General features: G+C 43.1%; 2 non-coding genes across 2 annotated transcripts; both read right to left on the bottom strand.

Annotated features, from left to right (window-relative positions):
• Positions 1-54531: 54531 nt before the first annotated feature.
• On the bottom strand, positions 54532-54604 carry trnar-ucg (transfer RNA arginine (anticodon UCG)). The gene has a single exon. It is a non-coding gene; the product is annotated as a tRNA-Arg (tRNA).
• Positions 54605-56730: 2126 nt separating this feature from the next.
• On the bottom strand, positions 56731-56812 carry trnas-aga (transfer RNA serine (anticodon AGA)). The gene has a single exon. It is a non-coding gene; the product is annotated as a tRNA-Ser (tRNA).
• Between the last annotated feature and the right edge of the window lie 15277 nt (positions 56813-72089).

Here is a 72089-nt window from a genome sequence, read left to right as displayed (position 1 = left end):
ACCATGGCTGACGCGGGAAGTTAGGGATAGCATCAAAGCAAAGGAGAGAAGTATATAATGTGGTGAAGGGCAGTGTGAAACCAAAGTATTGGGAAGCTTATAAAGACCAACAGAGGGCAACAAAAATGTTTCAGGAGGGAGAAAATTAAATAATGAGGTAAGCTAGCCACTTAGATATATAAAGTGCAAAAGAGAGGAAAAAGTAGATATTGGAAATGATGCCAGAGAGGTGGTGGTGGGGAACAAAGGATTGGCTGAGGAACTTTGCGTCAGTCTTCACAGTGGAAGACAGGATTACTTTCCCAAAAAAATCAACAGAGTGAGGGGAAGAACAGAGTATGGTGGTCATCACCAAAGAGAACGGGTTAGAAAACTGAACAGCCAGAATGCAGATAAATAATCTGGACCAGATGGACTACACCCAAGCCTTGTAAGGGAGATAGCTGAAGGTGTAGTGCAAGCGTTAGTTGTGATCTTTCAGGAATGACTAGAATCAGGAAAGGGCAAAGTGGACTGGAAAAACTCTAACGTGACACCCCGTTCAACAAGGGATTAAGGCAGAAGATATAAAATTACAGACTGATTAACCTAACCTCAGTTGTGAGTAAGATTCTGAAATCCATCATGAAGGATGGGATTTCTGAATACTTGGATGTCGATGGTAAAATAGGGCAGAGTTAGCCTGGTTTCATCAAGGGGCAGTCATGCCTGACAAACATACTAGAATGTTTTGAGGAAGTACTGAGCAGATTCGGAGAGCCAATGGATATTATTACCTACACCTCAAGACGTCCTTTGACAAATTGCTACACTGGAGGTTATAGAGAAAGGGGACCCATTGTGTCAGAGGCAACGTGCTGGCATCGATTGAAGCCAACAGAGAGTAAGCATAAAATCTGCCATCTCACGATGGCAGTCAGTGACAAGCATTGCCGCAAGGCTCAGTGTTGGGAGCACCAAATTTCACCTTATACAGCTAACGATCTAGATGAAGGAACAGAGGGCACTTTGGCTAATTTTTAGTATTAGAATCACCATAGTGTGGAAACAGGCCTTCTGGCAAAATAAGTCCTACACCACCCCTCCGAAGAGTAATCCAAGCAGACCCATTTTCTGCTGACTAAGAACGTAATATCTGGGCAATTTAACATACCAATTTCACCTGATCTGCACATGTTTGGACTGCAGCAGGAAACCAGAACACCCGCAGGGAACCCACGCAGATATGGGGAGAATACACAAACTCCAAACTAGCATTGACCCGAAGTGGGAATCGAGCCCGTGTCCCTGAGACTGTACTAACCACTAAGCCACCATGCCACCGACAGCTTGATGTTCAGACAGTACAAAGAAATGAAGAGGGTCAGATAGCATTGAAGAGGTAGTGAGCTTGTGGAAAGTTGCTCCACCGATTCTCCTCAGCTTCTCAAACCTCTGTACTTGAACCCCACCCTTCCTACCACAACAAGAATAGACTGCCATGATCCTTAAGTTCCACCCCACCAACCTCCAGATAGAATCATTATCCTCAACTATTTCTGCCACCTCCAGGCAGACCCTACCACCAGAGATATATTTCTCTCCCCACCCCTATCAGCATTCTGCGGAGAGCATTCCCTCCACAACTCCCTCATTAGGTCCACGCCCCAACCCCCCAACCAAGCCATCATCCACTCCCAGCACCTTTCCTTGCCATCCCAAGTTGTGTAAAATGCGCGACCACACCTTCCCTGTCAACTCCATCAAAGGCCCTAAAGGATCCTTCCACACCCCGTAGACATTGTACTTTGTCCATTGTTCCCTGTCTCCTATACATTGAGGAGACAGGATGTCAAATTTTGGAACGTTTCAGGGAGCATCACTGGGACACACACACACACAAACACATACACACACACACACACACACACACACACAATGACCCTGCCACCCTATGGCCGAAAACTTAAACTCTCCCTCCCAATCCGCCAAAGACATGCCAGTCTTGGGTCTGCACCACTGCCAAACCCAAGTCACCGAACACCTGGAGGAACAACATCTCATCTTCCACCCTGGGACCGTGCAACCACATGGTATCAATGTCAATTTCACCAATTTCCTCATCTCACCTTCCGCACCTTATCTCAAATCGAACACTCCAACTTCGCACTGTCCCTTTGAATTGTCCAATCTCTCCATCTTCCCTGTCCTTCACGATCACGATCCACCTTCGTCGAACTATCGCATTCCACGCTACCATCCCCCCAGCCTCAGCCTCTCCTATTTATCTTTCAGCACCGTTTCGCCCACCCTCCTCAATCCTGACAAAGAGCTTATGCTTGAAACGTCGCACCTCCTGCTCCTCGGATGTTGCCTGACCGGCTGTGCTTTTCTAGCACCACACTTTTGGGCTGTGATCTCTTGCATCTGCAGTCCTCACCTTCGCCTGCAGATGTGGGCAGTTTGGAAGATTGGGTAAAGAGCTGGTCAATAGAGTACAGTGCGCGAAAGTGTGTGGTCGTGCTCTTTGCCAGAAAGATAAGCGGCATGGACTATTTTCAATATTAAGAGTAAAATCAGAAGTCTGAAGTGCAGAGACTTGGTAGTTCTAGTCCAGGAGTCTCTCAAGGTCGACTTGCAGGTTGTCACTAGTAAGGGAAGCAAACACAATGAAGCTATTCATTTCAAAAGGGTTTGAATATAAAAGCAGGGATATACTTCTGAGGCTGTATAAGGCTCTGGTCAGACTATATTTGGAGCATTGTGTGCAGTTTTCGGCCCCGTATCTCAGGAAGGATTTTCTGACACTGGAGGATGTTCAGAGAAGATTCATAGGAATGGTTTTCGAATGAAAAGCTTAACATATGTGTAACATTTAAGGACTCGGGGTCAGTATATGATGGAGTTTAGAATTATCTGGGGAATCTAATTGAAACTTACCAAATACTGAATGACGTGGACAGACAGGATGTTGGAAAGATGTTTCTATTGATAGGAGAGACGAGGACTCTAGACCCCAGCATAAAGGGAAGACCTTTTAGAACAGAGATAAGGAGAAACTTCTTCAGCCAGAGAGTCGGGGATCTATGGAATTCACGGCCACAGAAGCTGGAGAGACCAGGTCATTATGTATATTTAAGACTGAGCTCGATAGGTTCTTGATTGTCAAGGAGATCAAGGGTTATGGGGAGAAAGCGGGAGAGTGATGTTGAGAAGCTTAACAGAAATAATCAAATGGCGGAGCAGACTCATTGGGCAGAAAGGCCACATTTCTGCTCCTATGTCTTCTGATCTTCTGGTTAATGTTGGCTCTCCTCATCCCTTATTATAGCTGCATCATGATTCTGACCTAATGATTTATAAAGAGGCACGTTCCAATACTGATGACTGGCAATATCATTATCTCTCCCTCCAGTCGCAGCAGCCATTTCCTCCAATTCTCTCTGATTTCTGTCTCCTCCTCAATGTCATAATCACACAGTAATTGAAGTCTAATAAATTATACTTTATCAGAGTTCATTGACATCAATAACATCAACAGCATGACCCTTACTTGCCCCTTCTCATCCTCAAATAACAATCTGAATTGTATTTGTCATGTACAATTCTCTGTTAACATATCCACGCAGTTTGCCTGTTATAATCCATGTTATATTAAGCACATTTTCCCATCAGATTTTGGGCTATAAAAGTTAATTCATCAATATAATCACTGATCAATAATTTCAGGCTATCATTTCTATTGATAAATGGAGAAACTCGTTTATGTTCCAACAATTCTCTGTCATTGCTCTCATATCCAAGGCAGATTGAATGATTACACACAAACAATCTGCCATCTCCAACATCCATTCCCACAGTCACTCCAACATATCCCATGCGGACTGTGAAAATTTTAAACGTTATTTTGAATTTTAATAAAATTAATATTGAATTGAAAGTGTTTAACTGGAGCTAATTGTTCACCGACTGTGATTCTTGTCAATCTCTGTGGATTCTAATTATCCCAGTGGAGGGTTCCATCGTCAAACGATAAATGGGCTCTGTCAATGTATTATCCAATAGTGTGAGAGGGAGTATCACCGACAGCACTAACAGGGATCAGCAGCTCCAAAGGGAAGAGAGGAGAGATCAGAATCTGAGAACATTACACTCGAATGTTCCAACAATGGATCAGAATCTGTGAACATGAGACTGGAATGTTCCCACAATGAACAGGAGTTTATCCTGGGTCTTTACTTTCTTTCTCAGCCTTGGATATCATTAGCATGGCTGATCCAGGAAATCCTTTGGATTATTCAAGGTGGTTACTAACCCATCCTCACTATAGTTGGTGTTCTTAGTAAGTCATTCTCTTTGACTGTTAAACTGGGTCGAACTGAATTTCTGCTCATGATATGTAAATATTAGGAAATGGCAATCAATGTCTTCAGTTCCAATCAAAAGTTCCTTTCCTTATAAAATATATAAAGCAAATTACTATTTACAAATTACTCACTGATCTGCGAGAAGGAACTCAAACTCCATAATCCTTTCTGTCCTGCACAAATTTACATTTCCATATCCTCCCTACCCACCAATCCTGTCCAATCCCACCATTATGATATCCCAGTCGTCTCCTCAGCCTCAGTGCAATTCCTGAATGAACCATCGTTTGTGTTTTTGTTAAATCCGATACAGCTGTTTCTTCAAATCTCTTCAAACCACATGTCCACTACAAAATAATTGCATTTGAGATGTTTAACTAGTTCTCTGAACAGAATCTGTCAGATGTAAGACAGTGCATATTGCTCAAGTCAATAATGCTTAACCTACTGCCATCGAATAATAATCCATTGATACCTCATGAAAGAAATTGATGTAATTAAAATGAAACCATTATCATTTGTGAGAAAAAGCCCGTCTGCTTGCCTCATGTCCTTATGAGAAAACAATGGGTCATTTTTGCCTGTTCAGGTCTCCGTGTGACTGCAATCCCACAGCAATGTAGTTTACTCTTTACTGTCCTGTGGAACAGCTGAACCAGCCACCCAGTTTCAGATCGGTATAACATGCTGGTCTGACCAGGGCTGTACACATCCCGTGAGGGAAGAACAAAGGAAAGATAGCTCCTCCCTCTGCCTGTTTACCATATTCCCACAGCTCATTTCCATTGGGGGAGGTGACCATTCCTTGTTTTAGGTGGATTCTATATCTTTGAAGTTCTTCACAAGAGTGATGTTCATCTCCATCTCTGGTGTTGGCTTTATTGATGTTGATGTATAGACGTCAGGAACTTGTAAATTTCACGTCAGTCTCAGGGCAGAGAGAAGGAATGGCTTTTTCACACCACAGGAAAGAAACAGAGACGGCAAAGTGAGGGAAGGGAATTATCATGATCATCCCTGGGAGTGTGGTTGAGGCAGTATTTAGGGTATTGTGGGCAGATTTTCTCTCCTTTATAAGGAATGATCTCCTCGTCACAGAGAGAGTGTGAAAGAGTATCAACAGACTAATCACTGGGATCATGGTACCATGAGGAGTGAGTGAAGATTAATCTGTAGCGGAGTGAGATAAGAAGAGGTAATTGCATTTAAACTTAAGGGGAATGAACAAAAACTCATTATGTTCTAAACAGACACTAAGAACGTGATAAATTCCATTGTTTGGTTTTTTTACGCGAGTTATAATTCTCGATAGTTTAAATGCCTCTGAGATCGTTTCTCCTACTTCAGCCCCACTGTCCATGTCGATTGATGGACAGGTTCAGGGTTTGCATACAGTCTCCGACATTAATATAGCGCATTCGGTTTGTGTGATTCTGCACAGAACGTCATGTTATCCACAATCCCGACAGCAGCCAAAATACCTTCACTCTCAAACAGTTAACTATTCCCAACAGCTTCTGTCCTGGATGGAGAACATGGGCCTGTCTTCTCGGAGGGGGAAGATGTCTCCTTGAGACTTCTCACAAAATATTTGGCTTCTCTCCTCACTGCCAGGAAACTATGTTAAAATGGGACACGTTCCACATGCAATGGGGCTACGAGGAACATCATGGAGCCGTCTCTGAGTGCAGTCTCTGCTCCGATTGTTTGTCACATTGGAGCATCGATGACATCCTCCTTTTTCTACATAAGCCCTTGAGGGGATGAATGTTCTCATCCAGGTCACATGGAACACGCTAAACGGTCTGATTGGATTTTTCACATCCCTGTTTCGCAGTTAGATGCACTGACGAGACTGCTTCTTTTCATGTGGAACAGGTAGAAGGGTTGAATGGTTTGTCCCTCTTCTTGTTCGTTCGTTTCAATGGCCTGAATTACTTCCTCATATCCGGGTGCAACCACATTGAGATGCTGAATGAGCTCCTATTTTAACTGTGGAAATGTGCAGTATCTGGCCGTGCTGTATTATGAATGTTACCAACACTTTAACAGCACAAGCCTGAACGTTGTCCGGATCTTGCTGCATATGGACGCAGGCTGGTTCAGGAGCTGACAGTGTAAAAAATGTTCTGAATATTGTCTGATCTTCAGTGACCATCACAACTTCTGACCTTTGGTGGTGGAAAGGATTGATGTAGCAGCTGGAGCTGTTTGTGTTAAGGAAGCTCCCCTGAGGATGTCTTGAAGTGATGCCCTGGAACTGAAAGGATTGATGTCCACAAACCACGCATATCTTCTGTTGTGCTATGGATGACCCCAACCAGAAGAGATATTGTGGCTGATGCCCACTAAATTTAATTTAGTCAGCGTTCCTTGATACCATACTGAGTCAACTCGGGCCTTCATATCAGGGTCTGCCACTCTTAGCTGGGCTCCTGTGTGCACCTCTTTTGAACTCATCAATAGGTCATTGTGTCTGTGTGGGGAGTGTTTTCTTCTCACAGAGGATAATGCATGTCAGGAACTATCTGGCTGAGAGAGTTCGGGGACCTAGATCACTGAAAGTATTTACAGTAGAGGTAGATTGGTTTTTGCCCACTATCATTTTGTTGAAGGGTGTGAAGAATTGCGAATTGAATGGAATTGCTACTAACAGTGGTTCAGCCATCATGGTATACAATGGCACAGCAGGATTGACTGGCTGAATTACCTCATCCTGTTCCTTATGTTGTCATATCCCGTAACTGTAAAGTTTCTGGTTGTAATTTTCCTGAATGTTGCAGTCAGAGAGAGCAAAGTATTTTGTGTATCAGCTCTGAGTTATGTCTATGGTCTGTATTAACAGTGAAGCTGGGTCCACTACATGACCAACAAACGAACCACAAGTTGCAGAGCAGAAACACTATGTAAAGAGACCAGAGGCATCTTTCGAACCCAGCTTGTATTACCCAATAATATTTTCCAACCACACCATACTGTGTGTGTCAGTCTGGAGGAACTGAATGATATCCTATGTTACTGTGAACCAGGTATTTGGTGCAAGTGGCCTCCATCTGCTCCTGTGCGGGGCTGAATAGAACATTGGAACATTTGAGTGCGGAGCAGGAGTGAGTCATTAACCACTTTGCCACTGCTGTACCAGGTACTAAGTTCGTAGCTGATCTGGTTGTGACCTTAGCCGCACTTTGCTGTATGAACCATTTCCATTCATTCATTTCTCTGTTCAATACAAACACCTAGACATCACATACTTCTGGGAAAGGGAATTCCCACTTTTACAGCTCTTTCAGAATTTCTCATTCGTGTTCCAACCAATGTTACAGGGTCACTGATTCCTTTTGCATTCACACTCCTCCACTGGTTACAGGAAATTTCAAAGCTGAGTGATAAGGCCAATGATATAAGTGTCAACCTGGTTCACCTTCTAGAGAAATGTGACAAACACACAAACGTGCCGCTGCATGCACACATGAACACACACATTTTAAGACAAAACAAAAAAATAAAGCTTTCCAGAGTTCTTTAATAGCTGAACTCTTAACAAATGGAAAGATGACAGAATGTCCCAAATGTTATTCAGTTCTCTGAAGTTCTTCCGCTCACACAAGCTGCTTGTAATGGGCTATCTCCCCGGAACAGTTGGATTTGGTTCAATTCACTTTATGTCAGATAGTGGAAAGATGCCAAAGAATCTTTCATCAGGAAACCTACACGATTGGTAAAGATGACGCAGGATATTTTTTTCTCTTGTCAGGTGGAAGAAAATGAGAGAGGGGGGCACGAGGCTGTTGCTTCTGTGGCAGGTAACATTTTTTTATCTCTCCCTGTGTTAAACTATGCAATAATGCCAACTGAACACCAAAAAGGACCACGTGTGATTTCCTTGAAAATTCTCTGCAATGGATGATAAGATCCTATATACAAATGCATCATTACTGCTGTTGTACACAGTGCCTTTTTTGAGCAAAAAAAAAATCCCAGCTGCATAATTTCATGGCATGTTTACATGTGCCTGCATAATTTAAAGGAATCGGTTGATGTCTTCATTATATCTGCGTTAAAATCAATGTTATGACAGAGTGTCAAGCCCTTCTGCTAATTTAAACCAGACACACAGAAAAAAAATCACCTCGCCTCATAGTTTGTAAAAGTGTGAGTGACAAAGAACGACCAAATCCCTCTATCTATCGAAAGCAATAAAAGTTTATTCTTTAACTCCAAGAAAAAAAAGAGAACATTAAACAACAACTTTCCACACTGTACTCATCCTGGTCTGATCAGTTTATCTACTTCCCACTCTACAGCAATGTACTGATCCAATAAAACCACCCGATAAAGATTTACAAACAAAAAATTGAACTTCAAAACCCCCAGTGAGTTATGTCGATTTTCCTGTGAATCTTCATCTGTAGGTTTGCCCGGGTATTTTCTTCGGTCTTCAACTGCACAGATTTCATAGAAATAGGTACCTTTCAAAGAGCGATTCTGCAGGCAGTCTGCATTTATTAGTACTTTTTGCCGCCGTGGCCAACTGTTCAAATTGCCCGATTTTATACAACAAAACACCAGAATGTCTCATTGGTTTTATCGCATTAAAATTCAAATTCGTTTGGATTTTGGTTTCTTGGGGCGTAAGTTAAACCGATCGGCCTAAATCGAATTTGTTGTATATCATAGCACTCAGCTCAACTGTTTCTTTCAGTCAAATGTTACATTTTAAAAAAAATCAGCACGCTCTGTGTTTGTTAAGTCCTTGCCAACTTTTACTCCCTTTAAAAGGTGCAGTACACGCCTAAGCATTTTCATCAATCAACACATTTTATTCTTAACACTTATTCTGTAGTTTCAAACACCCTAACAAGATAAAATATGAATCCAGCTAATTTTTTTCACAAAATTGTGTATGGTTCAAAAAGATTTCGCATCCAATACCTAAACTGGTCATGCTTCTTATCAAAAGGCTTCCCAGGAACCTGTGTACAGGGAGAAGGAGAGGCATGTTTCAGTCACATTCCTGATTAAGGGCTGATGCCCGAAACATTGACTTTCCTGCTCCTCGGATGCTGCCTGACTTGCTGTGCTTTTCCATGGCAACATTTATTGACTCTGACCTCCAGCATCTGCAGTCTCGCTGTCCAGATGCAGTAAAACATTGCTACGATTAAACCCGGTAACCTTTCCCAGAAACAACATCATTTCATCCCACTTGCTACATCTGCGGACTACCTTAATGGATCGGAGCAGAAGTTGGCCATTCGGCTGCACCATTCAGAATGCTCAGGGCTGATCCGAATGTTCTGACCATCTTCTGGTCTGTTCCCAATACACATTGACCCTCCTGTGCAGGAACGATCAGTCGTGGTCAGCCTTGAATAGATTAAAAAACCGCGTCTTTACTGCTCTCTGAGGAGAAGGGCACCACAGATAGCATAACCCGAAAGGGAAAGGAACGTCCTTATTTCATTGCAGGACCCATTATTTTAAAACTGTTTTAAACTAACATCAAATTGCCACCTTTTTTGAAACATGAAGACAGAATAATTAGGAATAGACATAGACTATACAGCCCTCTAAACCTGTCCAACATTACCACTGACTATTTCCAATCAAATATGTATTAAACTCATTCTCCGCTCCTGTCCCAGGAAGAGAATACCAGATAGCATAACACCACACGAGCATTAAAAAAAGGAGCAGAATTAGGCAATTCGGCCCATCGAAGCTAAATGTCATTTAATATTTGTTTAGAGGTTTCTGAACATCATTCTAGTGACTTCTCTCGGTAACCCTTGGTACCCTTATTCATCAAAAACCTATCTATCTCTGGCTTATAGACACAAGTGCCTGCGTTTCTGTGTATCTGCATATGTGCGTGTGTGTTTGTTCATGTGTTTGTATGTCTGTGTATTTGTGTGTATACATTTGTTCTTCCGTATATTAGCCTCTCCGTTTTATATGTTATCCTTGATCATAGCCGCCAAAGATTTTTCATGCCCTCTCTTAGCTCTCCTAATCCCTTTGTTCAGCTCCCTCCTGGCTATCCTGTATCCCTCCAACGCTCTGTCTGAACCTTGTTTCCTCAGCCTTATGTAAGCCTCCTTCTTCCTCTTTACTAGATATTCAACCTCCCTCGTCAACCAAGGTTCCGTCACACGACCATCTCTTTCCTGCCTGACAGGTACATACATATCAAGGACACGTCGTATGTGTTCCTTGAAAAAGTTCCACATTTCAATGACATCCTTCCCTGACATCCTATGCACCCAACTTATGCTCCTTAGATCCTATCTTGCAGCATCGTATTTACCCTTCCCCCAATTGAAAAACCTACCCTGTTGCATGCACCGATCTCTCTCCATAACCAATGTGAAAGTCACAGAATTGTGGTCACCATCACCAAAATGCTCACCCGCTAACAAGCCCATCAATTGTCCCGGTTCGTTACCGAGTACCAAATCCAATATGGCCTCCCCTCTGGTCGGACAATGTACATACTGAGTTAGAAAAGCTTCCTAGATGCACTGCACAAACACCCCCCCCCCCCCAATCTACTTGATCTAAAGAGCTTCCAATCAATATTTGGGAAGTTGAAATCGCCCATGACTACTACCCTGTGGCTTCTGTACTTTTCCAAAATCTGTTTCCCAATCTGCTTCTCCACATCTCTGCTGCTATTGGGGGGCGTATAGTAAACACCCAACAAGGTGACTGTTCCTTTCCTATTTCTGACTTCAGCCCATACTACCTCCAAAGGCAGATCCCCCTCGAACTGATCATGTCCCTCATAATCTAATGTATCTCAGTAAAGTCTTGTTACATTATTCTCCACTCCAATGAGTACAGGGGCAATATTCTCAGTTTCATCTCCCGAGAATATCCTCCCATATCCAGGATGATTTGTGTTAAATTTCCCTGAACTGCTATTCCTAAAATAGGGGGACTAAATTTGTTCACACTTATCCAGCTCTGATCTGACTAATGCCGTGTGTATTTTGAAAAAAAATACATATGCCCCCATTCCGTTTAAATAAAGTGAAACAAAATTATTTAACTTCCCGATGACCTGCTGAAACTGGATGCTAACTTTTCATATTTCATGTACAAGGAAGCGAAGTGCTCTGTATGCTGATGCTTTGTGCTGTGTATTTCCCCACTTAATATTTATATCTGCCAAAACGCATAAACCTCTTTTTATTGCATGTTATATGCTGCTACGTTTTTGTCCACTTGTTTATCCTATTTCTGTCCATCCACAATGTTGCTGTGCCGCCCGCATTACTTGCATCCATATCTATTTTGTGTCATCTCCAAACTGAGTAACAGTACATTAACTTATGTTGTACAGGTGATTAGTACATGTTGACAACATCTGTGGCACCAATATTGTTGGCTCCGGGAATCTGCAAGTTACAATTAATTATCATGAAAATGCCCACATTACCTCGCCTCTCCATTCATTCCCCAATCCTCGACTAATACATACCCCCAACTGTGTTGGTTCATGCTTCTATGCTTGTGAAGTGCTATCGTATAAAACACCGTTCTGAATAATTTTCGAAATTCAGATATATTCCATTTACTGCATTCCCCTTTATGTATTGTGCTTGTGACGATCTGAAAATACTTCTCAACGTGTTAGGTCTGATTTCGTCTGCACAAAGCCATGCGGAATCCATTTTATTCTGTAATGCATTTCTAATGCTCTGTTATTCCAACTTTAATCACAGACTAACATTTTCCCAGTGGCAGATATGCTGTCAACCTGAGCTGAATTTGTCAGGCTGGACACTCACAAAACGTGACCATTGTTGAAAAAAGGTGTTGAGGAACAAATCAAAGTGAAAGAGTATTCTTATCAGACAGACAACAGGGTTCAAGTGAATTACTTGTAGCGACGTCAATAAAGTGCAGACCAGGAAGGAAAGAGGGGGTATGAAATAATTTAATCTGCCAGGGCTGAAGATAATCCAAAGAGAGTCAACAAGTACATATCTGGCAAGAGAACAACGCGAGAAATATTACCTGAAAGATCAAGGAAGTTGACATTGCTTTTGAGCTCAGCAGATGGAAGAGGCATTAAACGAATTTTTCACGTCATTTTTTTATTGTGGAGACAGCGAGACCAAATGTTCACTCTCCATATGTGAAGAGGACGATACCTTTTCCGAAACTATTTGACCAAGCATCAAGAAATTGAGATTCGGTGATGTTTCTAGCGGCTGGATTACATTCGACTCTGTCTGGCCTCATGCAACAAAGAGTCTACATGTTCTCAGGACTGGATGTTTAATATGACGAGCAGAGACTGTGTAGGCTTTGCCTTGTCGGACTGCAGCATCGGAGGACGAAGATGACTTCATAGAGATTCACAAAATCAAGAGTGCTCTCGATAAGGCGAACAGCAAAGTTCATTTTCCCTTGGATCCGCAAGTCCAGACCTCGTAAGATTTACACCGAATGACAAGACACCCTTTTCACACAGACGATGGCTTGCACATGGAATCAACTGCTAGAGCAACTGGTACGTAGAGGTGCTGTCACATTATTTTATAATACATTTGAACGGTTAGACGAAGAGAAAGTATTTGGAGGGATTCAAGCAAGGTGGAACAGCTCAGTTTGGGAAGTCTGTTCGCCGAGGATATTTTAGACTTAAGGAGGCGACAGAAATCGTGGAAATACATACTGATAAACATTTCATATTACAGGAAAATAATTGCTGGACATCTCAGAAAATGTAAAAGGCGTATAAATCTCCAGACCCTGGACTAGTGTATTGTTATGAACGTGTTGTGAAAAAAAGAATTGAAAAACTTGCAAGGACACAGAACAACCTGTTCTGACCAAGGGAAAAATGTGATATTTGTTTGAAACAACCAGCAGAGCTGGATTGCCATTAGCTTAAATTATGAATCAAGATCCAAAATCAAAATCAGGTGTGAACTTCAGGTTTTGACAATATTAAAGCCAATGAAATAATCCGATGTTTTGGGGTATAAATCAGGACATTTTCAACAGCTAGGACTGCGTCAGAGACGTCCAGCTCAAGAGATCCTACAAATGTACCTTCCTGGAAATGTGTTTGCATGGCAGAACATCGAGGAAAACCTGCAGAGAATCTTCCCAGAAACATCCACAAAATGAGACTTGAAAAAGCTGAGTGGTTTTCAACAATGATTACTTTTTAAATCATTAATGGGAATCTTTTAGAATCGGAATATTATTGGGGAGTGGAAGGTAAAAGATGGGTTTAAGGGAAACTAGCTGTAAATATTTGTTAGTTTTCATACTCTGTTAGATATAAAGAAAAAAAGTTGATATTTTCCCGTTAAATCGTGACCTTTGCGAAACGTTTTGACTGTCGAATTTTCACAGATTACAGCACGGGGTAAATATTTTTCTGTGTTGCTGGTTTCAATTATCATCGAGGTTTACCCTGTTTCTTAACTGAATCCCAAAGCATTATGGGAGGTAAGCTCGGAAATTGCAAGACTCCTTGCTGAAATAATTGTGTCATCTCTAAATATGGGTGTGATTTAAAATGACTGGACATTGACGAACCTTGTTGAAGAATGGATACAGGGAAAAGACTGGAATCTCCAGGCTTGTGACTTTGAAATTGGTGGTTCGCAAGTTTTTTGAGGTGGTTTTGGAAGATAGCATTTTCAGAGTCCAGGAAAGATAGGGGATCATCAACATGGTTTAGTGAGGTGGAAACTGGGTCTCACAAATTTCTGAGGTTTTGATCAAGTAGGCAAGAGGATTGATGAGGCAAGAACAAATATCTTTGCTTACTTAGGCTTTAGGAAAGCGTTTAACTAGATTCAACATGGAAGACTAACGAGTAAAGTTAGATCAGATGTGGTTCACAGTGAGTTTGCAAATTGGATACAAAAATCAATTAACAACAAGAGAAAGGGTGAGGTTTTGGTGTGTTGTTTATCAGACTGGAGGCTTGTGACCGGCAGTGTTCCACAGGGATCAGTGATGGCTCCTTTGTTTGTGACTGATGTAAATGTTTTAGATGACAATATGGAAGGCAGGGATCATCAGTTTGTGGTTGACACCAACATGAGCGACATGCATTTCATGAGATGACAGCATAAGTCTTTGTGTGTACATGAAGAACATTTAAAAAGGCTTTTGGACAAATACATGGATAGCAAAGGATTAGAATGATATGGTCCAAGTGCAGAGAAATGCGATTAATGTGGACCGGCATTATGATCAGTATGCACCAGTGTGCACCAAACGACCTGTTTCTGTGCTGAGGGACACTACAACTCTCCATGGTGGTACAATCGAGAGAGAAGAAGGTTATCTGAGGTTATAGAAGATTAAAATAGACATTGATCATTCGGGTATATGATTAAATGAATTGTAAAGAGAAATTATCTTGAACAAACGTAACGTACTGCAGTTTGAGTTATAAAGGCATGTAGTACTTGTACAATTACAATTACTGCTTTGAATAGTCCTGCGCAATAGACACGTGAATAGGTCACGGAATGGACTTTGGAAGTCGTGTCACATATCGTCAGCTTCGTTAAAATGCTGTTAGAACGTTTTCATGCGTTGCTCAGTGTTGAAGTTGGGACGTTATCCTGAGATTGTACAGGATGTTGGCGAGGCATCTTCTGTAGTATTGTGTCTATGTTCTGGTTTCCAAGTCAGACAAAGAAGAATATTAAGCTGGACAGAGCTAAGAAGAGATTTACCAGTATGTTGCTAGGAATGAAGGGATTGAGCTGGAAGGGGAGGCTGGATAGGCTGGGTCTTCTTTCAAATGTGCATCGGAGGTTGACGTTTACCGTATAAATGTTTTTTAAAATCCTGAGGGGTACAGATTAGCTCAACTGCAACGGTGCTTTCCTTCTTTGGGGTATTTCAGGACTAGTGGGCGTATTTTTAAGGTGTAAGGACAAAAGTGAAAAAAAGACATGACTTTGTTTTATTTTACACGGTATGTTTCCTGTGCAAAGTTCTAGAGGAAGGAGGAATGTGGATAAAGTTCCAACATTTAAAAGACACTTAGATAAGTGCAAGAATAGGACATGTTAAGAGAGATATGGGCCCAGTACACGTCGTTGGTACTACGTTAGTTTCGGTAAATGGTCGCATGGACTGTTTGGAACAGCGATCTGTTTCAATGATGTCTGAGTCAATGACTCAATTTATTTGAAATTTACAGAGTGCTGAGAGGCCTGTGCAGAGCCAATGTGGCAAAGATGTTTCACCCACTATGACACACTAGAACCCGAGGGCAAAGAGACAAAGTGAAGAGATAACAATTTGGAAATGAGTCGTGGAGGAATATCTTCAGTCAGAGAGTGGTGATTCTTTGGAGATAGTTGCTGTAGAGGGCTGCGGGCCCCAATTCAATGAGCAAATGTGTGGCAGGTTGGCTCATTGGTTCAAACGCTGCCTCATATCACCCGGGTCCCAGGTCCGATTCCAGCCTCGGCCGACTGTCTGTGTGGAGTTTACACGTTCTCCCTGTGTCTGTATGTGTTTCCTCCGTGTACTCCGGTAGTTCCACACAATCTAAAAGATATGCACATAACGTGAATTGGCCATGCTAAATTGTCCATAATGTTAGGTGCATTAGGGAGGGGTAAACATAGGATTGGGATGGGTTGATCTTCGGAGGGTTGTAGTGAACATGTTTGTCCGAAGGGCCTGTTTTCATCCTGCAGGGAATCTAATCTAACAAAATCAATTCAGATTAAAATGGCTCAGGATCTTTTCCCACGACCCAATGCCCTCTGCGCCATGTCAACATAAGTTTCACTGAGCGAGTTTGGGGCTCCCAGCCTCGGCGTTTCACGCGCCTCTCTACCTTCACAGTAGGACTGCATGCTCATGGAGTTTGTCACTGGCAGGCAAAGTAGATATCCACTCGTTCATTCCACTCTCAATTTCCAACTGGATCTTCGGCACTGCGTACACAGTTTCACTGAGTCCAGACCTGGGACCCGGTGTGATGTGAGTGTGCAATGATAGTTTCTTCCTTGTTACGATGTGAAACTTCATGTTTATTGAAACCGATATTTCAACAATATTTGTGAACTCTCGCCTGTACATGTAATCTTTTATTTAAATCTATCGAATTCAGTCTTCAACATTCTCAATGATGGAATCTCCACAGTCACTTGGGATATCCAAGGTGACCATTCAATCCAGTCTCAGTGGGCTTTCCTGTTGTGCATGTGATGCCGTTCCTCGACAATCTCTGCCATTGTATTAAAGGCTTTTTGTTTTGTGCTTTTTCATGTAATCGAATAGTGGTCCGTCCTCTGCGTTGTGGTCAAGCAACCTCCATTCAAATCCGAGTATCTGTAATGAGCATTTGTTCCATGTTACTCCCCATAACCTGAGCAAAACAAACACAGAAAGAACACAATCAATTTTAAGATGAAAATACTCACTCTGGTGTTGGTTTTAATGCTTCAAGCCGCCACTCTCAACACACAATCTCGGAGATTTTTCTCCCTTTAACAATCACTATTCCCCCTTTCCATCCCTCCTCCCATGTGACTGGGGCATTATAAAAATTAACATTCATTTTCACATTGACACCGTTAAGTCTGTGCTGCAGTTGTCACTCTTGTTAGGTGAACGTGACCCAATATCACCATCAGGACCATTAAGCCACTTAATGCTATCAGACAATGTGGTTGGGTTTTGAATCCTCACGTATAGTGTTTTATTTGCATGGATCAGAGATCATTGGAGCATTGGGATCATGGAAATGGCACAGAACAGTATCGAGGGAATGACTTTATTGGTAGAGACCAATGTCTCTGGTCTCCCCACATTTATTTCAAGTCATCATTTGTCTCTCGCTAGATAATTGTGTATAATTTTACAATTCACATCATGGCAGTGTTATGACAACTGTGGAAACGATGCAGAAGTGATTTACCAATATATTATCTGGATTGAATAACTTCAACTATTAAAGAGTTGAGACAGACTGGCGTTGTTTTTCTGAAAGCAGGGGAAATTGAGATGAGACAATATTGAGATGTACGAAATGATGAGCAGTATGGATTATGTACAGTTAACGAAACATTTGATGGAGGGATCAATCACCAAGAGCCATAGATTTAAGATAAGGGTAAAAGGGTTTGGGTAGCTGCACATAAAAAAACGTTGTCAGACAACGAGTGGTTGGAATCTGGAACTCTCTGTCTCTAAGTGTTGGAACGGCAGAAATGCTCAGAAAATTCAGTGATATTCAGATGTAAATTTGTAATGTTAAAACCACACAACCTCAAACGAAGAGAAATTGGATGATGATAATCAAGCAGTTATTTTGTCAAGAGCACGCACAAGTAGCTTGCAAGAGCAGTTCGCTCTGATGTTCACTGGAGTATGGCGTTTCGTATCTTCAGCTGTCATGTGGGATGCAAGGGTTCATTTTCCCGCTGGGGCGGCCCTGACTGTTTCAGGGTTTCAAGATTTGTGTAAAGATTTGAAGTTCCAGTGAAGTTTGATGATGGTGTGGGAATGTTCGTTAGTCTTGGGAAGTTGGTTTGCAGCAGTTTCCCGCCCTTTCTCAGTAACATCCTCAAGGCTGATAAGGATCTTATGAAGCTGTGCAGTCCTGTAGCGTTTCGAATTGGTGTGATTTCCTTCCCACTACTTTTAGTTGCTGCTTCTTGTCGTTCATTGCAGGTCCCGGTATGTTACGTCCAGGTCAACATGTTCTTTGATGGAGTTATTGGATTTGTCTCGTCATTCTAAAAAATCTCTGGCTGCCCACTATTGTCCAATTATTGTTGTGTTGTTCTGGTCGAATTTGTTGACCTCGTCATGTCTGTGCATTGCCACTCTGAACAACTAATTGTGGTGTTTCCTGGATCCTCCATAAATACTTTGCAACAATAGATATTCCCGCAAATTCCTTGCAGATAAACAACGTTAGGAGGGCACCCAACATATCAAGCAAAAATGTCTCGGAACGGACAGCCTTTGACTACTCGGATCTATGAGAGAATATATACCGAAAGCCACATTTAGACAACAACTCACCAGAAAAATGGACCCAATATGCATCATGTACAACACAAATATGTTCAAACAATGTTGCACGTAGTGAGAGCAGGGAACATTATACAGGCCAGACAATTCACGACACGCATTCATGAAGATCTACTTGACACTAAACACCACTGCGAGGTGTCCACATTAGGTTGACTCATTACACTGAGTGTTGCTGATTCTGCGGCTGGAAGCCTGGATTGTATGACAGTCTGCAGCAATGGAGATGGTGTTGCTGGAAAAGTACAGCAGGTCAGGCAGCATCCAAGAAGCAGGAGAATAGACGTTTCTGGCATGAGCAAGTCATCAGACACACGCCCAAAACATCGATTCTCCTGCTCCTCAGATATTACCTGACCTGCTGTGTTTTGCAGCACCGCACTCTGGACTCTGATGTTCAGTATCTAAAGTCCTCATTTTCTCCTCCGTTTGCAGCAGTTGCTGGTTCCTTGAGTGAGGGATCAATTGATATAACCAATGTAAACTTCGATTGATGATTGAGAAATATAACCAAGTCCGTCGCTCAAAAGCGTGTTTCTGTTGTTTCTCAGGTGCCGTTCCTGGCACGGCCTCTGGCACTGTAATTATTTTGAGTTTCCTGGCTGTTCAATGTGTGCTTCTGTGATCACACAGTTGCCAGTACTCTGGGGAGCGGCTGCAGTTAGCTGCCTTCACAGCCTAGATGCAATTGATGCGCTTTGGTTCGTTCTTGATTTGTGCAACAGTAGCACAGTGATGAATCAATTGATATTGCAAGAAGGCAGACAGGCGTGGAAAATGTCGAGGTTCTGGTGATATTTGCACAGTGTTTAGAGATTACCTAGATTCAGGAGAAAAGAATGTTGAATTCTTACGAGTCGTGTTGAAGAACTGTCTGGGAAACAAGTCACCAGCGGTGTGGTTTACAAGTGCACTCACAGTAACCACAATGCGAAATAAAACATACAAAAAAATGAGGAAGACAGACGAAGGATGACAGTAAACATGGGCGACCTGACTTTCACTCTCCAGCTCCCCCAATTCCCACTTCCAGCTCCATTAGAAACAAATTTTAGAGAGCCATAAGCATCAAAGTTGTCCATTGGAACGACTCAATTCATTCCTTTGTTTTCGATTAGGCTATTTGTTTCAGGGTTTTTTACTTTCCTTGGAAACCATCTCTTTCATTGTGAGCATTCGGAAAGGAAGCCATCCTTTTTGTCAGGGAAAGAAGATGATACTAAACATGTTTGTGTCAGGCATGAAATTCTTCTGTCCCACACGTTTCTTCTACTTTCTCTCGATTTTAATCGTGTTCTTTCTTTTGACTTCTCTGACCAAAGTGCATGACCTCATAATGCCGACATGAAACTGTATCTGACAAGTTATTCCCCATTCATTCAACCTATCTATATGCCTGTGCGAAATGCCACGTTCTCAACATAATATGCGCTCCCACGAGTGTGAATTGTCAGCACATTTGTGCACATTTCACTCTACCACTTGCTCCATTCTATTAATAGAGAGATAATTGAAGGCTTAAATATACTGAGTCTTGCCAGACATCTGCTGTAAATACTTCTACATGCTTGCTACCCTCTGAACGTGAGAACATCCTCCTCATCTGTGTCTTTGTGGGTAACACCTTCCCCTGAGATGAGAACCTCCGTTCCTGCACTATTCTGGATATAAACCAGAGAGGAACAAATGCTTAAAGTAAATCATAATCTCACCTGCGTCTCCACGGCCAGTTCCGAGTGGTCTTTTTTGACCTCTGGTTGAACATACTGCCCTGATTAGCACTTTAGTTTTGACAATGACACATCTACTTCAAAGTTACTTCAGTGTCTGTGACTGAAGTGGTGCTGAAAGGCGCTGTAAAAATACAAGAACATCTTTGTTACTCGACCATTGCCGTGTTGTTAATCTCTCTGCTTATGGAGATGGATCTTTCCCATCCACTCTATCTCTCATCAATACAGAACATGTTTCCCTCACTGTTGATTTTAAATGATTTCCTTTTGGATGAGTTATCCCTGCAACTCCAGAAAACCTGTCTCAACAACTCGACATTTTCTCAGGTCTGCTCAATTGTTGACATGCAGGAAACTTGTGTTCTGAACGAGAAACGGATCTGACTCAAAACGTTTGCTCTGTTCCTCTATCCACATATAATAACAAACACATGGTGTATATGTAGGTTTCACTGAGTTTATTTGATACAAGTTTTGTTTTCCCTTAAACGTCTTCACTCCTCGTCCTTTGGTCAGTTGCCCTGGTCAGGGGAAGCAGTTCCCTCTGACCATCAACGGCCTATCCACACCACTTCCGCCCACATCATTGTAAACATTCCCAAGAAATCTCCCATTAAACTTCTTTGCTCCAAACAAAACATTCCCAGAGTCGGGAGTCTCTCCACAAAGTGAGATTCATTTATCTCTGGACATAGTGCAAAGAAGAGGGTTGTGAAGGGATTCTTGATAAATTTTGCCAATTGGCAGGTGGCGAAACTGTCAAGAAGCAAAGCAGAAATCCTAGTCTCGAGATTTGTTAATCTTTATATATTCCTTGGGAAGCGGATCCAGAGGCGAATGAACAATGAACTGTTCGACTGTGCAGAGACAGTTTAGACATCTTTCCGTGCTTACGGAGGCCAGTGCTTTCACGCTGATGCTCTCCGGACTTGAACTGATCTGTGACATTGAAAAGATTCTCGTTCCTGCACGTCAGGATGTCAAATCTCATTTCAGCTCCGGGACAATGAGAAAACACGGTCACAGACAAGACACTGAAAGGCTGGAAGAGTCACGGTCCCGGTTGGAGGAGAACTGGTTCCTGGAGTCATGTTTATGTCTTCAGAGGGTGGGAGCAGAATATTCCCATGTCTTCAGAATGAATTTCCAAAGATTTATTTTCAAAAGGTAAAGCTAATTAAGGAGTATTTTCAATGGGGGACGAGCAGACTAAAGCTTGGATTCGGAGATCATTGACGCCGTTGGCTCATCAGTCTATGTGGCGATGTTAGTCAGTGCTTTCGGCTCTTCACGAACAGGTGCTGTTCTCCTATGACCCAGGAAGGGAGCGACAATCACACCATCCTTTTTTCTTCAGCTGCACAGTTCCCGGGTTTTACCGTGGTCAGGAATATGTTCGTCATGAGGCACGAAGGGAGTAGGTCCGGTTTTAGGAGAGCTGGTTCCTGGTGACATGACTGTGTCGGCAAGGCGTGGGATCAGACTGTTCCCATTTTCCACAACGAATGCCCCAGGATTCATTTTGGAAACGTCAATCCAATCGAGGGCAATTGTCATTCTCTGAAGGTCAGGCGAATTCTTGAATTCGCTAACAGTCTTCTCTATGAGATCCTGCAAGGGGCTTGCGACAAGGAACTCCCCAGTCTCTGTGGAGCAATTAATTCTCTCGTTCGGCTGTTAACCGATAGGGTGTTGCCACACATGGAGCGGTCGCTGTTTTTATCCATCCGAATCCTTTAGTAGGTTCTGGAATATGCTCCCAATTGGAAAACCTATCCAGTGAGGAACGACAAATCTGCTTCTTTATTGTTTAATGGCTAGGAAAGTGCTGTGGATGCTGGGAATCTCTGACAAAAACAAAAACTGGTCAAGGAACTCGGCAGGAATGGAAGACCCTGTGAGAAAAACAGAGTTCTGAGAAACTCCTGAAGAAGCTCTGAATCGTTTTCTCAGTTTCTCTATCTCCAGATGCTGCCAGACATGCTTAGTTTATCTTGTAATCTCTGTCTTTGCTTCTAAATGAATGATAATTTGAAAAATCGGGATTGATTACACAGACCAAACATATCTTGATATTTTACCCTGTCGAAGCTGTGGTGATTCAATTCAAACAAACCTAACAATGATTGCCTATTCCTCAGCTCCACTGGGAGGGAGAACTTGACACCAGTTTAGTCGCGTACTTCTGCAGGTGTAGACAAGTGATTGAGGCGATGGGCGTTAAATCCACTGTGAGTTCCTCATGCAGTTAAACATTTTGCTGACTGTAATTGAGAGGCGAGAGTGAACTAGAAGTGTGTTTGTTCTCTGCTTTTTTGTTTGAAATTCAAATCGCAGGATGAAGTAAAATGCATATAACCCAGATAAGGAAGCTTGGGAAACTGCAACCAACCGCCTGTCATGATTGAAAAGGCAGAAACCTCCAAAGCATGAAAGACCCATATAGTCGAACACTTACAGTGCTGAATCCGTTTGAGCTTTTGAGCAATGTGCTGCCAAAAGAGGTAAGAACAGTTCAGGGGATTGTATTGGAATGTGCAGACTTAGTGGGCCAAAGGGCATTTTCTGTGCTCGACGCATCCATGGCCAGCTGAGAAAAACTCAGTTTGTGAAGGAACAGGACATTGTTTGCAAAATGTCCCTCGGCGAGGAAGGGGTGGAAGCTACTTTCTGTCAGTCACAGTAGTCATTGGAAGATTTTAATTGATAATAACTGATACGGTCCCATTGGTGGAATCAGTCTATACGATAATCGGGACATGAACCCGTGGTGCCTTATTGCCCTGTCGTGAGCAAGCCCTCGCAGCTTACATTCCCTGATTCTGCTTTTGAAATAAGGTCACTTTCTCAATGTGTCTGTATTTGTATAAAAGAGCTCAATGATCTCGGGACTAGACATGAAGAGGAATCTGGAGGTGTGACAGGGACAGAAACAGAATGAGACGAGACGAGATGTGAAAGTGTCTATTGTTTGCCGTGTGTCAGTAGTTTTAGTGAGGAATGTTTGCTGGGCGCTATCCTGTCAGATCCCAGGAGCAAGATACCTTGATTTGGTGGGATTTGTGTTCCTGAAAGTTGCACATGCGAAGCGTGTGGGACTATTTCAGCTCATTATCCTCTTCATATCGCGGCTTACAGCAACGGTTCACATGTTTTCGAGAAATGGCTTGTATTCCACTTAAAACCGCCTTTCACCAGGGAAACATGCGGACGTAAAGCGTATGGATTGCGTATAATGATCCGGAATGTGCCGGTGTGTCTGCCTCTGTGTTTGAACATGAGAATACCTTCCTCAAAGGTGTTGCAACCCAGTTAACCGTCAGTACCATTGTTGTGTCATTTAAGCTCACAGAGCGAATCTCATTGACATTTTCCCTGGAAAGTCAGAACACTCAAAGTTATGTGGCAAATGCTGCAAACTGGGACGAGAATAGATGGACTTCTGATAACCTGGTCTGTACGATGAACTGATGGCCCTTCACTCTCCCGCCCCAACCCAACTCCCCCACGCTTTAAAAACTCGAGGACAGAGAGAGGAATTGACCTGACGAGAAAACCTCTTCACAATCTTCCATCAGCTTTTTATTGCTCCTTTTCCGACAAATTTTGCAAATTACTTACCATGCTTTTTATCTTCTCACATAAATCATTTATTTAAATGAAAAAAATGAATGTGGGCTAATCATCGATCCTTGTGGGACACCATCGGTAATAGTCCTCTGTTCTGAAAGCTATTTTCCATGGCTATTCCCAGATTCCTGCTGTTAATCTAATTTTATATCGAATTGGAAATCTCACCGAACTCTCTGTGATCTCACTTTTTGAATCAGGCAAACATGTTGAACCTTGAAAAAGGTTTTATTAAAGTTCAAGTGAGTAATATCTACCACTTTGTCCGGATCAATCATATTAGTTATGCCCTCGAAACCTAGTCATGTTTGTGAGATACAACTTCCCTCGCGCAAAAACATTCTGGTTATTCCTATTTATTCCTTGTATCTCCAAATGCATTTAAATTCAATCGTTTATAATTGCATCCAAATTCTTACATAAGACCACCGTCAGAAATACAGGTCTATAGTTCCCAGGATTCTCCATGTAACCCTTTCTTAACAAAAGCACAAAATTAGCAACTCCCCATTTTTTCGGCGCCTCACTCATAGTAATAGATTCCACAATTATTTCTACGAAAGGCCCAACAGTTTCATTCCCTAACTTGCCACAAAGTTCTGGGATACATGAGATCAAATCCCAGCGAACTATCCTTCTTCATATTTCCAAGTCCTCAAGCACTTGCCCTTTACAATGGAAACGACTTTATAAACATCAATATTTAGTTGTTGGGTTCATTTCGTTCTCCACGAAGTGAACATTATATATCTCTCCATCTGCTGAGGTTAAAAACAAAAGTGAGCTCTTTCAACTTAAAGTGGTCCTATTTCGTCTCTAGTTCTTAATGTACTTGTGGAATCTCTTTAGATTATATCCTTAACTTTTCGTGCTAAGGTGATCTGACATTCTCGCTTGACCTTTATGATTCCTCTTTAAGAATGCCCATCCCCTCCTTATATCATTCAACAGATTCAATTGAAATCATATGTTTATATGGAAATTGTGACTTTTTTTTTTAAAAAAAAGAAATTCATATGACAAAAGCCTTAATCCCTGCGATCAACCTTGTCCTAATAAAATACCTGCGATGTGGAAACAGGCCATTTCGCCCAGAAAGATTCCTTTAATCCTGCAATGAACATCACACCCAAATTCACACCTCTACCCAATTCCTGTAACTCTGCATTCCCCATAGCCAAAGAAGGTCACGGACACATCTTTCATCTGGGGAGGAAATCCAGGCAGAAACGGAGAGGATGTGGAAACTCCAAACACACCGTCGTCTAAAGTAGAAGTTGGCCATTATTGAACAGTTTGTCATACTGCACCTCGCCAAAAAGCCTTTTGGAAATTCCAGCTGGTCACCTCTGCAGGGTCGACTTCGTCTTACTTGCTCATTATCTCCTCACAGATGTCTGATATATTTTTCAGAAATTACTTCCCCTTGAGAACCTATGCTGATGCTTCAAGTACTCAGTAAACCCATCCTTCCAATGACATTTGACAATGAATTTAATACAAAGCTGATTTATTTGATTATTATCCAGAATATCAAAACTTTGCTTACAGATCTGAATATGATGAACAACAAGGTTAAATCGCAGTTGTGCGGGGTCGATGAGTGTGAGATCTTTCCCTTAGTGGGATCCCTCTTTTGTCTCAGCAGGGTCGATGAGTGAGCTAACTGTGTTTCTCACATGGAGCAATTAAATGCTTTCTGCCCACTGCAAACTTGCTGGTGTACTGGGACTTGAGATGAACACTTGAACCTATTCCTAGAATAACTAAACTTGAAACGTCTCCCACATTGTGAACATGTCCAAGGGACATCAGTTCTACAGAGACTGTTAAGCACATCCCACTGACTATACATTTGATAGGTCTCTCTTCAATGTGAAGACGTTAATGATAAACAGCCCCCTGGAACTTTTAGAGTGAATAATGTCTTTCCACAGTGTGAACACGTTGATGACATGTTCGTCTCCAGGAACTTGTGCAGCACTTCCGGCAGTCAGAGCATTTAGAAAGACACGTTAATATTGTGAGAAAGGTGATGAGCCATCCGGTCACTCGGACTTTTACAGCAGGTCCCATCGATTTGGAAACGAAGATGTCTCTCCTCCCGGGTGAGCACGTAGATCAGACGGCACGTCTCCAGAATTCTTAAAAAGTCTCTCATTCATGTGAGCATATTTCTCAGAGATGAAGCACACAAAGGTTTGATAACATTTTCCAAAGTCTGGCGAGATGAAAGGTTTCTAATTAGTGTGAGCGTTGTGCTGGATGTTTTAAAGCATTTTCGGCAGTCCAGACTTTGAAATGGTTTCTCCTCATTTTGAACGAGCAGGTACTGCAGCAGGTCAGAGACAGAGTGAACCCCTTTCCACACTCTTAGCAGGTGAATCGCTTCTTCCTGGAATCTTTGCCTCCATGGGAATTCAGCTCAGACAAGGAAATGAATACGCACATTTCCATAGACTTTCCTTAGTATGACTGCATTTGTGGTTTGTGAGCTCTGATGATGGGTAGAACCATTGTCCACACACACAATAAGAGAACGATTTCTCTCTCGCTGTAACCAGAGGGGTTTTTCTCCCTTTCATGTTCTCTCTCTGATCAAGTTCTACTTGTGATAAAATGTGCAACTTTATCAGATCACGGTGGAGAGATTGGTTTGTAAATCTTCCCCTTCTAATATCTTGCAAAATTGATGTTATCCAAAAATGAGAGTGGGAAAGCAACTTTCACAAGACTCTGGATATTTTCTAAGATATGGTCGGAGAGTGAGGGATTTTCGATACTTAGAATGTGACCAGAATTTCGTCAGAATCTTTCATGCACACAGCATCCACCACAGAGAACAAATAGATCTGCAGGTGGATATAAACACGATCACCTCCCTGTTCCTTCCAGGTCAAACGCTGTCCTGCCTTGTCTGACATGCAGTTCTGTTGGAGCAGACATTTCTTGGAATTGCATCATGGCAAAGCTGAGGACTTTGTCTTCAGTCCCCAAATCAAAATCCGCTGACTCGCTCCTGAGTCGAAAGTGTGCTGCTGGAAAAGCAAAGCAGGGCAGGCAGCATTCAAGGAGTAGGAGAATCGACGTTTCGGGCAAGAGTCATCATCAGGAAATAAGCTTGTAAACCGAGGGGGTAGAGAGACAAATTGGATTGGATGGGGCTGGGTCAAGGTAGCTGAGACTGTGATAGGTTGATGGAGGTGGGTGTAGTGGTGATTGGTCGTAGAGCAGTGCGGAGCGGATAGGTGGGAAGGAAGATTAAGATATAGGACAGTTCATGAGAGCGATAGAAGCCCAGGACCTGCATGAACTGGGCTGATTGGGAGGGAGAGTTGAAGTTTTCGGCCACGGGTCAGTGATGTTGTTTGTTAATGGTGTCTGGGGGTGTTTTCTGAAGTGAACTGTTATTAGGTATCCTGTTTCCGCAATATATGTAGACTGCATCAGGAGCAATGGGTACATTCAGTGACATGTGTGGAAGTGCAGATAAAACTCTAATGGATGTGGAAGGCACCTTTGGGGCCTGCGACAGAGTGGAGTGTGGGTGGAGGTTTTGCAAATCCTGTGTTGGAATGAGAATGGGGCGGGAGGGGAGGGTGGTTTGGTGAGGGGCATGCACTTGACAAGGGAGTCTTAGAGGGAATGATCTTTATAGAAAGCGGATAGGGGTGGGGAGGGAAACACAACTTTGCTGGTGGGGTTCATTTTGAGGTGGTGGAAATGTCGGAGAATGACATGATGTCTGCGGAGGTTGCTGGAATTTAAAGTGATGAATAAGGGAGCTCTGTCCTTGTTGGAGGGATGGGTTTTGAGAGTGGAGTTGCGGCAAATGGATGAGATGAGCTGGAAAGCATCATTGACCATGTGCGAGGAGAAACTGCCTCGCCACTGACTCCATTTTCTCCCTCGCAACTGTCTGAGTCTGAACAAGTCACGTCATAACCTGAGTGACATCCTTCACCGTGTTTTGTGCTTTCAACCACATATCGCCATCGTCACCATGTCAGCCTACTGACACCTCATTAACATCATTAACTCTTCCACCTCTCCGCTCTTCTGCAGCTCAAACTCTCATCCATTCATTTGGATTAAACGGTGATAACACACTTCCATCCGTCCTCTCCAATTCCCCCTCTGCTCTGGCCTAACTCCCTCTGCCTCTATTCAAGGGTGTACTTGCGTTCTGTTCAGTGTTTCATTGTTCCTTACCTGAATCATATTTTTACCACTGCACATTTTCCCAAATGTGCACTGCGGCCTTCACAGCTTTATTTTTCCACACGGGCTCGCACATGCTGGATGGGCAGGGATTGCGGGTTATTCATCCAAAGATGTAGTCCTGAGAGCTTTCAACAACTCTGCTGCGCGTGGGAGTATTAACAACAAGGGCTGTTCACCCATTACCGGGCAGCTAAATACCAACGCTTTTATCATTTCTACAAATCTCTTGATTGTCTTCGCTCTGTCTGTCACTGTCATGTCCTCCAGCCCACTCAAGAGCAATTAGTGTTGTTCACTAAATGCCAACCCAGCCAGTGAACACGACACCCAAGATCTTGTTTAAGAACGCACTCTCAGATACCTACATAGCCTGGAATTCCAATCTCCGGAGTATGTTCGATTTGAACTGTTCCACGTTTGGTGCCTTACCTTCATCAACCAAGGTCATAAATTGTGAAGTCTCTTCACGATGTAAATCGCACAATGCTAGAGGAAACGAATTAGTTAACAACGGAAGAAGAAAAGCTGTAATCTTTGTTGAAATGAAGGGCAGTTAATTGCTATCAATACTACATCGTGCCTTTCACATAATGGAAACTGCAAAGCTGCTCCTCTGAAGGGAGTTTAAACAAATTTTTATCCCAGTCACATTATGAGATACTGGGAAGCTGACAAAGTGTTATATCAAAAAAGTCGAAAAAGAAATGGATTTCAAGTTATATTTTAAATCAGAAAACGAAGCTTGCATCACGAACCTCGGACGACGGAATTTGCGGTGCTAGAGTTCATCATTTTCTGTTAGCCAGAAAAAACGCTTTCCTTGCCGGTTGCTCCATAGCTCTGAGGTCTTTTCAACCATTGGTCGTGTATTCGAATCTTGCTTGGGCCTTGCTGAATTTGTTGACAACTGTTGCGACAAACATTCACAGAAGCATTTTCCGTGCTGCTTGGAATTATTTCTGAGGGAACATCGTGAAGAGATTTTCCCCACGGACCAGGCCTCACTCCTTGACTTTCGAAATCCCCCTCTGTGTTTCTACATCGAGGAACATAAGGACGACAAGCGTCTGATGCCAAGAATGCTCTCGTTTAGCCGGAAGAACAACGTGATACAGTCGAAAAAGTAATGTAACGGTGAAATAGTGGGGAAGGAAAACATACAGCGAAGCGGCTGAATGCTTCCATTCCTTATGTAGAGGCAGGAATCTGCTGGAATCCAAATGAAACAGGTAGGAGGCTGGAAGAGCACGGCTAGCCAGGCTACCTCAACAGGTGGAGAATTCAACGATTAGCATGTCCCAATTAGTCACGACTGTGCCAGTCCTCGAAGGACAGTCGCCTGCCTGTTTACCCCTTTGCTTATGCAAACAGAATCGGGTTTTAAAGCCCGAAGTGAAGAAAGAAGAGGCAAACAGTTCAATTCCTCATTTTCTGAATGTTGGCCTCTCCTAAGGCCTTTGTCATTCTCACAAGATGTGTCTGTATACTTGACTCTTTGGTTGAAAATGCGGTTCAGTTCTCCCGCAGCTCATGATCAAATTTAATGGTATCTGACTTCAGTCTCGTTCGCTTCTTCATTTGAAACTAAACCTTTGCAGGGAACGTCTCTTTAAGATGAACACTTCAGAAGTCAGGCTGCGGGCTACTGGAAGCTGGAAATGAGAATGGATGGATGGTTGATGGACTGGCATTGACATAATGCATTATTCTGTGCTGTAAAAGCTCGGTGTCACGAATAGTATTTTGGAAGAAACGTCTCATCGCAGGAAAAAAACTATGCTGTTAAGAGAAGATGCAATTGCACTTGCCGTCCTAAATGTCAGCTAGTTGTTACAATTCAGCACTATCACCGCTGTGGTTTGGTTTCATTGCCTGGTCAGGGAATCAGGATTATTGTTCCTGATAAGGACAACAACAAAAGCGGAGCATCTTTGACAGGAAACGCATTTTACACACTTCCGCATGTGCCTTGAAATATTGCTGCAGGGCCGCAAGGTGTCTCACTGGTTCGCACTGCTGCCTCACAGAGCCTGAGACATGGCATGAATCCAAATGGGTCGACTGTCAATAAGGTGCCTTATTCAGGAACAAATGAAGAGTAATAGGGTAAGGAATTGTTCTGTGGCGGTTAATCCCTGGAGGATCGGTGTGAATTTGTTGCATCAAATTGCCAGTATCTTAACTGTTGGCATTCTTTGATACCTTATTGTGTTGCGTTAGCACATGTTCAGAGAGGGGAGAAAAGTGAAGAAAAACAGTCATTTCCCAGTCAGTGGTTGATCCATTGTGTGACAACCAACCGGTTCACCTGTGACTGAACTAGCTCCCATCTTCCCTATACTGGTAATGACAGTATACACCATTCGAGCGGGTTTTCATGTGTTGCATCAGAACAGTATTCTTTCTCAATATGGAATTCCCTGGGATATAAAAGAGATGATAAAAGACATGGATGCCGAAGACTGGAATCAAAAGAAGTTAGGAAGAATGGACAGCGTCTACTGAGGAACCATAAAGAATGGAAAGGAAGCCAACGAAGTACTGGGGCATATCGCCATTAGAAAAGACAAGGCGGTGTTTCGTGGGATGGTGGAACAGATGAATAGATCATGTGGCGTGGAACCAGGTAAAACTGAGTTGCGTCCATATGGAAGTTTCCCTGATGATGTGAATTTGCTGAGAGTAAACAGGAGGGAAAATCCTTCATTCAGATGGATCTATAACTAGACTTTCGAACTTCAAAACCAGCGATGAATGATAAGGAAAAGTTCGGAGCACTTTTCTTTCATTCTGCACTAATTGAAATCGAAAATGATTATTTTTCAGGAAAAAAATGTGTCAGAAGCTGATTCTAAAGTATTTGTAAAAATGCGTGCAGAAACATAATGAGTGAATTTCACCAAGACATGGAGTCTGGTCGGCCGGGTCGGGTCAGCGTTACGTGCACAATTTCTAATTGGTTAACGTTAATTGGAAATATACCACATATCACCTCCAACTGAGTACGACTAAGTGTAGAAAGTGCTGGTTTTGAAGAAAGGTTTAGCAGCTTGTTCTACGTGAACTTCCATAAATTGTAAAAGAACTGAGCTGTTTCTGTTAGCTCAGCATTAAAGGGAAGTCGGGAAGCTCAGTCCGCTGCATAATTGGTTTATGATATAAAGTTATGCCAACAGTGTGGGATTAATTATCGCAATGTCTCAGCTTACCATCAGAATCCCGATCTCCCCACTCACCTAACCCTTTATACGATGGCGACAATCAAAGTGAAATTATCCTATAGTGACTGGGAACTGACCTGTCGATGGAATGCACCTTTTTTTTCATCTATTGCCTTGGACATTTGGCTGCAATCACAGAGAAGGGAGTGAGACCATTTGCTGCTCACCCATCTCCCCCAAAGTGTCCAGTGACAAGACTCGAAAAATGTTAAATCCTATTATCTTTAAAGCAGGACTTCAAACATCTTTATCATTTCGGTTCCAGTTTTGCCGACAACATTGTCCAAGGAGATAAATCTAATAATTTTTGGATTGATTTAATGGCCTGTGCGAGGTTGCAACAAAATAAGTAACATGAACCAAATAAACGTCCTTTCCAGAATTTAACACAGCACAGGATCAGCGATATTAGAAAGGTCAACATCTAATCTAATCAAACGTCAACATCTAATCTAATCAAACATCACCTCTATATCTCTATTGAGAGATGGATATTCACTCAGGGAGTATTTCTGCTGGTTGTAAGTAACTGAGGTATTTCCAAAGGACAGAACACTCCACAAAATCATTTTTTTAAAAAACAAATGTCATTTCAATCAACTTCCTTTTGCAACTTTTAAATATATATGTGCACACGCATACATGCAAGTGCACACAAATTTGTGTGTATGTGGCCAATTTTAGGAATGGATTGCCGGACCTTTGAAATTTCTTTCTGTAGAATGTGAGAGGTAAGGGTCTTCAATAATGTCCCAGATATCCACATCTGCGGGAAGTGCACCCAACTCCTTCTCCTCGGCAACTGCGTTTGGGAACTGTAGCTTGATGTCAGATCATTTGGAGTCTGAGTGGAATTGGGCGAAGTTATAGGGAGGCAGTAATACTTCACGTACAAGAAATAGATAGATGGGATACAGTCGGGAACCGAAACGCTAACAGGCAGACAGTGCCGGCATCTGCTGTGGTCGTGCCCCTCAGTAACATGTATACCATATTTGTTATTTTTAGGTGGGATGACTTCCGAGGGGAAAGCCGTTGGGTGTAAGTGTTTGGCACAGAGTTTGCCCTTTTGCTCAGAAGGGTGGGGAAGAGAGGAGGAGAGCATTTGTTAATTGGACTCCATATCGATGGGAACAGATTGAGATTCTGTGGATATCGGGCAGACTCGTGATTGGTGTGTTGTCTCCCAGCTACCAGGGTTTGTGATATCTCACATCGTGTTTTCAGGATCCTTAAGGGAGAGGGTGGGCAACCCCAAGTCATTGTCCACATATGCACCAACATCAGTAATAAAAGTGATGTGAATGTATGGCAGAATTTCAGGGATCGAGGGTGACATCTTAAATCTAGAACAAACAGATTTGTTCTCTCTGATTTGTTGCCCATTCTACGTCGTAGTGAGGTGAAGTGTAGTGAGAGAGCATTTGAAAATGTTTTTGGAAGGATGGTGCGGGAGGGAGAGATTCCAATACCTGGATAGTTGGGGCTTATACTGGAGTCGATGAACCTTTACAAACAGGATGGTCTTCACCGGAACTAGAAGAGTACCAATACCCTGAGGGGATAATTTGCCAAAGCTCTTCATGAGAGTTTGAACGAATTCAGCCGCGGAGTGGGAAACTGAATTGTACCTCGAGTTTGCAGGTGGTTGTGAGTGGTTTTGTCATAAATAGCGTTTCAGGTTTACAAGAGTGTACTGGCAAGGATGAAGGTGGGTTGAAATGTGTTTGCTTCAACGCCAGAAGCATGTGGGATAAGGTAGGTGTCATGGGTTGTTACCTGGGACTTCGATGTTGTGGCCATTTCAGAGACATGAACGGAGGACTGAAGAGAATGGTTGTTCCTGGTACCACAGTTTCGATTTTTCAGTCAGAACAGGAGGGTCGTTTCAGAGGGGAAGATGTGGCATTATTCGTCAAGGACAGTAATATGGTAGCAAAAAGGACATTGGTGAGGATGCGACTGAATCTGCTGAGGTGGAATGTACTGAGATTAGAATCAGGAATGGAGAGATCACCACAAAAATGTTCTAGATTTATGGAAGAAAAGATTGCAAAGATGATTCTGGATAGGAACAAAAGTGACAGGGTAGTTGTTATGGGGAGCTTTAACTTTCCAAATATTGATTGGAAATGTTATCGGTTCAGCACCTTGGATCGGTCAGTTTTTGTCCAATGTGTGCAGGAGGGTTTCCTGATGCAGCATGTAGACAGGCCAACAAGGTGCAACGATACATTGGATTTGCTTATTGGTAATGAACTCAGCCAGCTGTTCTCTTTGGAGGTAAGTGAGCACTTTATTGATAGTGACCACAATTCGGTTCGGTTTATTTAGTGATGGATAGGCATAGGTATTTATTGCAGAGCATGTGGTATCGCGGGGAGAAAGGCCATTATGATGCGATTAGACAAGAGTTAAGATGCACAGTCTGTGGAAAGCAACTTCAAGGGTTGTGCACCCCTGAAATATGGAGTTGTTCAGGGAAAAGCTACTGCATGTCCTTGGTAAGTATGTATGCGTCATGCGGGAAATATGAGGTCGACACAGGGAGCAGGGTTTACTGAAGAAGTTGAATCTCTTGAGAAGAAGGAGAAGGAGGCGTATGTAAACATGAGATATGAAGGCTGAGGTAGCACACTTGGGAATTAAAAGTAAACCAGGAAGGGCCTAAATAGAGAGCTACTTCGAGCGAACAGGAGGCAGGAGAAGTCTTTGTCTGGCAGGAACAATCCTGAAGCTTTCAATTGATAGTTCAAGAAGAAAAGAATGTCTAACATATGATTATGGCCTGTCAAGAACAGAAGTACGAAGTTGTCAGCAGAGTTCAAGGATAGCAGAGACGCTGAATGTATTTTTTTTCATAGCAGAAATGAAAAAGACAATATTGTCGAAGAGAGTATTGTGATGCAGCCTATTAGAATAAACGAACTTGACATTCATAAAGAGGAGTCGTTAGCAATTCATGAAAGTCTAAAAATAGGTTTGTCCCCTGGACTTGATGGGATGTATCCGAGGATTCTCTGCGAATCGTGGGAGGAGATTGCAGAACTTTTGACTATAAGCTTTATTTCATCAGTGTTTATGTCATTAGTGCTAGAAGACCCGAGTTTAGCAAATATTGTCCTCTTCTTCACGAAGTGGAGTAGAGACAATGCTGGTAATTATAGAACAGTGATCCATAGCTTTCTTGCAGCTAACGTTTTGGAACAGATTATGAGAGATAGAATTTATGATCATCGAAAAGGAAGAAGTTGATTCGGGATAGTGTGTACGATTTTATGAATAGCAGGTTGTGCCTCACAAACCTTATTGAGGTCTTTGAGAAGGTGAGCAAACAGGTGGATGAGAGTAAAGTGGTTGATGTGGTGGATATGGTTTTCAGTATAAATGACCTGGATTAGGGCATGGAATGATGGATTCATAAGTTTGCAGATGACATTAAGATCGACGATATAGTCAATAGTGGCAATATCTGCTGACGGTTACAGAGGGGCATGGATAATCTGTCTAGCTGACCTCAGATGTGGCAAATGGATTTTAATGTTGAAAAGTGTGAGATAATTTACTTCGGAAGGAACAACAAGAATAAAGAGTTCCTGGCTAATTGTTATATTCTTGTAAGTGCAGATGTGCAGAGCGATCTCGGTGCCCGTGTATTTAAAATTCGGAAAGTTACCACCCATGTTGACAGGTTTGTTTGCAAGGAGTACGGTGTGTTAGCTTTTCTTGGGAGAGTGATTCAGTTTCAGAGTGAAATTATCACTTTGCAGCTCTAGAAATTAACTGGGGTGGCCACACTCATAGAGTTGCGTGCATTTCTGGTCACCACATTGTATGATGGATGTGAAAGCATTGGAAAGGGTGCAAAGGACATTTTCTAGGATGTTGCCTTCTATGGAGAGATGGTCTTACGAGGAAAGGTTGAGGGACTTGAGACGGTTTTTGATTGCGACAAGAAGTTTGAGGGGTGAATTTAGAGAGACATAGAAGATGATCAGAGGTTGCCATAAGGTGGACAGTGAAGGCATTTTTCTTCAAATGGTAATTTTGGCACAAGGGCACATCGATGTAAATTGAGGGTGATAGTTACCGAGGTAGGTTCCTTTATCAATGAGTAGTAAGGGTGCTGAACTCCTTGCCTTCAACACTCGTAGACTCAACAACTTTCAGGGCAATGAAATGGTCATTGTATAAACTTGCAGATTATGATGGTAAAATACTAGTCAGATTGGTATCACAGGTCGCTGCAACGTTAGGGCCAAAATGAACTTTATTGCGGTGTAATATTCGGTGTTTGAACTGTTCTTCAGCTTGAAGTTGCAATCATCTCTGGTCACTATCAGTAAAACCAACACCTGGCGAGATCCGAATGTGCAATTTTGGCACCTTGCACACTTCCAGTCTGTCGTGCAATTACATCAAACTGACGAATTGCACCACTGGAGCTGCCGTGTCCTGATGACCAATGGCTACTGATCTTACCACTGGGCCCCTCAAACCAATTACTCCTTTTTTGCTGAAGATCTGAAATGAAACACAGCGCAGAGGAGATTATCCTGATGATGGATCATCGATTATGGAGCATCAGGTTCAGGAAAATGAATAGCAAAATGTGGTGAAAATAGGCATAATTGAATTCTCTGTTCGTTTACCGTGGCTTCCTGAGTTGATCACAGGCAATGTTATGTCGCTACTGTGCTGGGATTTTCCTTCTATCGGTATCAATTCGTCAGAGAATTTGATTCACTGGTACTGCACCAGCACCCTTGGAATGTTCATACGGCACAATGACCCAGACTGTACACAACGTCAACAATCTTCTGCATTACTACATCCAAGGGCACGTGGCATAGTCTTTTATAAATAGTGAAAAATTAATCATGTTATGCAAGGACAAATTGAATTTTAATTTAATTAGTAAAGTCGCAAGAATCCAGAGTAAGTTTCAAAATGTCAGAAATTCATGGTCATTACCTTGGCCAGAATTCTAGCCGAGCAAGAGGGAAATCTGTCCTTCAATCCACAGCATCCATGTAATCGCTTGCTCCATGTATCCACTTGGAAACCTATATGAAGGGATGTTCAGCCTGACAGAGAACTTGTGAGAATCCTCCACTGTCTGACCTAAAGCTGAAACAGGAGCTATCTATTCCAGCTTGGAGGGTAGTGAAGTGGAGGTGAGATAGAAAATATTAATTGGTGTAGATTCACATTGTTCTCATTGTGATTGTTTAAAAACCTGGGCCAGAAAAGACGCAAGCAGAAAGGAGCAGAAGTAGGTCATTCTTAACACCGCTCATGCCCCGTCACGCCATTCTGTACCATCATAGCTCACACAGCAGTTTTATGTCTTTTTCCAGCGTATCCATATCATCGTGTTGCCAAGTGGCTAACACATATTTATCGATCTCTACCATAAATAGACATCGAAGTTATTCATCGCTGTGAGGAAAATGTTGCATTTCGAGACAGTTGGGTTTCTGCATGAATGTTATAGGTTTTGCAGATGAGCAGCCGAGTCTGGTCTGAACACCTTTCAAACCATAAACTAAAACTTTACTCTGATGAGATTTGCATCCACAACTTTTGAATGGCAGTCTTAAGAAAGACTTAGAAATTCAATGCGCTTTCCATTGCACCACAGAGTCGCGGCCTCACCCAGTTTTCAGCACAAAAGTTTGCCTTAGAACGATTTTGTTCGGGACACCCATCTCACGTCTGTCTGACCTCGTCACACTTTCCAGTATCTGGTCCTTATCCACGTGTGCTCTGGATCTTTAAGTTTTCGGTTACATACCGCTGAAATGGCCTCATAACACTTAGCATTACCACACGTTCAAATACGAAATTCCAGATGAACAACACTCTATGGGTGAAAGCGTTCTTCCTAAATCTCCTCTAAACCGCTTTTCTCCTGCTTTTCATCTATGTCACTGGTTATTATTCCTTTCCGAAAAGCCTTATTCCTGTCATACATATCTATCCTCTTCATAATATGTGCATGTTAATCAGTTTCTCACTCAGCCTTCTCTGTGCTTAGTTACACAGCCCCAGCTGAGCTCATCTACCTTCACAATGGGAATGGTCCAGCCTTTGGCATTATTTTCATGTCCTGTGAACCTCTCCTCCTGCAATCAGACGGTTCCTGCAGTCTTGCGATTACAACGGAAAAAGAAATGCTCTTTGAAGAAATGCCAAAATGTCTGAACAAAATCAGCGGCTCTTGTCCATCTATGATGAGAAAGGACAGTGAACGCTTCGAGTCCAATGATTCGTGTTCGGAACTGATGGGATGTATGGGTGGGTGAAAAATGAGGAAGAGGGCGGTCAGGATCCAAAATGATTGAACTCGATGTTGGGTTCTGAAATCTGCATGGTCTTTCAGTCGAAAATGAGTTGCCCAATCATCCAGCTTGCGCTGTGCCTTGAAGAAGAACTGCAGCAGACCAGAGACTGGTATGATGGCTTGGGTACACAATGCAATGTTAAAGTGGCAGGACACTGGAAGACTGGGGTAATTTTTGTTGATTCTGGACAGAACCTAAGTGATCTCAGCTTTGTCACCGACTCTGTTTTCCTCTCTCCATTGTAGAGAGATCACATTCTCAGCAGGAACTACAGTTTTTTGGATTGAATGAAATGCAGACAAATCACTGGAAGATGTGTTTGGAAGTTTCCACAGTGAGGAGAGACATCGGAAAACAGCAGGAAATGTATCTTACATTATAGAACGTAACAGTGGAGTACAGGCACTTCGGCCCTCGATGTTGCACCGACCTGTGAAAATAATGTGATGTCCATTGCAATGGAAAACTAACATTTCTTTTGAAACCAATAGAAACACAGGGAAACAAAAAAAAAGTAAGGGCCTGACTTTGCAGAGGGCAAGTGTTGCAGACAGAAAGAAAATCTATGCATATTTAAACCGAACTAATAGCAGACTTACAAGGCCAGCAAACTACCATATCAACAGCCAAGGAATTAGAAAAAAACAACTCCATATCTGGAAAGGAACTCGAATGTTTCAGGCCACTGACATTGAAGTGTTGATAAGAAGAAGCGAATTGAACTTTAAAGGGAATATGTAAAAGCTATCAGGCGCCCATTACATGAGGCGTCTTGCCAATGTGTTACCTGGGACACGGGAAACCTGAATTTGATGGAACTCCACGCGCTACATGCTGAAAACTTTCTGGCCCAAGAGAAGGAAAAACGGAAATTAAAGATGGAACAGCAAACAATTAAAGCTCAGCTTACTATGATGTAAATGGTCGCCCAGCCGTTGGAAGGAGGTGCTGCGTGAAAGGAAGGGCTGGCAGAGGTAAATCTGGCAGGTGCTTTGTTTGCAGAGCAATGGACCACTGAGTAAGGCAGTGCACGCCCAGACAGCCTCAATCGGCCCTGGAGGCTGGGCAGCAGGGTGACTAATGGAGGAAGGCTGAGGTGGAGGTGGGCAGCCCCGAAGTTACAGGTAAACCTCTTTGCTTTTGCTTGGCAACGAATACTCGCTTATGCTCATCTCTACTACTAACCTTATGGGCACTGAAACATGTCCCACCTCTATACTGAGCACTGTGTTTGCGAAACGTGAACTATATTTTTCAGGACAACGATGATGCATATAAGTCAATGCTTACATCTATCTTATATGTGGAAGGTGCACCTCTTACTTTTTTGGAAGGTACAAGGGCAACATATTCAGTTCATAAATCAAGGCAGTTCAGAGAGTCGACGCAAATAAAGATGAATGGAAGCTTCCTGAACTTAATGGGCGCATCAGGAGTCGTGACACGAGTGAGATTTACCACACCCCTCTTGTGCGAAACCAGTAATGGGGAAACATTCCAATTCTCATTTCTGTGATAGGAATTCTGTACTTTAAATCTGATGTCTCGGGATCTCATAGTGAGACTGGGGTCCGATTTGCGCAGTACCCCGACGGGCTTGCAGGTAATACAAAAAGAAGATTTAACAGTGCAGGCTGGAAAATATGAATCACGACCCCTGATGCATGTCAGAGAGCGATAGGTTCCGTGAGCGATTCACTCACCCAGGAAGCAAGTAGCCATGTTAATCCCATTAACACAGATTTCCTTGCTGGAGATATGCTGCACTGCACAGCACTCATACACCGCGATGGTCCTGACAAATCATAAGGGAAGGATTGGTTCAGGAGATTGGTTAAACCAGATCAGTTGTTATTGTGCGAATTTTATTGGAATGATCACAGATGTGCTGTCCCTTTAAGCATTTTTAAGTATCTGTGACGGTAAATAGACCCTGTTTTTTGATGTGGAAGGGTCTTTTTCTCACGGATCATTGGCGAAGGCATCCAGCGACAGGTGTCAGAATTTGGGACCATGGATACGACAGGCACAAAAAACGAAAGATTGTATCTTCAGGGTCGGTGTGGGTATCTGCTTCAATGCAGTTATAAGAACGAAAAGGAAGAAACTAAATTCGCTAACTCAGGCAGACAGGGCAGTCCAGGTAATCCCCGGCAGGAGTGTCGTCTGGCGTTTACCTATGGTAGATGTCTCGGACCCAAGATTAAGAAGGGTCCCAACTGATTTCAGGGCAAAAGGCAAACACGATGTGGGGCTCATACGAATCCTTAAGAATAACCCCGAAGTCTGAGTATCGTCCTTGCAAAGCAAAAGAGCCGTTAAAATCCGAGGCTGTGCAAGGAATTACTCCAGTCTTTGAATCTCTGTTATAGGCTGGAGTGATTATCCCCCGTGAATAATCACTGGTGAGAACACCCATTTTTTTCGTTCAAAAAGGCAAACATTCCAGGTGAATCGGGGGAATGGAGGTTTTTTCATGACCTGCAGGTTATCAAGAACGCTGTTGTTCCGCATACCCCAAATGTTCCCAACCCCTATATTATATTGGCTCAAATTCCATCGGATGTAAAGGGCTCTCTAGTGTGGATTTAGAAAATGCCTTGTTTTGTGTACCGTTACACGCCGACAGTCAATTCTGGTTCACTTTTCCATTCAAAGGCAAATTGTATACTTTCACGTGACATTTTCAAGATTACTGTGTGTCCCCACCATAATTAACCAGGTTCTGCACAGGAGTCTGGAGAATCTTGTTTTAACCGGGGAGGGGGGGGGGGGGGTGGAGGGGTGGGTGGGGGGGGTTGTGGGGGGGTCAGCGCTTCTGCAGTATGTAAACGAATGCTTAATCGCAGCATCAACAGAGAAACAATGTGAGAAAGGTAGGCTTGAGATGCTCTGCCATCTAGTCTCGCAAACCTACAGCTTGTGGAACAACAGTTGATGTTCTTAGGTCACTTAATATCTGAACAAGGAAAGGCCATTGGTTAAGACAGAGTTCAAGCAAACCAGCAAAATTCAAAGCCTCACATGAAGAAACAATTGTTATCCTTTTTGGTCATGTGATCCTACTTAGAATGTTTAACCCACATTACGCAAACCTTTAGGCGCCTAAAAGTGACATAGTTCATGGTTCAGGTTTGCAGAGCTAGAGTCCGTTGCAGTGACCCCTGAGGCCGAGAGTGCCTTTGTTGAAATGAAATGGCGCTCCAAACTACACCGACACTGGGATTCCAAATCCAAACAAGCCTTTTGTACAAACAGTGGATGAGAAGCGTGCCTGCATGACATTTGTGCTGATGCAGAATTATGTGTGGAAAATTTAGGTCAGTAACTTATTTTTCACCTCAACTTAGATCCCGTAACGGCAGGATTGCATAATTGCCTCCGTGTCCTGCCTGCATTTGAAAAGGCTGCTGTAGCTTCCAGGGACATAGTCGGATTTGTTGAATTAAACCGACTGGTCCCACATGCAGTATCCTTACTGCTTTCTGAGCAAAACACAGCACACATGTAGGCTGCATGTTGGCTCACATACAATGCTGTGCTATTGGAGAAGCCTAACATGACAATAAAGTGATGTCACGTCCTTAATGTTGCTTGTCTTCTCCCCACAGAAGGAGACTGAGACCCACATGATTGTGTCGCTGTAATTAATGACATTTGAAGCCCGAGAGCAGACTTGTAGGATTCACCAATTTAGAATCTGGATACGGGGTTTTATTGTGGATAGGTCAGCATTCAGAAGCAAAGAGATAGGCCAGTGTCTGGTATGTTGTAGCAACTACCTACGAGGTAGTCAAAGCGGGATCATTTCCTTCTCATTTGTCAGCGCAAGCAGCAGAGCTGATTGCCTTGATTGAGGCATGTAAATTGGCTGAAGGAAGAACAGTGAATATTTACATCGACAACAGATATGCATTCGGGGTTGTACATAATTTTGGATCCCTGTGGAAAAATAAGGGCTTCTTGACCACCACTGGAAAGCCAATCACATAATATGGCCTGATCTCTCACCTCCTGAAAGCAGTCCGATTGCCTAAATCAATCGCTGTATGTACATATGAAGCCCACAGGAAAAATTATGATTCAATTTCTCAAGGCAATGAAAATGTAGGCTGAGCGGCAAGGACAGCAGCCAATCAGCCGCCAAGTGATGAGTTTGACATGTGTATGTCACATATTTGTAATCCAAAGCAGACTTATGGGAGTTACAGTCTCAGGCCACATCGAAGGAGAAGCGTGAATGGACAAGGGCAGGGTGCAGAATGAGGGAATGGGTGTGGTGTGGCCACAGTGGGAAACCCTGTCTACCACGATCTTTATTCCCTTTCTATGCCAAAGTAACACACGGTAAGGACCATGTGTCAAAAGTGGGGATGTACAACAATATTTCAGCACGCTGGTACAGAAAGGGATTTACTCATAAAGATAATGTGAATAATGTGTTATCTGTGCCACTAAGAATGTGGGGAGGGGAATACAAATGAATCAGGCAGAACACCCCCAATCCCAACAAATACCCAGCGAAGGGAAAAGGCATTGTCTGGTAATAGTTGATGTTTTCCTATGGGGTGGAAGTGCTTCCATTTCTAAACAGGATGCTAGTGCAGTAGCCAAGGCTTTGCTAACTGAAATAATTCCGAGAAGGGGCATCCCTGAAAGGCGAAGCAGCGACAATGGAAAGCCATTTATAAATATTGCCCGACAGCAGATCAGTGATTACTTGGGAATAAAGGTGAGGCAACATTGTGCTTACCACCGAGCGAGCGGTGGGACAGTGGAAAGAGAGAAAACTATCCTTAAAAAAAAATTGGCAAAATGTTGTGAGGAAGTAGAGGTGACATGGACAAAGGCATTTCCAATTGTGCTAATATATATGAAGGAGAGGAAGAGTAAATATTAGTATGTTTGAGATTTTGTTTGGAAGGTGGCCCAATACAGGAATTGGCCAAGACCGATTGTAAAAAAGATAACAGACCACTGTGAGGACGAGATATTATGTTACGGTATAAATCTCACCACACTTCTGTCTCAAATACAGAATCAAAAGAAGGGCAGCACGATCCCAATCAGCAGAAGGGAAGATGCACAATCTAGAACCTGAAGCCTGGATAGTGTTGAAAGACTTCAGGAGCAAAAGCATGAAGGCGAAGAGCTGGCTGGGACCGTTCCAAGGGCTCCCTACAACACAGGCAGCTGTTAAGATCGCCGAACAAGCCACGTTGATACACGCCAGCCGTTTCAAACGTGTAGTTGACCTTGAGGAGACATCGGACAACACCGGATCCAAATAAGTGTAAGTAATGATTAGAAGACTCATAGAAATATGGGGCTACATGGCAGGACGAGTCGTGAAGGCAGGGGTGTCTGGGATACAACAGCAGACGGTAATCTTAACCAAGGATGTTAAGTTGACCTTTACATGCCACCCATGCCCGTTTGGTAACCAGGACGACTATAAATAAGGCAATAAATATTTACACAGAGATCCTTGTGTACCCAGTTACTGGCACTGAGTAGTATCCATCATGGCGACAGGTACGCCTGACGCGGGATATCGGTTTCCTGTTATCAAAGAAGGAGGTGCCATGGCAAGGGTAATAATAACCAAGATTCAGAAGAGCGATGAGGAAGCCTGGTGGTGTGGAATAGATAGACCCTTCTCCGATATCTATAGACAGGTGAATATAGTGGTAAAGCCTCGCACCCTCCCCACCCGAGATGCAGTGCAGAAGGTCCTCCAAGAAATAGTAGCTCCTGGACTCGAAAAGATGAATGTCCAATGACCCGCACTGCAGATGGGCAGAAAGGCCTTTTCCAAGCTGATAGAAATGGAAGAAAGAAATAAACTGAATGTGCAGCTAAAATGATCACAAATGAAAAAAAATAAAAGTGGATTCATTGAGAAAACATACAGCGCCATATTTCACTTTCCGTGGAAGTCTACTGTTAAGGACTCAGTGGTCTCACTGCTGTAGCAATGGGGGATTTCCTCTGACCGTTTATGTTGTTGACAACCTTCCCAAAGCAGGGAATTTGTATGGAACTGGCAATTTATCCGGTATTTTCACAAACAGGATTCAGACGAGCATAAAACAAAGAAGTGTGAATCCTGGAAATCTGAATCAACAACAGGAATTTACAGAGAAACTCTGCAGGCCTGACAGCATCTGTGGAGACAAAGAGATTTAATGTTTCATATCACAGATTCAGGCTACTTCTGATTTTTATTGTTTTATTGCCTGGGTAATTGTCAATTTCACTTCGCAAAACAGCAGACTTACCAGAATCTCTCATTAGCTGACAAACGTCATCTGTAAAAATGCAAAATTCCTTTATCGGCTGTAATGCTGTTGCTGTTGCCCTTAGTTGGTGAAAGGCTGGCCAACATTACCTTTTTCTTCTCCTTTATATCGATGAACCGCCATGGTGAATGGAGAATTTCTGTTTGTCTCCCTTTGTCTCTCTGTACCATCTCACTCTCTTCTTCATTCTCCCACTCTCTGCCTGTCAATATCCCTCATTTTTCATTTCTACTCTTGGAAAAGTGTTAAAATCGGAGGCTGTTCCGTGGCTTTAAACGCCCCCCCCAACCCCCCCGGCCAGAGTGTGTAGAACTGGGCTCACAGTCTCCAAGTAATGTCTGTGTTACTTAGGTGTGAGATCAGGTGACATTTGTTCACTCAAAACGTTATGAGCTTTTACAATTCAAAATAGTATTCATAATAGACCAGAAAAAAAAGCAGTTTCACTCCAATTATAGGATTTCTATGATGCCATTGCCGTTTGCCGAATATCAATGAATGGTGACAGCAGACAATGAGAGCCATTGTCTCATTGGACGAGTTTTTACTACAACATTGTCCTGCAAGTCTACAGTGTCTCCTGCATCTCTTCATTATTCACAAAAAAATTGAAAAGACGGATGGAGAATAATAGTGGAAGAGATAGACAAATCCTTGTCGAACAGAGTAAAAAGAACTCTGCGTTGAATTAGGAGGATAGAACATAGACTAATGGGTCCACATCAGGAGGTAGGGCTTGGTAGCACGAAATAATAACGGTCTGAGCTCAAACACAAGAAGCATGCTGAGCCGTCACTTTCGCGATGTTGGATAAACAATACGGCTTTTACAAGAAGTTAAAATAATGAACTTTCAATGTACAGAACATTTGACAGCATTTGACAGCATTAACGTCTGGTTATTACCATATGCTTTAACTGACGAAACCACAGACACGGTTCTTCAAATCAATAAGGGCATTTAATGAAGTATTTGATCACAGTTAATCGGACTGCCTTTCTGTAATAAAGCTGCTCGATGAGAATTTATATCAACGTCCGCTTGTGCTGGAAAGAAGTTCACAGTTGGTGAATGTCAACTGAAAATGTACAGGAAGAGGCAATCTCTTCTTGCTTTGATTTCAAACTGATACCTTCACCTCTTTAACCTGACAGGATAAACAGTATGCGTTCATCCTCTCGGGGCCGATTTACAGCCTGAATGTGCACAGAGGGAAACTCATACCAAGAGACCAGGGTAATTGTGGTGAATTTACCAGGAGTGGTGTGTGAGTTGGTGTTAACAGTGGGCAGTAAGGGCTAAACCATTAGCACTGACATTGATCCTTGTACCAACAGCTCCTCACTCACTTTCTGCGCCATTCATCTCAGTCATCATTGACTTTCAGTTTATCCTACTTTCCCTTCGAAACTTTACTTTGTTCTGGACCACTTTCGGATGTCCACTTGGAAACTGCAGTTTTTTCAAACGAAATTCTGGAGAATGCACGTCACTCTTTGGGATAGGCTTCACTGCCCAACCATAATTACTCAAGAGATTGAGATGGTAAGTTACTTTACTTCGTCCTCGAAGTGCTCAACACAGTGATACAGCCATGATGTCGATAGGGAGGGAGTTCCAAGAATTAGACATAGCGACATTGAATGAAGAGCGAGATAGTTTCAGCTCAGAAAGGCGAGATCCTTAGAGAAGATTTGCAGTGACAATTTATTCGTGTATGTGCTGCCATGGCTGCCAGAGGATGTGGTGTAGGCTCCTACAATTGCAACATTTAAGAGGAATTTGAGATTGTATATGAGTAGGAAGGGTTTGGAGGGATATGGGCCGTGTGCTGTCAAGAGGGACCAAATTGGGTTGGGATTTCCGGTCAGCATGGACAGGTTTGAACGAAGGGTCTGTTTCCCTGCAGTACATGTCTATGACTCTATGATTCCAGTTGGATGCAATCAATCACTGGATTCCTTCTGGCAGAACCGGGTCTGTGCTCTCTGTTGAAGCAGAAAATGGTTTTCATTCAGAGTAGCCACAAGAAGAGAAATAACTCTTCATTTCCTGACTTGGAATTTTATCCAGGCCTGGGCGATTCAAACCCAGACTCTGAAGCAGGGAGTCTACTGAAGTTGACAATAACCCTTTCGACCTAACCTGTACAAACTCTTGTGCCTATTATTCTTTGTCCCCACATTTTGAAGCACCGGTCCTTGCCGTGGGTGGTGAAGCAGCTCACTCCTGCCTCGCAGAAAAACCGTGGGGTCAGAGACCCGATCGATCTGTCATGCAGCGGGGATTGCATTGCTCAGAACAGACGTGTTTGCTATGTGGGACAGAAATTGAGCTCGATCACACACAGATACGGTGTAACTGCTGCCAGCAGATGTGGAGACGGTTGGGACAGTTTCATTCGCACTCTGGGAAAAAGACTGGATCCTACATTCAGGGGAGATAAGAGTCACAGATAGAAGGCTGAAAATTGGTTTGGGAACGATATGAGTCATCACCGAATGGCGGGCAAACCAGATGGGCTGAAAGCTCTAACTGTCCTCCGATGCCTTCTGGCCTCTGACCATCCAGTATATAAGGAAATAGAAACAGAGTTAATCGTGCATTTCGAAGTCCTCCTCTCATAACTCGGCGAGGTGAGAGATGGAACAGTTCTGCTATTAAATTTTGAGACTGGGAGAATGTTTGGAGACGGAGTAATAAAATAGAAACTGAGTATAAAATTGAGAGTCAGGAGATATTCAATAAAATAGGTAGACGGAAATGGACATGGAATAATAAGTGTCACTGGTCTTGAAGACTTAACTCGGTTTTCCATTCCAAGATTCTACCAGACCTGCTGAGATTTTCCTGCAATTTCTTTTGTTGGTACTGAAACAGAAGGGAAAAGTCTGATCGTGGACCAATCAGCTATGTCTGCTCTGTGGACGTTTGAATTCTCTCTTCGAACAAATCACTTCTCACCCACACAGAAACCTCACTATCCTGCATCACCCCCACTCCTGTTACTGACAATAAGCTGTTCATTACGTAAACACATGTGGGTACACAACAGCATCATTTACCGTGAGAATTGGGAAAATTTCAGGGAGAGTTCCATTCGGTTTCCATCTGGGCATTCTCATTCAGTTAATTCTATTGCAGCACCATTTGACATGCAGCTGTCACTGTCATGTGGCCATTCGCATTCGACGTCTCTGGACATTTTGGTTGGGGCACGTTTGGAATGGAACCTCACGTTGTGGAATGGACATAGTTGATAGCATATTCGGCTGAACTGATAACCTTGTCTCTTGCACCTGCAGTACAGTGGAGACAGTTTTCACTCAGAAACCAAGAGATGATCAAAACGGAGAAAAACATATGTCAACAAAACCTGCCTCAGCGAGCGAATTCGCTCTTGCAACATTAAAGGAGAGGGGCAAACCTATTAACAAACAGCAGCGCCCTGCGTGGGTCTCGACCCACACCATTGAGATAAAAGGTCTCAAACTCTACCGACTGAGCGTACCAGGACAGGATTGGTGTTGGTTAATTTATCATTTCATACTGAGTTTAATTCAGCTGATATGGCAATTTTCAAAAATCTCGTTCACTCCTCCCCATTGCAAGTAACATTATCGAAGTCTTTCAATTCTCAGATTTATTCCTTCAGACCATTACAATCCATTTAGGCCTTGCCCCGGGATTTTCGATTCTCTGTTAATATTTTCATATTTTGACCCTGATCCTTAGGTCACCGAAGTGATTCCCAGACACTCTGGCAGACTGCAAATCAGTCGGGAAAATACCTTGGGAAACCAAATCATTTCTGATTAGAGTGTAGGGAATCCCATCTGCTGAAGATACAGAGTCCTCACAATCAACACCTTCTTTGTTCTACCTGCCTACAAAGTTTACCACTTCTAATATTCGAGAAAGGAATTCTGATCATAAAATGTTTTAAAAACAGGAGCAATCTTCTGAAGACATTTCCAATTTGAATTAGAATTTTTTACTCTTTCATACGGTAACAACCATTCCCGAGGAAGGAGTTTCCATGAGCTGTGTCCCAGGGGTGGGCAGGAAGCCGCTGATTGAAACTGCAGGGGCCCCTTTCTGTTGGCAGCAGGGGCTTGTATCGAGTGGGGTCACATTTTGCTGCACGTGACCGTCTCACTCATTGCGGACTCAGGGTCAATCATGGATGAGTTCTCGGGGTTGTATTGTCAGCACATGGTCGATCTCAATACTTGATGTGAAATATTTGATGCCCTGTGCTCTTTTTGGGCTTGGACAACCAACATTTCAGCCAAATGCACTGACCATTTCAGACACAGCAACTGGCAGCAAAATTATGCGTGTACACATCCAAACGCACAGTGATCGAGAGGATGTGGACAGCAGTAGTTCTCATTATTTTAAGAATCAGTTGCTCATGTTCCCGTGTTTATCGCAGAGAGGGTGAGAGACCCGAGGAGTAACAAACACACCCATAAAGCAATATCAGGACCTGTGTAGCTCTGTCATAAAAAGCTGCCTGCAGTTGTTCTATTGCAAAGTTGGGTTTCAAACCCAAGACGCAATAGAGACTGGATCCTAAACGCAGCACATTAAACCTCTCTGGATTAATGGTGCTGGAAGAGCAGAGCAGTTCTGGCAGCATCCGAGGAGCAGTAAACTCGACGTTTCAGGCAAAAGCCCTTCATCAGGAATACAGGGTTTCGCCCGAAACGTCGATTTTACTGCTCCTCGGATGCTGCCTGTACTGCTGCGCTCTTCAGCACCACTAATCCTGAATCTGGTCTCCAGCATTTGCATTTATTGCTTTTACCTACATTAAACCACTCGGCGACGCTCCCTGACGATAACTAAGCGCCAAACCTGTCAAGACTAATGTTTCAGCATCGCTTCATTTCAGGCAATTTCCCCTGGCACTTTCTATACATACCTTAGCATAATTTAAAAAAAAATTACTACGATTTGAAAGGTTTGCACGGTGTGGACATTATTGAGAAGCTGAACATTCTTCGACAGTTTTCCCCGGAGCTTCAGGCCTGAGGGATGTTCTTGGAAAAGTTTAAAAAATCATGAGGTAGACGAACAGAGAACATAGTCAATCTACACTTTTTCAGAAGTCACATGAGTTTACAGTGAGATAGCATAGGTTTAATGTGAGAGCCATACAATTTTAAAGGGACGTGAGCGACACTTGTATTTAATACAGACATTTTTGTGCGTGTGGAATAAATTGCCACATTTAGCGGCAGAGTTTGGTGCACTCACAACACTTCAAAGGCATCTAAATGGGTATGCAGACAGGAATTGTTCGGAGAAATAAGGGACAAATATTGGCAAATATGTTTAGATTAGTTACGGTCATCTGTTCAACAGGTGCAAGGTGGATAGGAAGGTTTGCTTCCATGCTCGGTAATTCTGTGACACTCCAGTACCTGACAACAGATTGAATAGACCACTTGCAAAAACGCATGCTGTGTGTTACTTAGTCAGCGTGTTTGAATTTTATTTTTTTCTTGAGGCGTAATATTTTGAAATGACACAGAGAGGAATGTTTTCCAGACATTTACAGACAATGACCATTCTCCTTGATACATTCCCAAGTTCTCCATCAAATAATTTCGTTGACTAAAAAAAAACCTCACAAATCGTGTTATCCCCTTAACTCTCCAGTGAATCCAAAAACTGACAGGTCTTAACGTGGACCAGGTGCAAAACTCAAAAGGCAGAGTCATTATCAAACACGCAAACTCATTACTTCTGTCTGTGGGGCAGTGCGAGACGTGAATGTCAAGAGCTGCTCACACAAATAACACCGAAGCAATTCCAAAAGGAGCTTCCCAACATTCTGGAGGTTTAGTGCATTGCCGAGTAACAGAAAGTGCTCAAGTAAAATTAAACAAAACAGAAAAATGTACCATGCAAAGTGAATATGACCAATTATATTCTCGATTAAATTAGGTCAACAATGCGCTGGTGCCTCCATCTGATCGAGCGAGCCAATCTCCAGCCTCCATCACCAGGACAGTAATGAAGGAAATGAGAGAAATATAACAAAGTTTCATGTTGCGATTGCCCACCTTTTAGCCACAACAACAAAAAACGAGGGAGCAGATTCAGTGCAGGATCTGGCTTCACAACAGCGGTGAAATAACGACGTCCACTCACTTTCAGGGAAAACTGTGAACAACTCACATTGTCCAGAATATGAATACACAGCGCAGGCTGTTTATTTCCCATATTCTACTGCTGTCCCGACATTCATACGATAATGTACCTTCCAAAAAAAACGTTTGTAGCTGTGGAATGACAGTGGCAGCTGTTTCCCCTCGCTCTTATTGCCGCCCTTGGTCGTGTAGGGACTGCAATTCTCATCTTACACGCGGTAGTTGAGTGTGCAATTCTCTGTTGTGGAAAAGCGGAGTGTTTTGGAGCAGAAAGATGAGAAGTTCGGATGCTTCTGGAGTTCTTGTTGAAAAGTTCGGTGACGCTAGGAAGATGGTTTGCAGACTTTTCGTCCCTTTCTCAGTGCTGCAGAGGTTCCTGTGAAGCGCTGCTCTCATGTTTTGGTACGAATTCATTTGGTTTCATTCCTGCTGCTGCCGTTTGTTGGGATTGCAGATTGGGTCCAACGGATGGAATCCGTGGATGAGTGCCCTGCTTCCATGAATTGTCTACCTGTCTTCTGCTTGCCCTGTCCTATTATTGTTGTGCTATTCTAGCCGGATGTGTGGCCCCTGCCGTTTGTACGTATTGCTACTAGGGACTGCTGGACTGACGCCCACACAAATTCTTTGCCAAGAACCAATATCCACCCACCTTCATTCGCAAATGCATGGCATACAAAGTTCGCAACGTGGATTTGCTATGAGGTAATTTTTAAATCATGCTTCCCTGTGTTAAAAACAAATTCTGGAAAATGATTTCCAGATTCCTCCGAACACTCGGACATATAACAGCACAGAAACCGACGGCCTCACTCAGACAACAACTCACGAGAAAACAAGGCCCAATACCCCATCATGTGCAGTTCAAACGTGGTTGACGAGATTCCACGCATGAACTGCACGAAACACGACATAGGAGAAAGAGGCTGACAACTAGAGAGCTGCATTCATAATTTCATCTGGACTGTAAAAACGTCTTGGACAGCTGTTCCTTGCAGTTATGCACAGAATATTGAATGTCTCTGATTCCAGGACTTGGAATTCGGATGATATGACAGTCTGCAGCACTGGTTACTTCCTTGTGTGAGGTAACCCCTGATGGAACACATGTCACACTCTATTGCTCATTGAGAAATACATCCAAAATAGGAGCTTAGAGCAGCATTTCTGTTGTCCTTCTGGTGCTGTCCTTGACATGCCCTGTGGCACTGCATTTATTCTGTGTTTCCTGAGGGTTCGGCACATGGTTCCACGATCGTTTTATAGGCAGAAATCTGCATTTTCGCTTCAATAATGGGTGTATGAAGCGTAGGTCCACCATTCTCCATTCCATTATTCTCTTCTTATGCACAACTGCAAGACAGTAAAAGATCAATTGACATTGAAAGATGATATACAGAGGCGTGTGAGATACCGAAGTTTTAATGACATTTATGCAATGGTTAGAGAATTACCTTGATTCAGGAAATAAGGATGTAAAGTCTGTTTGCCTGGAGTTGAGGAACAGTGAGGAATGGACTCACTAGCATGTGTAGTTTACAAGCCCACTCGCAGTAACCACAAAGCGAAATAAATCGTACAAGGGGGAAAAATGCGTGTGAGTGACAAAAATGGCAGTAGTCATGCGTGATCTTCACTTCCCATCTAAAACTCTCGGTTCTATTGTAAAATCGTTTGGAGAACCAAAATCAAAAAAAAATCCCACGTGTCCCATAAAACATCACGAGGGATATCTTGGTAATTGATTACTGTACTGGTGACTTAATTTTCCTATTTTCTTGGAAACCATCTCTTTAATTGTGTGCATCAGAAAAGGCTTTGTTTTGCCAGCAAGAAATAAATATGTGATTAACCTTTGTTCGTTTCATGTATAAGAACACTGAGACTCCTCTGCACCGCACTTTTACGTTTCTATCGATTTTAACACTAGTGTGTCTTTTGATTCTTCCCAGCAAAGTATATGACCTCGCACTCCCTACATGAAACTGCATCTGCCAAGAATACTCCAATTGTTGGAGAGAATCCTGAGGAACAGAATGTACATGTATTTGGAAAGGCAAGGACTGATTCAGGATTGTTAACATGGCTTTGTGCGTGGAAAATCATGACTCACAAACTTGAGTGAGTTTTTTGAAGAAGTAACAAAGAAGATTGATGAGGGCAGAGCAGTAAATGTGATCCATACGGTCTTCAGTAAGGCGTTCAATAATGTTCCCCATGGGAGACTGATTGGCAAGGTTAGATCTCATGTAACAGCAGTGGACCTAACACCAACCCTTGTGAAACGGCGCCAGGACCAGAACACCAAGAAGAACATGTTCCATCAACTACAACACTGTTTTCTATTGGCGAGCCAATTATTGATCAAAGCTGGAATCTCTCCCATAATTCCATTCCTCCGCATTTTGTATAATAGCCTATTGTGGGGAAACTTATCGAACAACTTGCTGAAACCCATATACACCACATCAACGGGATTACAGTCACCTACCTGTTTGGTCACTTTGTCAAAAAAGTCAACGAGATTCGTTAGGCAAGGCCTAACCATCACAAAACTGTGCTGACTGTCCCTGATCAGATTATTCTTTTCGAGATGGTCATAAATCCTATCTATAATAACCTTTTCCAACCCGTTACCAACAACTGCAGTGAATTCACTAGTCTGTAATTACCAGGGTTGTCTCTACGAAACTTTTTGCACAAGAGAACAACATATGCTATGCCCCATTCCACGGGCTCTATTCCTGTAGACAACGATGATTTGACGATCAATTCCAAAGGCTCATCAATCTCTTAATTTGCTTCCCAGAAGGATCCTAGGACAGATCCCATCCGGCCCAGGGGACTTGTCTGTTTTCACAATCTTCAGTATTTCTATTACCTAATCCTTGTGAACCTCAATCTCTACCACACTAGACGCAAGTATCTCTGTATCTTCCTCGCCAACGTTTTCATTTTCTATAGCGAACACTGTCGAAAAATATTAATTTAGTGCTTCCCCTATCTCCTCTGACTCCACACAAAACTTCCCACTATTATCCTTGATTGTCCCCAATTTAACTCTCGTCATTCGTAGAGATAATGCTTTAAATACAGAACATTTCTGATGAAGAACTCGAGTTTCCCAAGTCTAATCAAATTACCGGTGTGGTTTGCAAGATAAGCGTTCTGAACATCGAGTAGAAATTGTTCCAGCGGGAAAGCATTCATAACGTACGTCAGCAGGACATGAACCTACGTGGGGAAACCCAAAAAAACTTCTAATCATTTAGCTAAACCACGCAGCCATGACTACAGACAAAGCTGCAATGTTGAGCAGTGACCAAATCAGCCGATATATCATTGAAAGCTGCCGCTGACTTGATGAGTTAAATGCTTCCATCTCCATTCATACCTTTGCTGTCATTTGTAAGGTGCGAGACACCAATGTAAAAGAAGAAAAGCACAAAGTTAGGAAAAGATATTTGCAGCAAAATTGATTGAAAATTATTTATTGAAAGTAAAATCGCACTTGGCAATTTGCTAGACCTCTTTGCGAACATGACCAGCAGAGGTAATCAAGGAAGCTATTGATCTGAGTATTCTTGGACATGAAACAAACAAAGGTTAGTGACATATTCATTTCTTTTTTTAGTGAACGAAATTGTCTTTCCTGATGATTACAATGAAAGAGATGGTTCCCAATAAAAGACAGAGATTAAGTCGCTTGTAGATATACTTCAATGTGACACGATTCACTTTCAGCGCCTAATTACCCCAGAGATGGAGGGGGTGAGTTACTTTTCTTCACTCTTCAACTCGACAGCATGGAGGTACAGACATGAAACCGCTAGAGATGGAGTTCTTGAATTGGGAACCAGCGACACTGAAGGAACTAGGCAAAAGTGAGGACTGCAGATGCTGGAAACCTGATTTTAGATCAGAAAATGCTGGAAAAGCACAGCAGCATCCGAGGAGCAGGAAAGTCGATGTTTCTGTTGCCAGTCTTTCTGCGTTCCGCAAACAATTTTTGTTTTTGGCTCAGATTTCCAGCAACTGCAGCTATTCGTATTATGTTAACATTCATAATGTTTTGGACAAAACCAATGACCTGCTAGCTTCGGAAAATCTGCAGAAGTACTGGTACACCGATATGTTAGCTGAACAATACAACCATTCCATGAGCGGGAATACGATCCGGGCCACGGTGCTGAGAGTCAATGTCAACGACTTTATCCTGTGTTCTTAAATGGCACAATAATGAGGCAGATGTGTGACCTTTGCACAGCGACTTGTAACTCTTTTGAGGAACTTCTGCTCATTTTCACCCACAAAGGGAGACACACAGAAAGATACCCCCAAAGCGACAGAGGGCTCCGTTGTGGTGAGCTGGAATTTGAAATGGATAACAGGGCTGGAATTTGAAATGGATAACAGGACAAATGCAAGTTTCAAATGTGGAAGCACAGAAGCGACGTCCCAGCAGGGCTTCACAGGGGAGCGTCAACGTGGGGCACGGTTAAATTCAAACATTCCCCTCGAGCCAAATAGGACTCGAACCTACAATCTTCTGATCCGAAGTCAGACGCGTTATCCATTACGCCACTGGCTCAAGAGACACGCTCACCGCTGGCAGAATGTCGATATGTAATGCCATGGACTTTCACGGAATCAGAATTAAAAAGGTGAACAAGCAGTGAAGAGAATCACCAACACTGCTTCACTTCGAAGTTTCCAATTTGTGAAGCAGTGCCTTTCACTGGCAAAGGAGAAACATTTGTCCTCAGCTGTCTGCTTCAGGGTCGCCTCCGTCTGTGCTGGAAGTTTCCACCGTTTTATTCGCAGTCCCGACGCGATTTCATGATCCACTCCAGTGAAAACGTGTCATGGTGTCGTCTAAGCAAGACCCTGCCGAAACGCAGCGAGAGACATCTGGTCATTTCGAGCTCAGGATGTGGAATTAGACGAGCTGCGTGACACCTTTTATTGGCGCCGCCACTTCACTGCAAATTAGCGGCTCAAAACGAGCCGTTGTTAGCATCAGCTTGATTTGTACCTTCCTGTCGTGCATTTGCTGAACAACATCAGATAGATCCCGTCCAGCCCAGCTGACTTATCTATTTTCACACTCTGCAGTATTTCTAATATCTCTTCCATGTGAACCTCAATCTCTTCTAGTCTAGACGCAAGTATCTCTCTATCTTCCTCGCCAACATTTTCATTATCTATAGCGAACTCTGTCGAAAAATATTTATTTCGTGCTTCCTCTATCTCCACTGACTCCACATACGACTTCCCACTATTATCCTTGATTGTCCCAAATTTAACTCTCGTCATTCTTTTAGTGCTCACATACCTATGGAAAGCCTTAGGGTTAACCCTGATCCTATCTGCCAACAAATTCTCATGTCTCCTCCTGATTCTTCTCGGCTCTCTTTTTAGGTCTTTCCTGATATCGTTGGAAGCCTCGAGCGCTCGAACTGAGTTTTCACGTTTTGTCCTAACAGAAGAATTCTTGTTCTTCTTGACCGGGGTTTCCACTTCCTTCGTAAAGCACGGCTCACACGTTCTATATCTTACTCCCTGCCTGACAGGTACATACTTATCTAGGACACACAGGAGCTTTTCCTTGAATAAGCCCCACATTTTTAATGTGCTCACCCCCTACAGTTTCCTACCCCACTCTACGATTCACAAGTCTTACCTCATTGCATCGTGATTTCCCTTCCACCAGCTGAAACTCTTGCTCCGTGGAGTACACCTATCCCTTTCCATCACGAAAGTAAACCTGAGAGAATTGTGATCGCTGTCTCCACAGTGCTCACCTACTTCCAAATCTAAAACCTGGCCAGGCTCGTTACCCAGTACTAAATCGAAAGTGGCTACTTCCCTTGAAGGCATGTCTACATACTGTGTCAGGAAGCCCTCCCGCACACAGTGGACAAAAACTGACCCATCTATAGTACTCGTACTGTAGTGATCTCAGTCAATATTTGGATATTGTCTTGAGTGTTCCAGACTTTTTCATTGTCCCACAGTCCAGATGAAGTTTGTATTCCTCGTGTACCGGAGCGAGAATTCTTTCAATGTCTCAGATCAGTTCCTGTGCCGAGAATATCAGAGTCAATGTCCCTTCCTCTACTCGGACTGACAATTTACACTTCTTCAATCTCCTATGATTCCATTTCCCAAAGGGTTTCTCAAGATTTCCAAAGCTGGAGCCTAAATTATATGGTTTGCTTCCTAAACATTTTTCCACCTGCCAACTGACAATATTTTCACAGTAACTCTTCACAATCCTCTGGCTTGCACCATGTCCAGGGATGAGAAGTCCCGTTTGGTGGAGAGAGTTCCTAGGCTGGTGAGTTTCACTTTGGAATAAGATGGTTAAGTGGCAATTTCCTGCGGTCGTTTGTAATGATGGGAGAGGGGGCGGTGGGGAATGAGCACTCTGACGAGAAGGAGGAAGTGTTGCCAATGACCAGAGTCAGAGAACAGAGGACAAGGGATGAAAGGAATCTAATGAAAAGCAGCACTTCTGCTCAGGGCGTTCAATAACAACTGCAGAAACCCGATGTGTCGAGCAGTGTATCTGGAAAGAGAAACAGAGATAATGTTTTAAATGTGGAGCATTTCTGATGAAGAACTCGAGTTTCTCAAGTCTAATCAAATTACAGGCCTGGTTTGCAAAACAGGCTTTCCGAACTTTGAATAGTTCCAGCAGGTAAGCTTTCATAACGGAGTCAGCAGGATTCGAACCTACGTGGGGAAACCCCAATGGATTTCTAATCCATCACCTTAACCACTCGGCCATGACTACAGACAGCGTCTCGCCCTGAGCATTGACCAAATCAGCCGTGATCTCATTGAAAGCTGCCGCTGACTTGAGTTACATGTTTCCATCTCCATTCAGACCTTTGCTGTCATTTGTAAGGTGCGAGACACCAATGTAAAAGAAGAAAAGCACAAAGTTAGGACAAGATATTTGCAGCCAAATTGAGTCAAAATGATACATTGAAAGGAAAATCACACTTGGCAATTTGCTAGATCTCTTTGCGAACATGACCAGCAGAGATAATCAAGGGAGCTGTTGATCTGAGTATTCTTGGACATGAAACAAACAAAGTTTAATGACATATTCATTTCTTTTTCTGGCGAAGGAACCGATCTTTACAGATGCTCACAATGACAGAGATTTTTCCCAATTAAAGAAGGCAAATAAGTCCCATCTCACGCTGACATCATCGTGAGCGCTGCTGTTTCACAATGCCACAGAGTCAGCGTCAATTCCCGCCTCAAGGAACTTAATATGTGGAGTTTGCACGTTGTCCCCGTGGCTGCGTGCGCTTGCTCTGGTTTTGTCCCACGGTCCAAAAATGTACCGGTTAGTTGAAATCGCCGTGCTAAATTGACGGGGTTAAAGGAGAGGAATGCATTTGGTCTCGGGCGGGTCGGTGTGGAGTTGCTGGGCCGAAGGGCCTGTTTGCACATTGTAAGTATTCTAATCTTCAGTAATCAATGACCAAGGTACAGCGCACGTTGTTCGATGGGCAAATGTGACTTTTTGATTGTTTTTCTTCAAAGTTTCTTCCAATTCAAACAGGAGAGGAAGAAGGGAAATGAATGTCTCCCATAATTCTTGCCTTCTTTTATCATTCACAGGCGGTTTTTTTTCCTCTACTTTTTTTTAACACTGTGTTTACTGTTAGTGTTCTTGTCAGCCACACCGGCTGGTTTCCTCTTTCCTCAATGTTCCTCATCTCTACCCAAACACACTTTCCATCCTTATCTCCTGAATCAAAGTAATCTCTAACCATTGCATAATTGCCACGGAAACTGGGCTTTTCACACGCCTGTGTATGTCATTTTCCAATATTAATTGATCGTTTACTGTATTGCAATTGCGCACGAGAAGAGGAAAACAAAATAGAGGCCGGTGATCCTGGGTTTCAAACACACGTAATTGCAGCTAAAACGAAGGTTACTGCACACAATGCGATCACGGAAGCATGCACCAAACCGTCAGGAAGCACACAATAAGTGCAATGCTGGATGTCATTTCCGGAACAGGACGAGAAACACAACAGAAATACGTCTCTTGGGTACTATTTTGGATGTATTTCTCAATAAACTATCTTGTGTTACATATGTTCCATCGGGAGGTACCTCACACAAGGAAGTAACCAGTGCTGCAGACGGTCATATAATCCGAGATCCAAGTCCCGGAGTCAGAGACACTCAGATCCCTGTGTGTCCCTGCAAGGAACAGCTGTGCATGGGGTTTACAGGGTAACTGAACTGCATGAATGCGGCTCGATAGTCGTCTGTCTGCTTCTCCTCTATAGTTTTCTGTGCAGTCCCTGCGTGCAATCTTGTCAACTACGTTTGTCCGGCACAAGATGGGCATTGGTCACTTGTCTCTGAGAGAGGCTGTTGGTTTATGTGTTGTCATAATTCCGAGTGTAAGGAGGAATCTGGCTGTCAGTTCCTAGAAACTTACTTTAATAAATAGAAGCGTGCGTTTTAACTTGCCGTGTGGCATATACTCATTGCAAAGTTTGTGCACTGCGAATCACGTTGTGGGACTATCCAATTTTGGCAAAGAATTTGTGTGGCATTCACGAGTTTCCACGACCAGCTATCCCTAGTAGCAATACGGACAAATGGCAAGAACTACAAATTCGATTAGAGCAGCACAAGTTTAATCTGACAGGGCAAACAGAAGGCAGCCAGAAGATTTCTGGGTGTAGGGCAATCACCCAAGGTACCTTTTCATGTGAAAGTCTGTGCATCAGTAGAATCTGGGACCAAAGTAGTCTATGTTGGTTATTCATATTCCAGACAACTTGCGTTGTTCCCTGTTTACTCTGAAAGTGAATAGACATAGTTATTTCACCGTTATTTCGAAAGAAGATCCTGCATTGAATCTGTTCGCCGTTTTTTGATGTTGTGGCGAAAAGGTGGGCAATCGCGATGTGAAACGTTGCTATGCTTTCATTTCCTTCATTACTGTCCAGGTGAGGGAGAAAGGTGATTGGCTCTCTCGATCAAATGGGGGCACCGGCGCATGAATGGCCGAATTTAATCACGGATATACTTGGAAATGTTCACTTTTAATGGTTCGTTGTTGTGTTTTGTTTTATGATACTTGAGCACTTTCTGGGACTTGGCAATACACTAAATCTCCAGTAGGTTTGGAATTGCCTCGCTGTTATTTGTGCGAGCAGTTCATGTCAGAGACGACTCACAGTGCCTCACAGACAGCACTTCAGCTTCGGTGTGTCTGATCATGGTACTGCCTTTTCAGTTTTGATTCTGTTCCCCGATAAGAGCTGTCAGTTTTTGGATTCGCTGGAGAGCAAAGTGGGTAATGCGATATGTGAGGTATTTTTCTTCAGCCAAAATCTTTGATGGTGAACTTGGGAAAGTGTCAAGAAGAATGGTCATTGGCAGGAAATATCCGGAAAACCATCATCTCTGGATCGGTTAGGCTCATCCACCCTCCAAACAAAATAGCCAAGCTCGCTGACTGAGTAACAAACATCATGCGGTTTTTTGCAAATGGTGTATTCAAACCGGTGCCGGTGGCTGGAGCATCTCAGACTTGTCGAGCATGGAAACAAATCCCGCAATCCAACTTGCCCTTGCTGAATAGATAACCGAAATTAATCCATACATTTCTGCCAATATTTGTGCCTTTTCTCTCCGAGGTCTTCCTGTCTATTCAGATGCCTTTGAAATGTTGTGAGTGCACCAGACTCTGCCACTAAATGTGGCGATTCATTCCACGCACACAAAGGTTCTGTGTGAAAAACATGTGTCCCTCACATCCCTTTTAAATCTTTCCTCTCTCACATTTAACATTTACTATGTAGATTTGAACTCGCGTGTCTTGTGAAGAAGTGCTCCCTGACTATTTACTCTGTCTGTCTTCCTCATGATTTTATAAGCTTCTGTGAGGTCATATCTAAGCCCTGAAGCTCCTGGGAATCTGACGAAGCCTATTCAGTTTCGTTCTCATGTCCAAGCACGGCAAACCTTGCAAATCCTTGTAAAGGTTTTCTAAACTTACACTTGCAAGAAGTGTGTCCAGCTGCAGCACTTGTTTGACCGCGTGGCCACTCTGGAGCTGTGGTTGGACTCACTGTGGAGTGTCAGCAATTCTGGTGAGTTATGTTGCCTCCCAGGTGCTCAGGCCAGGGATGTCGCCCATCGGCTGAAGAGCATTCGAAAAGGGGATCGTGAACAGCCAGTTGTCTTGGTGCATACAGGCACTGACGAAAACAAAAACGAGATGAGGACCTGCAGGGAGAATTCAGGGAGCTCGGATAGAAATTAAAGAGGAGGACCACAAAGCTAGTAATCTCAGGATTTCTGCCGGTGCTGTGTGACTGCCAGCGTAGAAATGAATTTTTAAAAATGGCACGATGAACACGTGAGTTGAGGAATGGTGCTGCAGGGCGGGTTTCAGATTTGTTGGATTTTGTGACCAGTTCTGGGGAATGTGGGACTATAAGAAAATTGACGATCTACATCTGAACCGTACGGGATCGTATGTCCTTTCAGGAGTTTTTGCTACTGCTGTTGGGGAGGTTTTATACTAATGTGGCAGGGGGCTGGGAAGCACAAGATTAAACAGGTCGGTAGGTGAGGTGGAAACTGGAAACGCCAAGAATCAGGAAGCCAGCATTAATAATGGGAAGAGTAGGCAGAGAGCAGATGAATGCAAAAGAACTGGTGGCCTGAAATGCATCTACTTTAATGTGTCGAGTATAGACAGATGAACTTAGGGTTTAGATTGGTGCCTGGGAATATGACGTTATTGCGATCACAGAGATTTAGTTGACGGAAGGGCATGGTTGGCAACCAAATGTTCTAGGATATAGACGCTTCAGACGGGACAGGGGGGGAAGTAAAAGGGGAATGAGTTGCATTGCTGGTCAGGGATGATATCATGGCTGTGCGATAGGAGGACACCATGTAGGGCTTTTGTCGTGAGATGGAGCAGTGAAATAAGAAGGGTGAGGTTAGATTTTTGGGGCTGTATTACAGTGAGCGTGAGGTGTAAGAAAGAGTAGTTAAACAGATCATGGAAAGACGTAGAGGCAATAATTTAGTGTTGATTGGAGATTTCCGTTTTCCCAACATTGACCGTGATACTCTTAGCGTCAGAGGTCTGGATGGGATGCCATTTGTAAGAAGCCTCCAGGTGAATTTTCTGGAGCGGTATATCAATTGTCCGACGAGGGAATAGGCCATATTGCAACTGATCTTGGGGAATAAGCCAGGGCTGGTGATAGCAGTTGCCGTGGGTGATTTCTTTAGGAAGTGTCCAATATTCTGTAAGTTTTAGAATACTCATTGACAAAGATGAGGGTGGTCCTGAGGAAAGAGTACGAAATTGGGCCAAAGCTAATTATATCCAAATTATGCAGGAGGTCGGAAATGTGGATTGGACACAGCTATTTGTAGGAATGTCCACAGTTCATATGTGTCAGGCTTACAAAGCTAGGTAAATAATAGTGCAGGAGAGGCATGTGCCGTTGAAGGCAAAGGATTTGAAAGGCAATATTCGTGAACTGTTGATGACAGGACAATTGTACGACTCGCCAAGAGGAAAAGGGAAGCAAACATAACGCCTCGGCAGCTAACAACATAATGGTCCCCGGAGGAACATGAGAAGAGTAGGACAAGTATGAAACGAGGAATCAAGGGGGTTAAAAGGGGTCATGAAGCAACTTCACGCTAGCACAATTAAGGAGAATCCTAAAGCCTATTATTCATATATACAAAGCAAGCGGGTAGCCAGAGAAAGGATTGGTCCACTAAAGGAAAATTAAGGAAGGCTGTATGTCGAATCTGAGAGAGTGAGTATGATTCTGAATGATTATTTTGCATTAGTGTTCACTGAGGAGAGGAACATGATGAATGTTGAGTCTAGAGTTAGACATTTGATTAATCTGGATCATGTTGACACAAGTAGGGAAGCTGTGTTGGGCAGGCTAGGGGTAATTAATGTGGACAAATCCCCAGGCACGGATGGGATCTATTCCTGGTTCCTGAGTGATGTGAGAGAGGAAATAGCTGGGGCCCTGACAGATATCTTCGTGGCATCCTTCAGCACAGGTGAGGTTCTGGCCGACTGGAACGTTGGTCATATTGTCCCCTGTACAGGAAGGATAGTAGGGATATTCCGGATAACTACAGAACAATGGGCCTAACATCAGTGTTGGGAAAGTTTCTGGAGAAGGTAGTGAGGCATAGGATCTATTCATATTTAGAAAATAATGTGCATATCAGTGAGAGGCATAGAGTTTTTCGGGGACGTGCCCAACTTGATAGATGAAGGAAAGGCTGTTGATGTCATATACATCCACTTCAGTAAGGAGTTAGATAAGGCTCCCCATGGTAACCAAATGCAGAACTTAAAGTAACATGGTATGCAGAGTGTTCTGCACTGGTGGATAAAGAACTAGTTGAGCAATGGGGGACAGAGAGTGGCAGTTAAATGGAGTTTCTGGAAATGGAGAAAGTTGACCAGTAGTGCTCCATAGGGGTCAGTGTTGTAGCCACTGTTGTTTGTGATATACTTAAATGATCTGGAAGAGTGCACTGTTGCAATGATCAGAAAGTTTTCAGATGACACGAAGATTTCTGGACTAGCAGAAAGTATAAGTGACTGTTAAAGAATACAGGAGGATATAGATATACTGGAAAGTTGGGCGGAGAAGTGGCAGCTGGAGTTCAAAACAGACAAATGTGAGGTGACGCATTTTGGTCAGTCTAATTCTAGATGGGGTTATACAATGAACAGAAGAGGTTTGGGGGAAAAAAGCTGATGGACAGAGAGATCTGTGAGTGCAGGTCCATTATACACTGAAGTTTGCTGCACAGGTGGATAGAGTAGTCAAGCAGGCATATAGTATGCTTGGCTTCATTGGATGGGGTATTGAATAAAATGGCTGGCAAGTCATCTTAAAATTGAACAATACATTGGTCTGGCCACACTTAGAATACTGTGTAATTTTCTGGTCGCCACATTACCAAAAGTATGTGGATGCTTTGGAGAGGGCGTGTAAAATGTTTAAGCAAATGTTGCCTCATATGGAAGGTACAATCTAAGAAGAGAGGTTGAGTAGGTTAGGTTTGTTTTCATTGGAAAAAAGGAGTTTGAGGGAGACCTTTTTTGAAGTTTACAAAATCATGTAGGGTACAGACAGGGTAGATAGAGAAAAGTTTTATTTCCCAGGTTGAAGGATTAAAAACGAGAGGTCACGCTTTCAAGGTGAAAGGTGAAAAGTTTAAGAGGGATACTCGCGGCATCTTCTTGACACAGCGGGTGGTGGGTGTCTGGAACGCGTTCCCAGCAGAGACGGGAGAGGTAATCACGGTAAATACGTTTAAGAGGCGTCTGGACAGATGCATGAGTAGGTGGGGAGCAGAGGGATACAGATGCTTAGGAATTGGGTGACAGGTTTAAACAGTAGATTTGGATCGGCTCAGACTTGAATGGACGTAGGGCCTGTTCTTAGTCTGTACAGTTTTTTTGGTCTTTCTTCTTAAATTATGCCAATTTCATTACAAAATTTCCGAGGTCTAAGTGCCTGAAGTGAATCCATGCTGAAACACTAGTCATAACAAAGCTGAGGGTTGGCTTTGGTGTAGTAGCGTGGTCGAGCGGTCTAATGTGCTGGTATGTAAGTCTCAGTTTCTATCTAATCGTGGCTTCGAATACGAGCATTGAAAATGAGCAACAATGTGGCGATGTAGGTGAGAAAACTGCGCATGTGTGGATGCCTTTTAATTTGAGTGTTTGCAGATCCTCAGTGTGCTTACACTCTCGGTGATAAAATCAGTGACCGTCTCTGAAAACAACGCAAGTTCCTGCTGTCCGACAGATCCTCATATCCCGTCGATAACTTTGCTTTTGGATATCTGCGTTGCCAGTTTCTGTATCTCAAATGGTCAGCGCAGTTGGCTGAAATGTTGGTGGTTGGAGCCCAGCCAGGGAATAAGCCTCAAATATTTCAGCACAAGCATTTTCCCCGACCATGTATTGACATTATAACCGGGAAAACTCATCCATGATTCACCCCAAGTCCGCAGGGAGCGAGACGGTGACACGCAGCAGAATACGACATCACTTTCTCCAAGCTCCCGATGCCAACAGAAAGCGGCCACTGCAGCTTCAATCAGCGGCTTTCTGCCAAGCCATGGGAAACAACTCGTGGAAACTACTCCCTTAGTAACAGCTCTTTCCGTGTGAAAGGAGCAAAACTTTCACTTTAAATTGGAAAGGGCTTCAGGACATTGGAAGGTTGCTCCAGTTCTTGGAACGTGTTATAAATAAAACTCCTGACTTGAAAATAGGAAGTGGTAAAGGTTTTAGGTAGAAAGAACAAATAAAGTGTTGATTGAGACGACTCTGTCTCGTCAGCAGATGGGAAATGCCCAAAACTGTAAACGGAAATGATTGGGTTTCCTTAGGTAATTTCCCAAATGATTTACTGTCTGCCAGAGAGATCGGAAATCACATCAGCGACATAAAGGTGAGGGTAAAAATGTGAAGATATTAAGGTTGAATCTTAAATCCCGGGACAAGTGCGGAATAGATTGTAATGCTTTGAAGGAATAACTGAAGTGAAAGGTGTGAATGATATTTTTGTGATTACGAAGAATGAACCTGATCCTAACAAATTGCTGATGAATGATGCTCGCAATGTAATAGCAAACTAATCCACAGTGCACCGTGCTTGGTTAGCTCAGTCGGTGCAGTGTGAGATGCTTAATCTGAGGGTGGTGGGTGCAAGCCTCACAATGGGCGCTTTCGCTGCTTAATACAATTCCGGCTCTTCGTTCCACGTGCAGAATTGCAACCCTTCGCAGGGGAATGTTCTTGCTGCTTTCATTGACACATCTGTCAACCTGCTTTTGATCACACGTCGGTTTCTGAGTGAACACTGTTTCCATATTCCTGGTGGCGCCAGAGACAACTTTATAAGTGCAGCCGAAAATACAATGAATGATGTCCGTTTGAAAACGTGAGGTTCCAAACCAACCGTGCACCACCCGAAGTGTTCAAAGGCACGGAAAGCGAATGGCCACTTACGAGGGGTCTGACAGAGACGGATCAATGTCACATGGGTCTTGAACCAATTTTCAGTGATTCAGATCGTTCTGATGGAAACCGAAGGGTACTCTCCCTCAACGTTTTGCAATTGTTCTTCTTGTGTTTAACGAAATGAGCAGTATATTGTCAGTAACGAGAGTGGAGGTGCGGCAGGATCGTGAAGTTTCAGTGTGGGACATAGACACAGTCAGTCAATTATCCCCAGAGCACGGGAGAGTTGTTTGGTCCAGGATCACTGCCATCTTCTGTTTCTAAACTAACAAATGAAATTACTGGAAACTCTCAGCAGGTCTGGGAGCATCTTGGAAATTTAAATTGACTTCAGACTTCGGGATTCGTGACACTTCTTTTCCATGTCCATCTCCACCTGCTTTTGCATACTCTTCCTTTTTATTGAACGTCTCCTGACTTCCAACTTTACATTCAGCTTCTCTTTTATTACTTCCTCTCCAACAATTTTCCCAGTCTCCAATTTTGTATCAGAACTGTTCCATCTTTCACATTGCCCAGGACTTCGAACTGAACAAATAACTCTGTTTCTATTTCCTTAGATAGCAGATGGCCAGAGACTGGAAGGCAGTGTGGTTCCGAAAACTCATCCATGATTCACCCCGCGTCCACAGGGAGCAAGACAGTTACACGCAGCAGAATACGACACCATGTTCTCCAATTCCCCCGATGCCAACTGAAAGCGGCCACTGCAGCTTCAATCAGGGCTTCCTGCCAAACCCTGGGACACAGCTCGTGGAAACTCCTTTCTCATTAACTGCTCTTCCCGTGGGAACGGAACAAAACTTCCATTTTAAATTGGAAACGGCTTCAGGAGATGGGAAGGTTGTTCCTGTTCTTGGAACGTGTTATCAACAAAACTCCTGTCTTTAAAATAAGTAGTGGTAAACATTTTAGGCAGGAAGAACAAAGAAAATGTTGATTGTGAGGACTCTGTCTCATCAGCAGATGGGAAATTCCCAATACTGTGGACAGAAATGATTGGATCTCCTAAGGTAATTTTCCGACTGATTTGCTGTCTGCCAGAGTGACTAGAAATCACTTCATATGAAAATATTCGGGTTGAATCTTAAATGCCGGGACAAGTGTTAAATAGATTGTAATGTTTTGAAGAAATAACAAAAGTGAAAGATGTGAATTATGATATTTGTGATTGGGAGGAATGAGCTGGATCTTTGCAAATGGCTGTGCCAGGTGAATTGTGCTCAGAATAAAATAGCAAACTAATTCGTCGTGTGCCAAGCCTGGATATCTCAGTTCGGTGAAATGTGAGGTTTTTAATCAGAGAGTCGTGCGACCAAGCTCCATAATAGTCGTTTTCACTGTTTAATAGAGTTCCAGCTCTTCGTTCCACATGCAGAACTGCAAACCAACGCTGATGGAGCATTCTTGTTGCTTTCGTTGACACATATGTCCTCCTGCTTTGATCACATGTCGGTTTCTGAGTGAAAACTGTCTGCACTTTACTGGAAGCGCCAGAGACAACTTTATCAGTGCAGCTGAAAATACTATGAATGATGTCCATTTCAAAACGTGAGATTCCACTACATCCGTGCACCAACCAAAGTGTTCAAAAACACAGAACGCGAATGGCCATTTGTTAGTGGTCTGACAGAGATGGCTTAATGTATCATTGGTCCTGAACAACAATTAACTGATTTATAATGTGCTGATGGAACGTAACGGAGCTCTCCCCGAACGTCTTGCAATTGTTCTTGTTGTGTGCTCATGTAAGTTGATGTAATGAACAGTTTATTGACAGTAACGAGGGTGGGGGTGTGGAAGGATTCTGAGGTTTCAGTGTGGGACAAATGTGATCTGATCGAACGGGTAAGTCAAATATTCCTAGAACATTGGAGAGCTGATTGGTCCAGGATCACTCCCATCTTCTGTTTCAAAATCAACAAATGAAATTTCTGGAAAATCTCAGCAGGTCCGGTCGCATCTTGAAAATGAAAACCGAATGAGATTTCGGGACTGGTGACACTTCTTTTTCCATCTACATGTCCCTCTGCCTTTCTGCAAACTTCCTTTTTATTGAATATGCCCTGACTTCAAACTTAATATCCAGCTTCACATTTATTGCTTCCTCTCCAAACATTTTCCCAGTCTCTAAAATTGTATCATGCTTGTTCTATCTCTCACTTTGCCCAGGACTTCCAACTGAACAAATAACTCTGTTTCTATTTCCTTTGATACCAAATGGCCTGAGATTGGAAGACAAAGGAGGACGGTTAGCGCTTTCAGAATATCTGGTCTGCTTCACCATTCGATCTTGGCTAATATCGTTCTTAACCCCATTCTCCAGTCCTCTCCCTGAACACTTACTCCCCAGTCTTAGGATCCAGTATTTTTCCCAGAGTGGGTCCTCATCCGTCCCAAAACCCACCACATGTGTTGGCAGCTGTTCCACCGTGTCTTCGTGTTATCAATCTCAGTTTCAGTGATTCTCGGCAAACACGAACTGTTCTGAGCAGCTCGATCGGGTCTCTGGCCCCACTGTGATCCTGTGGTGGAGCAGTAATCATCTTCATCTCCTACGGAAAGGATCGGCGCTTCAAAAAAAAAACGGACAGAAAGAAAGATCGGCTTGTGTGTCAAGATATGTGGAGGTAATTACTTTCTGACCCGGTCAGTAAACCTTACTCTGTATATCCCCGCACATTTTAGCTGTTGTGGTGAAAGGGAATATCAGTCCAATTAATTTCCATCTTCGATTTAATTCGATATGTTTTCTTCCATGTTCTGAATATGTAGGGATGTTTCCAGCACTGATGGTCACCATTTCTAAGTTTGCATGCCGCGAGCCCTGATATTTTCTGGAGAGTAGCAGTATCAATTTGTGCGAAAGTGGCCCAGTACAAAGCTTAGAAGAAACATTGTTGCTTCCTCTTTACGGACGGCAGTCTTTCATATCATGATTGATGGGGCTTTAATGCATACTCATCAGCAAGCCTTGTTTTGAATTTACTCGCCCAATACTACTGTAGCGGTGGAAAGAATATAATTCCGAACACCTGCTGCGTGAATTTCATTTTCAAATTTCTATTCGCAGTGGTCCTTGATCTGTGGCGATGTTTCTATCACTGCTGGCCATCCTGTTTAAGAGTGCAGTTACATATGTTCCTCTGTCTTGGCGCTGCAGGCAAAATTGTCTGCGCCTTTTCAGCCAATATTTCCTGGACATTTCAACATGGAATTCTTTATTTTTTTCGATCATGTCCACTTTAAGGACACAGTTACCGGGCACTGATCCTTTCTGTAACAACAGTACCGCATTTGCTTGACATGCGAAGGTGGCCTGGATCAGTAACAAGGAGAACATTTATTTCCTCCTGTCACAGAGAACACTGGATTCATGATGTTAGTCTCTGTCAAATGCATCCGAAAATGTGCTCTGAAAGCTTCATTTGAACGCTGTCTGGCGTTTCTCAACGTGTGTCAACCAAAACCAGAAATCCTCATTCATAGTTTGGAGCAGTTCACATATTCGAGTTTCGAAGTAGCAGACACGGATACAGTTCATTCAGAATGAAAAGATTTACAGGCACAGATGAACTATCGTCTCTTGTTCTCATACTGTGTCTAATATTACCGTGTGGCCTGAAGTCTAAGCCATGTTGCAACTGAAAATGAGGAGATCACAGACAGGCTGCCAAATGACAGTATGTACTTTGTTTTCTTGTTTTCAGAGTTCCAGGAAAGTATGACAGCGAGGGAGAGGATTGCAAGTCACGTGCAGCTCTGGTGAAATACCTTCTGTCTGATTCAGTCATCAACAAGAAACGAGAATGCGACTAAAGCGGGACGCCTTTTCACAACTCGAACAAAGCGCAATCACGAACAGTGACCACTTCTTTGACATCTCAGATCGCTTTTGACCTTCCCTAAATATGTATAGGAACTAATTTTTGCACACCTCAAAGTGAGAACTGTTTGATTTACCCACCATAAGTGAGTCACATGTCCTTGATTCCCACATAGGTTTCCAACTCAGCTTGCAGCCAGGTGGCAGTTGTTCATGGCTCTGCTGGATAATGCACTATTATGGAGTAATAACATGAAAGTTGGAACTCTTATTGGCTCTGGGTTTCGAATAATCTTGCTACGTGTTCTGCCATTCTCGATTCCAGTGCTAAACAAGTTTTTCAGTTCATCTGAGCAGCAGGAGAGTCGGCGTTTCTGGCAGGAGCAGAATTCATCATCTCCAGTGATCACTTTATCTGAGGGGAGAAAATGAGTAAAGTTTTATACAGCGAGTAATCGGAATTGCATTCCGTTTCAGCATGGCAGCAGATATGGGCTAGCAAATTCAAAGCCATAGTTTCTGATGAGAACAACAAGTACGACCGATCAGATAGAGCAATTCCTCCTCACCGCTTATTCTGCAGAACTGGTACAGTTGCTGTGAGTATGCTGCATGGTATCATCAGGTACATGCTCTTGGGATTCTGGTTTTGGCCTATGTGCTCGCTTGGCTGAGCAACCTGAGACTCTGATTTCAGATTCCACTTCTTAACAAGGCTTAACAAGCCTTGTGTTTGTATCCCAGCGCGGCCACGTGTGCTAATGGATTAATCTGGCAACGTTTTGCAGGGATGAGTTTTGTTAAAGTTGAACAGAAAAAGTAGTCATTTCTACGAACCCGGCTGTGATGTGGCACAGCAGAAAACAACCAACATGTCAGTTCCCACGCTGGTTTCCCCTTCTGCTGTAGTTGTCACGTTCCCCTCCAGCTCGAAAGGCCACCAGCATAATATGCGACTTAAAAACAGGCTGCGCCAAACTTTCATATTCCAGACAATTTGCATTTTTCACAGTTTCTCTGGAAGTGAATGGAGATATTTATTTCCCTGTTGATGTGAAATTAGGTTCTACATTGAGTCTGCTCACAGTTTTCTGTTGTTGTTGCGAAAAGGAGGGAAATTGCGATACGAAACTTGGTTACTTTTCCATAATTTCCTTAATTTCTGTCCTGATGAGAGAGGCTGGTGATTGGTACTCTAGATCCGGTGGAGACATCAGCCCAATTGTTCACCTCGTCTAATCGAGACTGTAATTGGTAATCTTCACTTTTAATGGTTCATTGTTAGTCAGTTCTGATTCATGTTACTTGAGCACTTTCCTGGCAGTATTGGTGCTCTAAGGCGCCAGTACGTTGAAAGCACCATTTGGAATTGACTCGCTGCAATTTGTGTGAGCAGCTCATGACCCAGACGACTCGCTCTGCCTCACAGACAGCATTCATGAGTCCGTCTGTATGAAAATATGTTCTCTTTGTCAGTTCTGTTTCTGTTCATGAGTTGTCAGTTTTTGGTTTCGCTGGAGACACACACACAGACAAAGACCCACACACACACATATATTTTGTGTGATGATTTTTTTTGGTACTTTCAGAGTTACATTGCACTTTGCTCAGAAACTACATACATTCATGTAGAACTCTGAGCTCAAAAACTGCATGAAATTACGTAAAACTCTGTTATCTCACTTTTTGGTTTGGAATCAATCTAAACATCAGGTCATAGACAGAGAACGCAGGGGCTAACGCCTTCAACATATTGTCTAGCTATTACCATTGTTAACAGCTAACCCGAGAATGCAACTTTTAAAAAAAGGCTTAACAGACAATCAATTCTTCAATGTATAATTTCAGTTACATCACACTGCAAATCTTTGCTATAAATTCTGTGTTACGATCGAGCCCTCCACAAACACCTAATGAAGGAGCATCGCTCCGAAAGCTAGTGTGCTTCCAATTAAACCTGTTGGACTATAACCTGGTGTTGTGTGATTTTTGACTTGGTACACCCCAGTCCAACACCGGCATCTCTGAATCACAACTTATTCCCGACAGCTTGCAAGTGTTCCCTTAGAAACTGCAGCTTTTGGAAACGTATTACTGGGACAAAGTCATTGCTCAATGTGATGGGATGCACCGTCAATCCCTAATTACTCGAGAGATTGAGATTTTGAGTTACTCCACAGAACCCTGGATGTCCTCAGTAGCGGGGTACAGGCATGATGACATGAGGCAAGGATTTGGATGAAGTGACTTTGAAGAAGCAGCGAAACATTTTCAACTGGGAAACGCGAGAACCTTGGAGGGGTAATTGCGGTGATCGTTTTCGCTTGTATTTTTGCCATTGTCCTTCCAGACAGATGCTGATCGATCACTGAATTGTTCTGGCAGGATCCGTGTGTGTGTTCTGGGTGCAACCAGGATTTAGTTTTCCTTCGGATAATTCACAAGAAGAGAATTAAATCTTCATTTCCTGGCATGGAATGAAAGCCTGTTCTGGGCAATGCAAACTCAGACTCGTATGCAGGGATGTCCATTGATACTGCAGTAGCCTTTGGGACCTGTACAAACTCTCGTGCCTGCTCTTCACGTCATAATCGTCTTCGTCAGCAGTGTTTCTCTCTCCAAGTTTCCAAGTCGGTTCATATTATCACCCTTGGTTTCAATGTGAAGAAGGCAATGCTGTGATAATCTGATGTTGTTCAGCAGATATATTGCAGCAAGTTAAGTAAAGACTGATGCTAACACGAGCTCGTTTTGAGCTGCGCTGATGTGTTGGCAGCAAGAAAGGCAACGTTCAACTCGCCTCATTCCGGATGATGGGCTCGAAATGACCAGTGGTTTCTCGCTGAATTAGTTCAGGCTCTGGAATGTAGAAAACTTCAAGTATGAAAGTACAGTGAAAGGAAATGTTTCACAGAGTGGGGCATTCCAAGTGAAACAGTGACGGTGATTATGTTTGCTGATTTTTCACCTTGTGAAAGCTGTTTCCCTGAGGTGGACGTTTACATTGCCTATAGACAAACTGTTACAGCCAGACCTGGTCTTTGGGTCAGTGACGGAATTGGTAACATGCCTGACGTCGAATTCGGGATTGTCGGTTCGCATTTAAAATCACGAGGATGCAGCGTGCTAGTCCATTCCTGTTGTCTGTCA

This window comes from Chiloscyllium punctatum, chromosome 29 (genome assembly GCF_047496795.1).
Source record: "Chiloscyllium punctatum isolate Juve2018m chromosome 29, sChiPun1.3, whole genome shotgun sequence".
Lineage (NCBI taxonomy): Eukaryota > Metazoa > Chordata > Chondrichthyes > Orectolobiformes > Hemiscylliidae > Chiloscyllium > Chiloscyllium punctatum.
Note: the sequence above shows the minus strand (reverse complement) of the source record. Positions and strands in the feature narration are given on the sequence as shown.